The sequence below is a fragment of the Mesoplodon mirus genome (assembly GCF_964341445.2).
Source record: "Mesoplodon mirus genome assembly, chromosome: 6".
NCBI lineage: Eukaryota > Metazoa > Chordata > Mammalia > Artiodactyla > Ziphiidae > Mesoplodon > Mesoplodon mirus.
In genome coordinates this window covers 131,392,573-131,464,661 of record NC_138982.1, presented here as the reverse complement: position 1 = coordinate 131,464,661, position 72,089 = coordinate 131,392,573, and the positions used below count along the sequence as shown (strand labels likewise).

The 72,089-nt window shown below is 38.9% G+C and overlaps 3 protein-coding genes across 9 annotated transcripts; 2 read left to right on the top strand and 1 right to left on the bottom strand.

The window, feature by feature from the left end:
- The first annotated feature begins 15,155 nt into the window (after positions 1-15,155).
- CCT8 (chaperonin containing TCP1 subunit 8) lies at positions 15,156-28,743 on the top strand. The gene is made up of 15 exons (XM_082625060.1): positions 15,156-15,309; positions 17,706-17,796; positions 18,539-18,618; positions 20,017-20,166; positions 20,629-20,809; positions 20,921-20,982; positions 21,896-22,033; positions 23,202-23,380; positions 24,129-24,195; positions 24,273-24,360; positions 24,450-24,565; positions 25,142-25,213; positions 25,294-25,458; positions 25,778-25,897; positions 28,516-28,743. Exons 1-15 carry the CDS (start codon positions 15,250-15,252, stop codon positions 28,591-28,593), a joined length of 1,647 nt encoding a protein of 548 aa, XP_082481186.1. The 5' UTR covers positions 15,156-15,249; the 3' UTR covers positions 28,594-28,743.
- A 1,136-nt stretch (positions 28,744-29,879) lies between these two features.
- Positions 29,880-59,744, bottom strand: USP16 (ubiquitin specific peptidase 16). Of its 7 annotated transcripts, none has more exons than XM_082625616.1 (18): positions 59,618-59,704; positions 53,827-53,928; positions 51,998-52,176; positions 48,442-48,545; positions 47,581-47,684; positions 46,493-46,680; positions 45,835-45,930; positions 44,895-45,025; positions 44,495-44,582; positions 43,363-43,441; positions 41,799-41,890; positions 41,390-41,446; positions 40,295-40,474; positions 37,428-38,088; positions 35,853-35,947; positions 34,559-34,645; positions 30,433-30,589; positions 29,880-30,316 (listed from the first exon to the last, which is right to left on the bottom strand). In XM_082625616.1, the coding sequence occupies exons 2-18, from the start codon at positions 53,885-53,887 to the stop codon at positions 30,192-30,194; spliced, it is 2,484 nt and encodes an 827-aa protein (XP_082481742.1). In that variant the 5' UTR covers positions 53,888-53,928; positions 59,618-59,704; the 3' UTR covers positions 29,880-30,191. The 7 variants fall into 7 exon arrangements, with proteins under 7 accessions (XP_082481742.1, XP_082481743.1, XP_082481745.1 ...); XM_082625617.1 differs by lacking the exon at positions 59,618-59,704 and adding an exon at positions 57,252-57,340 and having other exon boundaries at positions 46,493-46,677; XM_082625619.1 differs by lacking the exon at positions 59,618-59,704 and adding an exon at positions 53,333-53,385 and having other exon boundaries at positions 53,827-53,900.
- Positions 59,745-59,953: 209 nt separating this feature from the next.
- RWDD2B (RWD domain containing 2B) lies at positions 59,954-71,835 on the top strand. The gene is given in 7 exon segments (XM_082625622.1): positions 59,954-60,044; positions 67,808-67,889; positions 69,146-69,258; positions 69,262-69,372; positions 69,490-69,557; positions 69,683-70,045; positions 70,619-71,835. Coding segments are annotated over 7 exon segments (1,053 nt in total). The 5' UTR covers positions 59,954-59,975; the 3' UTR covers positions 70,866-71,835.
- Positions 71,836-72,089: the final 254 nt, after the last annotated feature.

Genomic DNA, 72,089 nt, shown 5'->3' with positions numbered 1-72,089 from the left:
AGGTCCCAGCAGGATGAAGTGCTGACGGCCAGCATCAGGCTCCCAGGGAACAGGGTGCGAAAAGCCTGCAATGCCCACAACTTCCAGAGAGTGGACACAATACTCCTGCAGAGGTGAGCTGGGGATTTCCACTGCACAGTAATAGACTTTGGCTTCTGAGGGAGCATCCAATCGTCAGCAGCCAGCTCTCTGACCTTTGGACGGTCCTCCGACATGGCCAAACTTGTCACAGAGCATAAAACTGAAATGCTAAATAAAGACCAAGGCCAAATCAAAGTCACGATGAAACAAATGACCCCAAACAAATCTTTTGATGTCAGTTCTGTTTTGCCCTGAGAAGAATTTGAAACCTCTTGCCTCATTTTTAGAGAGGACTGTTAATGGTACTATAAACTGGAGTCCAAATCTGGAAATATTTCTAATCAGAGGAAAGAGCGCTGGGCTTGGAATCAGAAGGCCTGGGTTCTAGACCTGAATATTCAAAGGAGAAACTACTCAGCCTCCCTCAGCCTTAGGTTTGGTTTTGTGTGTGTGTGTGTGTTTCCTATAAAACAGAAAGGTGTGATTACAGGAACTCTAGGATTACTTCCATTTGCAGAATTCTACTCTTTACCGACATCCTAAACTTGCAGTTAATATACTCACAACTTGGGAAAATACCATGCATAAAGTCAAAGAAGCTGGGATTTGGAGCCCTGCAGAGCCAGCATGAAAGCCTTCCTGTGCTGTGTTCTAGCTGGGTCACATTGGACAACTCCCTAGCCCCTCCCATCCTCAGTTTCCTCATCTTTAAAATAGAAGTGATAATAATAGTAACTAACCCAAAGGGCTATTGTGACAATTAAATGGAATCATCTGGGTAAATAATTAGCACACAGTCCTTGGCATATAGGAAATACGCAGTAGATTGTAATTCCTATCATGTATTGGAAAACAAACTCAGAAAAATAAAATTGAAGGTTTTGAGTCAAATCTACACCTCCTATCGTGCTAGAGAGAATCAGAGCCACTTAAAAATCAACAGGCTAAGAAATATTATTTACATTCTATTAAAAGATCTCAAAACTTGGTAGATGACAGTCTCTCAAAGCAATGCAGGTCATTTGTCATGTTTCCTTCATGATCCAAATTAGTAGATAATTAGACCTAAAGGGTCCCTGCACACAAAGCATCATTTTGTAATACACTGATTTCTGCCAGTTTACGTAGAAATGGGGAAATGATGAAAGAAAGGGGGAAGGTGTAGAGATGACTGTCCAGTACTGTAGCCATTGCTCACATATAATTATTGAGCAGTTGAAACTGACAGGCCAAGTTGAGTTGTGCTGTTAAGTTGTGCCATAAAATACACACCGGATTTCAAAGACTCAATACCAAAAAAAATATGTAAAATTTCTTATTAAAATTTTTATTTTGGCTATACATTAAAATGATGAAAACTAGATACACTGGAGTAAATGAAATATATTTAAAATTAATTTCACCCGTTTCATTTTACTTTTCTAATGTGACTACGCAAAACTTAAATTACACGTGCAGATTGCATTATATCTCTATTGGACAACGTTGGTATAGAAAGAAAGGAAGAATACAAACACACACACACACAGATTGAGGAAAAATGGAATTTCCAAGAATGTAGCCAACTGAAAAAAAACATCAGTTCATGAAGGAGGACACAGGCTTGATAATTGTAGCTCCACTAAAGAAAGGAAGGCATCAAGATTAGATTTTATTCTTAGCAAAAAAAGCTGAAAGAGACTGCATCCCCTATGCCTTTTACGTATTCCGTTTTGTAACATTTGGAAGAGGAAGGAAAAGAGAGGCTACAGGTCCTTCAGCTCTTTTCACTGGATCACAGTTTTTGATCTTATAAAACAGCTTGTTCCCTTTTGGGACGTGGTTGGAAAGACTTAAATTAAGGAAAGAGCACCCTCTGCTGGCCATTTAGTAACATTTTAAGAGAAAAATAGGCACGGAGGAGTCTAAAAATAATACAGAATAAACAAATGAATGAATGAGTTACATTTCACATTATTGAACTTACAGCTTTCACCATGAATGCAGTGATGATGGAAATTAGGGCAAGGAAACAGGTTTAATAATGTGAAAACTATTATTAGGCCATGTCCAACTCTTTCTTTTTTTCTTCCCTCCAACTATCTTTTTCTTCCTTCCTTCCTTCAGTCTTTCCCTCCCTCTTCCCTTCCATCTCTTTTTTTTCTTTCACCTTTTGAATAGCTCAGACCCTTTTTGTAAGTCCCTTTTCATAAATCCTATGTAAAGACAGAAAGTATGAGGTTTCACCTTAGAGATCTATGCTGCTTATTTCAATACGATTTCTTTATGAGGTTAATACTTCGTTCCTGTGTCTAAGACCAACCTGGCAGACAAGTTCAAGAAATTATAAGACCACTTAGGACTTCCCTGGTGGTCCAGTGGTTAAGACTCCACGCCCCCAATGTAGAGGACCCAGGTTCAATCCCTGGTCAGGGAACTAGATCCTGCAAGCCACAACTAAGACCCAGCGCAACCAAATAAATAATTTAAAAAAAAAAGAAATTATAAGACCACAAACATTCACCAGCTACAAACTTAATGGTGTCAAGTGCAGAATGACAAGCAGCCATCAACTTAGGAAAGGGTTTTCTTCCCAGAGGCAGTTTATATGCTGGTTGTTTAGAACTAGACATCTTTTTCTCATTTGTTCCTGGGCCAGTTTGCAAATATACAAATACACATTAACTTAGAATGTATCTGAGACAGACTACTAACAACACCATTATTTCTACTCTCTCAAAATAATATACAACAGTATTTTTATGGCAAAAGACCCATAAAAGTCCCAACTTGGGATCTAAGGAGCCCATCCTACTTTCCCCAAGCAGTATGAGCAGCCGTCCACAGCTTCTTCATTTAGGGAGGAGAGGTATCTCTGGGAGACCCATGCCCAATACTCCAATATCTTGTTAGTTCCCTCTGCACCAGCACCAGTTTCTTGTTGGTTCTCTCTGTTGCAAAAAAAAAGGTAGCTAACTCACTGGGACAGTCGCACCCAAGATTCCAAGCTAAAGAACAAGGAAACAAAGGAAAGTTCACATCATCTTGAGATCAGAGAAAGCAGGACCACAAAAGGTGGACTGTCCCTACCTTCCTCAACACACACACACACACACACACACACACACACACACACACATACATGCTTTCCCCTGTGTCACCAAAACTCATTTCCTAAATTGATCAATTGTAAGCTAAGATTGCCTGTAATGATAATAATAACTGGGCTTCAGCAGCCTCAAGAAATATAGCATTAGTGTTATGGAATACATTTCCTATTAGCATTTATATTATTTGCAGCATAATTTATTTTAAAACTAATTTAATTCCTTTTAACCTATCCAATAAAACTAGCATGCTTAAATTAAACTTTGCAGGGTGTGAAATGACTTAAGGAGAGCTTATGACAGGGCACTTACAGGAACCCAGAAATTACATTTATTCCTTACACGTAATTCAGACCAAATTATTTGCAATGATGCAAATGTAATGAAAGCCTGCAAACTTGTGTGCTTTTTGTCAAAAATGGATTACATATTTTAAAATAAACACTTGCAGGAGAACATAACAAAAAGTGACAGTATTTGTTATTTGCTGTTTATGCTTATGCTTAAACTCCTTAATCATATTTAGAACAGCCTAAATTGTGTGTCTATTTAAGCTTCACTTTTCATAGTTAAACTGCTGAAGAAGATAAAAGCATCTATGTTGATCAAAAGTATTAAAAAAAATTTGAAATATTTTTCCAGCTCTGCTCTCTCCTGAATGCGTAGTCTTGAAATTCAGCACTTTTGAGAAATATGGGCACTATTTAATGCATAGTGGTTCAATAAACTAATTAACTTAGTTAGTAGATTACAACACAACCAGGATCCCTCTCCTGGGCATCTAAGTTTAGTTTTCAGCTATTACCTCTACATGAGTCCAGGTTTGATGTAAAGAGATCTCTTAATCAGTGTCTTAAAGCATGGTGGTTAAGAAAATGAGCTTCAGGATTAAGCCTGAATAAATACTGCGTAAGCCTTTAGAAGCTGGGTGACCTAAAATAGATAAGTTCTCTGTGCTTCAGCTTCCTGATCCAAACATTGGGGTTCGTTGATTTATTGATTGAATACCTTCCGTGTGCCAAGCACTGTTCTAAGAGCTGGAAACATAAAAACAAAGAACATGTTTGGTCCAAGTTCTCAGGAAGATTACATTCCTGAGAATGTAATTCTTACATTACATTGGTAGAGATAGTTTTAATTAAGCAACGTGAAAATTTTCAGGGACCATTAGGTGTTATGATGACAATAAAACAGAGTGATGTGAAGGAGGTATAGAAGAGATGCTTTAGATTGGAGTTGTCCAGGAATCCCGTTCTGGGAGGTGAGATTTAATCTGGGACCTGAATGACGAGTGGAGTCACCCATGCTTCGGTCTAGGAGAAGAGACGTCCAGGCGGAGGGAACAGCTGGTAGAAAAGCCCTAAGGAGGGAAGGAGTTCACATGTTCCAAGAACAAAACAGAGGCCTATGTGGCTGTGGCAGAGTGAGTGAAAAAGAAGCAGGACAGGGCTTCCCTGGTGGCGCAGTGGTTGAGCGTCCGCCTGCCGATGCAGGGGACGCGGGTTCGTGCCCCGGTCCGGGAAGATCCCACATGCCGCGGAGCAGCTGGGCCCGTGAGCCATGGCCGCTGAGCCTGCGCGTCCGGAGCCTGTGCTCCACAACGGGAGAGGCCACAACAGTGAGACGCCCGCGTACCGCAAAAAAAAAAAAAAAAAAAAAAAAAAGGAAGCAGGACAAGCAGTAGATGGGAACCGATCATGTTGGACCTTAGAAGCCCTGGTGTAAAGCGTGGTTTTTATTTTAAGTCCAATGTGAAGTCATTAGAGGCTTTCCATCAGGCTGGCTGTGAAGATTAAATGAGACAACAAACATGAAGGGCTCAGTACAAGGAACGCATGGCACAGAGTAAACGCTCAACAAGAGGTGACCTCATCACCATCACCCTTAAACCCTGACATATAATATTGGGAGGTCCAAAATATTCATTCTTATAAAATTCAGAGTCAAGATATAGCAAGATTAATGTAGCAAGAACAGGGCTCAAGCAGGGGATAGGACTCAATTGCCAATCACCATAAAGCCAAATTCTCATCACTGTGGGCCATGTTTTACTGTACTATCTTTCTTGTCATCATTATCATCAATCAAACTGAAGTCAAATCTTAGGCCAGCACTCTCCACCATTCTTGATTTTTGCCATCTGCCTATGGCAAAAGGAATTTGAAGGAACAACCCCAAACACCGTGGTCACAATGAAATGACACAAACAGTTCTTAATTTCTCCTAGCACCTCATCGGGTAAGTGGACGTTCTATTTCCCAGGCTTGGTGAGAATTCTTCCACCCACTTCCCAAAGCAGGTGGGCAGCAAACACTAGGCTGGGAACTTCCAGAAATCCATTTCAAGTTGGAACTCACATGGGTGTATCAAGGATTTTTTTTCCTGGCCACACTTGATCATCTGTGCCCTCTGTTTCTGTGAGAACACCATATAAAGCAATCCTTACTCCGTGGATCATTCTGTTTACTAAATCATGGTTTATTTTTTCCTCAGGATATCACATGCTATTCTAGAGTCAGTTTTCAAAAGGTCTTAAATGGCTTGGCTCAAAATTGGTTTTGTATTAAGGGAAAGAACCAGTCCCAGAGTTTCAATCAGCACATCAACAAATAGGCGACTGACCCGCCCCAGATTGCCCAGAGGTTGCCAACAGCAGTAGTTGACTCAGAGACTTTCAAGGTTCATTTCCCTCTGCTACTTTTCTACATTTTCCTTACCCTACCTCTGATGAAATACAGTTGTCAGTCTTATAGGAAGAGGTTGGAGGAGGGCACGGGGTAAAATCTGTCGCCACATCCCACATAACTACTGAATACAAGTATCTGGAATGTTCGGTTACCTTGCACGGAAGAAATTTAACTACCTGAGTTGTCTTTCACAGAGAGTGATAAAGAGTTATGATTCTGCATCAGAACCATCACAACATTCCTTCAAAGAACACACTAACCATGTCACTAGCATTCAATTAATGTTAAATATAATGGCCTTTCAGTCATAAATAATATCAGAGGAATGAGGTTGTTTTTATAAATGAATTTTCCAGACAAATGAAGCTCCCCCATCAAGAACCAAAAGATGTTCAAATTTTGCCATCATTTTTGATAGAACTTAAATATATTTCACATATTCAGTGACCACTTAAACAAGGTGCAAGCATCATTATTTATTTTGCTTACTTATAGCCAATGATCACCTTAAATGCAAAACACTGATACACATAGTGGCTTCTCTTAACAGCACCGATTATGTTGCTATAGTTCTTCAAGTCTCCTTTAAGTATTTCAGGCCCTTGTCTGTCTGGCTATTATCTGTCGGTCTGATTGTTCTTAGGTTGTGCTTTCTCACACCTGTTCCCATTTGCTCTATCTGAGAAACCAGATGATAAAGCTTATGGGAATGAGCTGCATTATTTTGCAATTCTCAGTCCAAAGGCCCCAGGTAAGGGCCTAAGAGTCATTCCATATTTCAAATAAGGAGAAAGTGCATGGGCTTGGAGACAGGTATTTTCCTTGCTAATTTTTCTTTTCCTTTTTCCTTTGTAATTTTTTGCAAAGTTTGAGAGTCATCTTGAGATAAGTGATTGCGTATTTTCACATTTTCTAAAATTTGCCTTGTATTTTCTAATACATATTGCCTTGAATCTCTTCTTTCTAAATAAATTTTCTTATTCATCTCAGGAAGTTAATTCCTAAGTGTTGCTCGACTGTTTTCCTAAGTTGTCAAAAGCCCTGTTATGATGATGTAGGGGGATAAAAAGATCTCTTGGGAGGGATTTTTGGTGGCCATTCCCCTCCTTCTTCATCAGGATTCCTGATGTGGCTTAACTTTCACCTCAGCAGTGCAGTTTGGAACAGAGTCAGAAAAGTGAATATCTGTTAAGGAACAGAAAACAGCTCAGTCAGATAGCAATGAGAAAACATAATTGCTCTAGCCAACCATTACATAAATAGACATGAAGATCCTCCTTAATTTTATTCACCTGAGACTAATGACTGACCCTATTGAAAATCCTAGTAGAAATCATTGTAACAAAAATAGCCAAACCATTAAGAATAGGACAAGTGAGAATGACGATGGCTGATAAACATTTGAACCATCAGGCATCCTTGCTAATCCAACCACAAAAATAAGTACTAGCTCATGGGCTAAATAACTAAAAGAAATCGGGGACCATCTTACATGAATCAGTTAATGTGTGTACCTTAAGGAAAAAATGTCTACAACAATCTTTGATCCCCCTTACTGTTTTTAATGGAATCAATGTATAGTAATGTAAGAAGGTCTCAGACATTTTTTATTTTTTTTTATTTTTTTTTTGCTGTACGCGGGCCTCTCAAAGTTGTGGCGTCTCCCGTTGCGGAGCACAGGGTCCGGACGCGCAGGCTCAGGGGCCATGGCTCACGGGCCCAGCCGCTCCACGGCACGTGGATCCTCCTGGACCGGGGCACGAACCCATGTCCCCTGCATCGGCAGGCAGACTCCCAACCACTGCACCACCAGGGAAGCCCTCAGACTTGTTTTATACTTTGGTTTTGTGTTACTTGCAGTGTGGTTGTGTTTCTAGCAAAAATGTAAACTCCTCGGTTTAAATTAGTAAGAAAAGAAAGAATGAAAGAGGGAGAGAAAGAAAGGGAGAGAGAGAGGAAGGAAGGAAGGAAGGAAGGAAGGAAGGAAGGAAGGAAGGAAAAGAGAGGGAGGAGGGAGGGAGGGAAGGAAGATGGAAGGGAGGGAGGGAGGGGAAAGGTCACTCTACAGTAAAGCTTCTAACCCCTTTAATTATCCCCAAACCATCTGTAAATCCACAAATTAGCACTTTAAAAAATATATTTATACCCCATCTCATTCCATAAAGGATTTGATGTGACTCATAAAACAAATAAAATTGATAAAAAATTTTTTTTAAGTTGAGATGGTCTGGACAAAATAAGAAAGACGAAGCAAGAAAATAAAACCAACTAGTGAGTAGTACACAGAAGTGTCACACCATAGTCATATAGGTGGTAGAGCTGGGCTACATATTGGCTCAAAGTTTCTAGTAATTTAAGAGAGAAACAAAGAAGTTGTAAGATTCATAGAGATCACAAAATAAAAACAATGGTTGGATGGTAAGTTTTCCCCACAGGTCATATAAAAAGGAAACTGTGTAACGAAATGTTTGACACCCACAACAACAGGCCTAGAGTAAAGATAAGAGTCCCTTACCTTTGGCCATTCCTTTACTATTCCTTGCTATAAGACAATGGTAAGATATCAAAATGCATTTTGTCAAACTCAGTTCTCCAGAGAACTAGAATGTTAATGCTCTGGCTTGATCCAAGGGCAAAATTTATTATCTAAATGAGAGTGCATGGAATTTAGGGAATTTCCCTCAAGTGTTAATTTTTACAGTTAGGCTTTTGATAAGAACTTGATAAAAGATGGTTAAAAGTTATATTCTCAAACTAGAATCCAGGGTGCAGATATTCTGTGCAGTAAAGTCGAGAAAGCTGAGGAACTAACTGAGGCAAACACCTAAATATCTTTAGAAAGTACCAATTTGTGCCTTCCCAAAAGTTCTTCATTTATTTCAAAATACAAATAAAAGGAAAAGTAAGACACCAAAGCTCTACAATGCAAAGAATGACCACACTGATTTTTAGCCTGAATCTTTTCAATATAGATATTACCAGCCATTCACTGTGGCTCAAGGATTAAAAAAAAAAAATCTCAGTAGCACACCAAAAGAAAATTTTAATTTAAGTAATGTTGCTTTCTAGTGAATCCTACAAGGTAAATTGGTTCCGATATATTCCTAAGATAACTTTCTGAGTGGAATTGTTGAATACAAAGAAAATCAATATTGGAAAACTTGAAAAAAGGGTAGTTGGGGTTGAATAGCTATGGCAGATTGACTGCACTATTGTCTTCAATTTTCATGCTACTTGTGCCTGTACTCTTTGATACTGCCCTCCTACACTGACTCTGGGCTTGGCCTTGTGACCTACTTTGGCCAACGGGATAGTAGCAAATTTGACAAGGTACTTGCACATTTCTGCTTGCTTTCTTGGAACCCTCAATTCCATCAGCACCAGTCCAGGTAGCCTGCTGAAGGATGAGGATTGTCCCAGTTGAGGCCTCCTAACCTACCAATTCTCAGTCCACCCGCCAGCTGGCTGCAGATACATAAGCAATCCTCACCTAATACAGCAATATCTGGTCCAGATCAGCCGAAGTGTCCAACCAGTCCTAGGTTTGTGAGGAATAATTAGTGGCTGTTGCTTTAAGCCACTAAGCTGTGGAGTGGTTTGTTTTTGCTAACTGATACAGCAGTTGCTAACAGCTACAGTGCCTGAATTTAAGCTAATCCTTTAGGTAATGGAAAAGAGAATCAAGAGCTGATAAAGTCATTTCTAGAGCTTGATAATATTAGCAGATAATGTGTATTACTTTTACTCTCAGGGGGAGTAGGGAGGGATTCAACTGGCTTATCTAAAAGTAATACTGAATCTTAAGAAACAAGTAAAAGGAAAGGGGGTAGTCAAAAATCTCTATTTTACTCATCTTGAAATAATTACTATTCAGGAGACTGTCCTTCCAAACCCAGATCTTTGCACTGGTGTTAAAGATGTAAATTCTACATAAGAATCAGGACTAAGCTCAATATTACACAGTTTATGCTACACCTGGTTCCTAACCACAGAGTCAAATACTGAGTAAAGAGCAATAAAAGTTATAAATAATTTTATCTTGTTCTTGAAAATTTCTGCATAAAACATACAGAAAGGAAAAAGTAGTTTACTGTGGAATAGCCTTGTCAAAATCTTGCTCGTTTAAAATACTGACTTGAGAAATCCGGTTTGCAATTTGTCATGGGAAACTGGCTAAAATGTAAAAAAAAAAAAAAAAAAAAAAAGTGATCTGATAAAGTCATAATTCAAATAATAAATAATCTATATTTTTGAAAAGGGGGGAAGGTGGGGAGTGATATGCTATACTTTGATCCATTAGAACAAAGTTAGAAAGGCTAGTTACTAGCAGACCATAAACAATTTTAATAACAGAAAATCTTCACTGGGTAGCATATTTAATTTAACCTTTTTAATCAGTAAGACTATGAAAAGAAATGTTTTCTGCATGTACTAGAGAGAAGCAATTTATTGCAAATTATAAACATGAGAAAAGGGGTGGTCTTTCATATCACTTGATATTGGGCCTTCTTCAGTCTTCCTCGATATTGGGCCTTCCTCAATCTTCCTCATCAGCTTCATCTCAAAACCTTTTCTGACTCTCAGTTCTGGGTCAGCCAAAAATAATTGATTTTTAAAAACCATTTAAAAAAAATCAAGAGTAAAAATTAGTTTTGGCAAGATCCTGAATGACTTCTGAATTTCATCTCACATGTTAGCTCACAAGCCTGGCCGTGACTGTTTTTAGCTTCCTGACAATCATAAACACAGGAATTGTCTCAATCAGCATCCCATGTAGGAAACAGAAACCACTCTAGGTTTTAGAAGCAGAAAGGGTTTTCATACAAGGAATCAGATGCTTCAAAAATCTGCCATGGGGGCTTCCCTGGTGGTGCAGTGGTTGAGAATCTGCCTGCTAATGCAGGGGACACGGGTTCGAGCCCTGGTCTGGGAGGATCCCACATGCCATGGAGCAACTAGGCCCGTGAGCCACAACTAGTGAGCCTGCACATCTGTAGCCTGTGCTCTGCAACAAGAGAGGCTGCGATAGTGAGAGGCCCGCGCACCATGATGAAGAGTAGCCCCCGCTTGCCACAACTAGAGAAAGCCCTCGCACAGAAACAAAGACCCAACACAGCAAAAATAAATTAATTAATTAATAAACTCCTACCCCCAACATCTTCTAAAAAAAAAAAATCTACCATGGATGGATGGAGAAACAAGTTCTCAGGTGGGCCTCCAGGAATAAACCCCAGATGTCACAGAACTGACCCACCTTGGGAGCCATACTTTTGTATGATCAGAAAGGTGGGAATCAGGAATCACCACTGGACAGCCTGAGATCAAGAACACACCACTACAGCTGTGATGCAGAGAGCAGGAAGACGGGATAAGAAGTCTTCGCTATCGCCACAGCTGCCCCTCCACACAGAGTAACTACTGGAATAGTAATGCCAAAACAGCATCCTCTCATAATTCTGCTTGCTGGAAGAACTACCAAAGCAGCTTGAAAATAGACTTTGTCTCCCTACCACCTTCCAACCCTCACATGAAGGTATCTAACTGGTAGAGATTTATTTCTATCCTGAACCATAACAGCAAGGGAACCTGGGAAATAGTTTCAGCTCTCTGGCCTCTGCAATACAGGACTGCACAAGTGTGCCAATCTAGTACATCCATCAGAGGAACTAAGGCAGTAACTTCTAATTTTACTAAAAGAGGGACTGATAAACACAGTTTTAGTTTATCGACGATCCATTCATAACAGCTTAAGGGAAACTTCTCTCTGAAGTTCTCTAAGAGATTTCATCAATCTTCAGAGATCAAAGTCATCACTAATAGAATTTAAATGCACTGTCTCACTCCATTTCACCTTTCTCATCCCCATAACCTAACTAGCTCAATCATGGCCAGGCACCAATAGACACTAGGACAACTAAGCCAACATTTAAAGTGAGGGGGAAATGATCACTTTCATCCTGTCCAAGATCTCCATTCTCAGAATGGTAATAACCAGGGAGTAATTAACTAACTATACATTTCATTACTTTTTACTTTGCCTTGATCCAGAAAGCTTTAAGAGAGCTACTAACTACAGCACAGCCTTGGACAGATTGACTAGACTACTGATGAAACTCTGAATGTCCGCCATGTGTACAGCTCATTTTCATACAAAACAGCCACAAAGCATTCCTTACACTAAGGTCACAGATGATCCTGGCCCCCTGGTCAACATTAAGTGCACCAGGAATTCTTGCTTCAGCCAAGGCAGCCATAGAGATTTGTAGTATCCTTGATGAGAGTTTGACAGGACCTGGGGGCTTTTTGTTAGATAGCAATAAATTGAATGAACCAGATCTTTTTTCTTGGGATGTTTAAGTATGAAACACACAGAGGCCCACCTGAAGGGGGTCAGGAAACTAAGAGACACAGAGAAAATGATGCCAGCCAAAGCTAAGATGTAGAAAGAAGAAAAAGCAGTTGAAAGAGGTAAAGAGAATCAGGTGCCACCTTGGTGGAAGCCACAGAAACAGAGATAAACTAAGATATGAAAATGGTAACTTAGAGACACCCAACCTATGGCCATATACATGAAAAGTCATCTGGCTCTAGGATAGTTGTGCAATTTTGTACTTTTTTTGTGATCCTTAATAAACCACACCCTCTAAAGTGATCTCTGCATTTCTTTTCCTTGCAACCTCAAAGATCCCAACTTATACCACTATTCCCAGAGTAGAGGGAAGTGACCTCTCCAGGTTTATCCCATTCGAATGAGCAGTCTCTGTAGGCAAATGAAGTTGGTGAGGAATTTACCATTCAACAAATCTCCATAGAAGTGGCTCATGGGAAGGTAAATCTGTCACTTGGTGCTTTGAGGTTTAAGGAAAGTCTTCATCTGTTCTTTAACAGACCAGGTGTTTAAATGGTTCTTCCTGCTATGGGGTTCACAAAATAAATTCCCCAAATGACAGAAATGTGGTCCAACACCTAAGCAGACAGTTGCTGATCTGATAAGGGCAATACATTCATCAAGGCAGATCTCATCGATTTATCAGATAAATTAATCAGGACAAAAAAGCTACTAAGAGCATGGAGAATACTAGGGATGAACTGTGTCTCCTTGGCCTTTTGCAAATTCCTGGGCAAACCCTCTTGATTGCTTTGTGTTGTTCCCTGATTTTATAGCAAGTACATCTGGAAGGGATGAATAGAGACCTCATCTCCCAGTTCTTTGGTCTTCTTTTCGGACACCCATTTAGTCATCCATTAAGTCTCCACTTCATGCAATGCCCCGTGATAGATGCTGGCAATACAGCACCTACCTACCAGCTGGGAAAGATTGCAAATAATTTTGTCATTATAACTATGGTAAGTGCTCTGAAGGAGAAGCACAGAAGCTGTGAGAATGACTAACAGGGGATGTCTTGGGAGTCATCAAAGGCTTTCTAACCTAAGTGTTTGTTTACTGAAGTAGAACTAACTCAGCCAAAAGGGACCAGAAGAGATTTCTAGGTAGAGAACAGCAGAGGCTAAGACCCTGAAGCAGAAGAGGTAAAGCAGACAGGATGAACTATTCAGACTATTGCAGCCAGAAGACAGAGAGGAAGGCCAAGAGGGCAAAGATACATGTGCTGAAAGCAGGGACCAGAACCTAGTCCTTGAAGCCACATTGAGGATTTGTGTTTATTTTCTATTCTGGGTGAGGAATATTTGACTTACTATTTGGAGCCAGTGGAAATTTTGCCCTTGATGTTTTGATTCTGTAATTATGAATACACCATCTAACCCAAATAATACAAAATAAATGAATTTTTATCTAAAAGGCAGTCTTCTTAGCAATTAAATCAATTTAATTCTTGATAAATTACCATACAGATTTCCATTTCCTTTTTAATTTACTAAAATTAAGATCCATTTTTTATTATAAATTTTCCATGGAAACTTGATTCATCAATAGTTTTATCCTCAAGTTACCTTCCATGGTCCTTATCAAGACTTGATACCTTAAGCATTTTTATTAAAATTTCATCAAGTGTCATCTTTAATCCCTTTCAGTTTTTTTTGTTGTTATTGTTGTTGGTTATGTTTATAAGCAATGCTGTCTTTGAGTTAGATGAATGAGTTTTTATTTATTTCTTAGCTAATCCATGAGAAAATCTTGTATTGTCCCTGGACCACACTTTGAGAATCACTGATCTCTTGTAATGTTTCCCAACAGGTGGTTCACATACCATTTGCTTTGAGGTGGCAAAAGTATTTTTTAATAATTATGTATTTTAAGTGCTCAGTAGAAAAAGATATAATACACTTGACACGTGACTATTCCTTAAGACACATTAAATCTGTCCCAAGTTAAGGAAAATAAGTCATTTGCAAGTGTCCAATCAAAGAACAAAAGACAAGTCAAACGTTCTGCTCAAGTTTTCCATATTTTCTACAAGGAGAGTGGATTACTTTCACCGTGTGAAATTATTCTTTAAAGTATTCTATTACCATTCAATTCTTTTGAAATCAGTCATGTGCTGATGTGGGATGACACAGAGGTCAGGTTTCAAAGGATTCTGGGAGAGTAAAAAGGGAGTTATATTTCCAAGAAAAAGCAGGAAAGAGGAATGTAGTTGGTTAACAACTTGCATTTTGCAGTCAATCTGATCTGGGTAGGAATCCTAGCTTTAACATTACTAGCGCTGTGATCTTGTACAAATTACCGTTTGTAAATTGCAAATCCCTCTTCTACCAAATGGAAATAATAAGAATTAACTCGTAAGATTGACCATTAGCTAAGATACCGCACATAAAACAAGTAACAGAGCCTGGCACATAGGAGTACTCAGTATACAGTTATCCTTACAGATTTTAATTATCACCTTCAAGTCCCCAGAGCTGCTACAGCACCCAAGTCAGAGCACACTCTCAACGAATAGATTTTGGGGATGAAGGCAGGTGCCCTGCCTTGGGAGAAAAAGGGAGGTGGGGGGGGCGGCGCACACCTGCCCCGATGTTATGCGAGGGTCTGGAAAATTACAAGTAAGGTAATCTTGGAAGGTGCGGCTTCCAAGTCAGAACCAGCAAAATTCAAACGTCCCGAGCACCGAGTCTGGTCAAAGAGAAAAATCGGCAGCGTACCACAATGGCCCGGCTGGCTGCGCGTGCGTCGGCCGGAAGACAGATGGCGCGCTTCGCGACCCGCCCGATCGATCGACCAGATAGAGGATCGTCAAGTCAGTTCTGACTGCGCAAAGTGCTCCTTCTCGCGAGGCTTCAGACCAGGTGGCTGGCGGAAGGGGCGGACCAGGCTGGAGAGAGAGGAGGAGCGTGAAGCCGCCGCACGCTGCGATCCCAGGAGGCTGTGCGCGCCTCTTGCTTCCGCCGGGATAGTCCGAGCGGGCGCGTGAGCTGTTCCCTGCGTAGTGGCCATGGCTCTCCACGTCCCCAAGGCCCCGGGCTTTGCCCAGATGCTCAAGGAGGGAGCAAAGGTAAGGAATGGAGGAAGGAGGAGTGAGGTGGGAGAGTCGGCGTAGGGCAGCGGCGGCCGCAGCGAAGGAGAAGGGCGTACTAACGGGCCGGGCGTGCTCCCGCGACACAGCGGTCGGAGGGAGAGAAGATTCCAGAAAGGGAGGTGTTCTCGGGAGGGCTCTGCCGCGGAGGCCCGCGGGCATTTTGGTTCTTTACGGACGCCGGGGAGGGTCGAGCGGGCAGAGACGGCGAGTGGGGGACGAGGCCACAGACACCGCGTTCTGTACTTGGTTGTCGGACAGATGTAAGGCCGCTCCTGCATTTTCCCTCCATCCGTAAAACGGGGGTGATGAGTCTCTCCTTTAGGAGGCGACACAGGTGAAACAACGTAGGTGCAATTGCTTTGGGAACTGCGAAGCTGATTGCCACAGTTCAGGGAGTGGGTGGTGCGGTTAAGAGAGGGACAAGGGCCTGTCTTGGCAACTTTTTTCTAAATGAGAAACAGCGGGCTCCCCATTTAGTTCGCAGAAGCAGTGCGTTATAGTAGGATAAACAGTGGTTACAATGCGAATGGATTCTGGTCCCAGCTTAGGTTAGCTAGCTTGATGTAAAACTTATCCCTCTGGGTCTTGCTTTTCTCATCATTAAATTGAGCAGATTGGACGAAAAGGGTTGTAACGATCACAGCCCACAAGGTAAGGGACACCCTGGCCTAAATAAAACTGCTTTGTTTTATGGCGAGATATTGGAAGTAATTTCTGAAGCTTAGTTTTTTAAAAATATCTTAAAGCACTACTGATAAATGTGTCTCTTGTGTTCAAATGGTAGTGTTCCTTTATTTGTCCCCCATATTTTCTGTGCATAGTTGAAGGTATATAGATAGTGTGGTTCCATTTATGGTAACAGGTTTATTTTTTAGGGAACTAGGTTCTTGTTGGCATGATGCACTTTTGGGATGTTGTGAATATAGTAAATATCAAGGTTTAATGTAAATATTGGTGAAAGAGCTTCGCTGAAAATGACATTGCTCACTTTTTAAAAAGGCTGAAGAACGTCCATGGTTTTTATTTTTCTGAGACAGAAATAATAAATGACCAAATAAACAAAAAGGGTAATTTCAAATAATGATAAAGGAAATAAAGTCTGCCTCTAAAAAAAAAATTAAAAAGGAAGGGTTGGAGTAGATAGAACAATTAAGATGTTCAGGAAAGAACTCTCAGCTCGGTGCTTAGTGGCCAAGATTAAAGGCAGAAGTGTTCCAGGCTGAGGGACCAGTGAGTACAAAGACCCTGAGGATGGAATGAGTGTGACCTGCTAAAAGAAAACAAGAAAGGTGATAGGGCTGAAGCTTACCAACGGAAGGAACGGTAAGAGATGAATTGAGAAGAGTTGTAGGCAAGGGTTAGAATGTGCGTACACATTTAGCCCTGACAGGGGCTTTACATTTTTCCCTAAGTGATGGGAAGTCATTAAAGGGTTTGACAGGATCTGATTTATGATCAGAGATGACTGTTCCTCAGAGAATGGGGATGGGGGAAAAACAAGAGTGTAAGGCAGGAGATCTTTAGAACAGTATTGTCTGTCTGCTGTGATGGAAGTGTTCTGTATCAGGACTGTCCAGTATGGTATCCACTAGTCACAAGTAGCTACTGGGCAGTTGAATTGTGCCTAGTGCAATTGAGGGACTGAATTTTTAATTAATTAATTAAAATTTAAATAGCCACTTGTGGCAAGTGGCTACTCTCTTGGGCAAAGCAGCTCTAGAAAAATGTTCACATGAACAGTAGGCTCTTGAAATTTATCTGAGACCACAGGTAAAGTCCAAGTCTAAAAGAAGTCCAGTGTAAAACTTGACAATTTTAGTACTGTGATCAATTCAGCAGTTTTCAATGGGTACATGTTGGAATTATATTGCAGTTCAAATGAGCATTCAAAATCTGTATGCTTTGGTTCCTAAAAATTTATGAGGCAGATATGTTAATTCCCAGTGAACATGGAACTGCTGGTTTTACAATGCTCAGGTTTTAACACAGTAAATATTCATGACCACATTTCAACTTTTAGAAAGTACTGATAAACTGTGAAAAGGTATTTTTATCTGCAAGAGCTCATTTGCTTTCTCTAATCAATCTTAGCACTCTTCCCTGCACTTTTCACTACATTTTTAAAAAATTATAGGCTTTATGTTTTGATGTGTAAGTAGGTACCTGTGGTCCCTAAAAATGTCATGCTTTATTCATTCAACTAGTGGACAAATCTGTGGATCATTTGTGAATACCAAGCATCATACATATATAAATCTTGCTTGGTAGTTTCAACAATCCTTTGAAACAGGTACTATTATATTACCCCATTTTACAGATGAAGAAATTACTGAGATTCACTGTCCTGCCTGATCAGAAGTTTTCTTTGACAGCATTTTTCAGGGTTAGAAGAGGCTGTGTACAGGAACATACAGGCTTGCAAGGAGCTTGCCCAGACAACTCGTACAGCATATGGACCAAATGGTAATTTCTAAATTCTAATTTCTAAATTGTTTTAAAAGATACAGTACTGTAATAGAATTTTGTGTACTAGCTCTTTCAAACTTGTTCTGAGGATATTATATGTAAATTGAGAGTTTTAGCCATAATATAGTATGGCATTGAAAATTATTTCATAGCTCGGTGACACCAGTATAGTGTTCCTAATCTTTAATCAGCAATTCAGATCTTTTTAGAAAAGTTGGAATCCAAATGTTACGTTTTGTCCTATTGAGAGGATAGAAGAGTTATGGTGCTTTCACCGTTGAGGCAGTACCTAGTGTTCACGGTTGCAGATGTGGAACAGATCTTTTACATAGAGTGACATTATAATTTAAGGGAGAAGAATTCTCTCTTGTCTCCTACCATTGACTGAATTAATTGATATAGATTTATGGAATAAGCAAAAAAGTAAGTGTACTTTTAAGTAGATTATTTCAGTCTTTGTACATGTTAATTTGCTGTGTTGATTGAACAAAAATATGACAAAATTGGCATCCTCGCTAATAAACATTATAGGAGATTAAAAAGGAAAGAGTACAGGTGTGCAGTCAGGCAAAGCCATAGGGCTATGAGATAACCTTAAAGAATAGATAATATGTTTTGAGTTCTTACAAAGTTATTTTTAGGAATGGATATAAATTTATATTTCTTGACTAGATTTTCCCAGTATTTGGAGAAGGGTTTGAGTAATAATGGATTTCTTTTTCTAATTGTTACTTTTGAGGAATGAACAAAATGATTATCAACCACCTGGAGAAGTTGTTTGTGACAAATGATGCAGCGACTGTTTTAAGAGAGCTAGAAGTAAGTTATTTCTTTAAAAAAGCCAAGAAATGTTTTGGTGACATCAAAAATTCAGTATATTTTAACATAAAAGAACCTTTATTTCAAATTGGATAATAAGGGAATTTTTTATTCCCAACCTGAAAATTCATTATACAGATTTTCCTAATTATAAAGAGTCCTCTTTACGTTTAACATCTTAGCAACTCAAAATTTAAATCTCCTAAATTATTAATTTATGGAATGATTGGTTGTGATAAAAAATATATTTGCTCATAATCATATCAAATTGAATATGTTGTCTTGTTCTGTAGAGTGTGACACTGAAGTGAATTATTTCATAATGTAGAAACATCTGATACTTGAAAATAGTGGTGTGTTTTTTTTTTTAATTGTCTTTGTGAAGATAAAACAATCAGTTTGTGGAATTTTGCTTTGTTCACCTGCAGTTTTGATGTTATAGAATCTGTAGAATAGATACTGCCAGCCGAGGTATGAGGACAGTCTGGCACTTGAACACATAGAGAACCATTCCTCAGCCAGCTGCTAATTGAAGCATATGTTCAATCTCAGGGAATTTTCCTGAACTTAGCTCTTAAAGCACCAGAGCTTAATGCTTTTTAGACAGAACTCCATAGATAAGTTAACATTTCTCCAACTTCTTAAATAACAGTATAGTTTTGAAGTAATAATATTGAACAAAACAAATTTAATTCCACAAGATATTTGTGGAGGGGCTTGTCATTGTGAATGTGAATGTTGTACTCTGTGATGTTCTCAGGAGTTGTTCAGGTGTGACGGGGATACTGTCTTCATAATAAACTATAGTGTCAGCTTTTTAGTTTTCTCAGTGCTATCAGGTGTTACTCTGATTATTTCTTAAAAAGCATCTAAATCCTAAGGAATGATCACTTAAAATTTTGATATGCTGTTTTTAAGAAATATTTTATATTCTCCTTCTTTTAAACCATAATTTACAACCCCTTACAAAAAGAATGTACATAAAAATTGAGACTTGTGATGAAGTTAAATGACATCTATTTTAGCACTTCTGAAGCCTTTTTAAAAAGTGCCTTAGGTTTAGTGGTTGGAATTACTTTGTTTTTTAATTTAGTGAATATATAATAAAGTTATGAACCTCATGCAGGTGTACATACTGGGTGACTGACCATTAAAAGACAGTGCCTGTGAAGTTATTTTCATTTATGGTGATGCATTCGTGTTCATAGGCCTAGGCGGACTTGGATTGTCTTATGACTGCACTATAAGTAGTGTGTAGCAATGTGATCAAGTGAGTTATCTGGCCCATAGGGAGATTGGAGTCTATTAATTTAAGAAGAAATGGAAATGAACAATTTTCTTTTGCTTTAAGGATCAAATGTTTTAGCTTGATATTCAAATTCAAACCCCTTCTGTCAGGTACAGCATCCTGCTGCAAAAATGATTGTAATGGCCTCTCACATGCAAGAGCAGGAGGTTGGAGATGGCACAAACTTTGTTCTGGTTTTTGCTGGAGCTCTTCTAGAATTAGCTGAAGAGCTTCTGAGACTCGGCCTGTCAGTTTCAGAGGTGAGTTCATTTTATAATCTACCCCTGTTTCATATTTGCTTATGTATATATACCTACTAAATAAAAGTCATTAGTAATAGCTAATTTTGAGCAGTTTTCTCTGTGCCAGGCATTGTAGTACATATGCTTCACATGCAGTGTCTCATTCTATCCTTACAAGAACCCTGTGAGTGGGGCCTATTAGAAGTAATCCTGTTTTGTTTCAGATAAGGAAACTGAGCCTTAAGTTAGAAAAACCTTGAGCAAGTAGCTAGTAATGGCAGTTAGGATTCAAATTTGGGCTCTCACCAAAGCCTGCACCCTTAAATGGTAGGCTGTGCCGTGAATGTTATTCTGGAAGTGTGCTTTGTCTTTTTCTATTGAAAATAAAGATTTGTATTCATTGGGTTACCAAAATAAGCTACCTTAAGTCATGTCAAAATTACATCTTTTGAAGAAACATTTTTGCTCTTTACGTTTAAGGTCATAGAAGGTTATGAAATAGCCTGCAAAAAAGCCCATGAGATTCTTCCTGGCTTGGTGTGTTGTTCTGCAAAAAATCTTCATGATGTTGATGAAGTGTCATCTCTACTTCATACCTCCATAATGAGTAAACAATATGGTAATGAAGCATTTCTGGCCAAACTTATTGCTCAGGCATGTGGTGAGTACATATCAGTATAGAAAAGATCCAAGATTAAAATGTCTTAATGTGATTAAGATATTTTCTCTGTTGTCCCAATATATCTTTTGATATGTCTCGTTTTCTTAACAGTATCTATTTTTCCTGACTCTGGCCACTTCAATGTTGATAACATCAGAGTTTGTAAGATTCTGGTAAGTTTAGAAAATGCATTAATGTTATTTAGATAGATCAGATTTTTTTTTGCAAAAAAAAAAAAAATTCTGTTAATCTAAATTTTACCTTGTGGGTTTTAGGCACTTAGGACTTCCTGCCTTTGTGGTAACATTTGGATATTGCTAGATTGTAATACTACCACTTGTTAAATTTAAAAGGATATCAACATATTATCTTCTTAAGTCATCATTTTTCCATGATAGCTGGAAGGTTGAGAATAGTGCATAAACAAAATATTAATTATTTGTAATCTTGATATATGCTGACTTATAAAAATGAGCTTAGAAGGCAATTTTGAATGAGGTTCAAGTTTTTCTGATGCTCTATAATAATAAAATTCATACTTTTAATATTTAAAGAGTATGTGTTTGATAAAAATATTGTGCTTGATACAGTAAAACCTATATAACTGTAGTGATTTTACACATGTGATTGTTAACGTAGCCGAGTTTAGCTTACATTAGTACGTGTGTTAGCTGTAAGTGTGTGTGTGTGTTAATATACGTGCTGGGTGTTTTCTGACTTTATCCATGCACTGCCTTCCCCTTCGCCATTACATGGTAAGCTTGTGAAATCAGAAACTTGGCTTTGATCCCTATTCTGCCTGGTACATTGGTACAGAGTGAGTGAATGGCTTAGAGCAGTTGTTCTTTGATTCTTCCCAGTACACTGAAGGACCCCCGTCCATAACAGTGGCCCGTTGCCACAGTGATTCCTGCATTGAGCAGACTGGTATGCTTTATGTCCACCACCCTACTCATCCCCAGGAGTCACTGCCTTTGTATATTATGTTATTTAGAAATTAATATTTTTGGTGCATGCAGAATCAACAAATTAGCCCTGATGTTATTTTCATGAAAGCACTAGTGATTTTGATATCCAACTCTTTAGGGCTCTGGTGTCCATTCCTCTTCAGTATTGCATGGCATGGTTTTTAAGAAGGAAACTGAAGGTGATGTAACATCTGTCAAAGATGCAAAAATAGCAGTGTACTCTTGTCCTTTTGATGGAATGATAACAGAAACTAAGGTATGTAGATTTCAGAACCTTAAAGGTAAAAACTTGAGGTTATCCTTTCAGAGAGTTTTAATGATTCTAAAAGTTAGAGGTAGAGTTTCGTCTTAATCCAGTGAATACTGCATAATTATTTAAAATTGCCAGGTCATGTTTATTTTTTAATCAGATTTATATTTGAATATCTAATTCAAATACTGAGTACAAAACTTGAAACATTAGATGGTGACAGTATTGTTTATATTCTAATAAACAGCTCTTGACTTCTAGTAGAACTTACACAATTCAGCAGGTTAAATGTTCAGTGAAGAAAATGAGTATTTGTGTGCTTTTCATTAAAATTTTTTTAATAACATTTATTTTTATTTTTGGCTGTGTTGGGTCTTCATTGCTGTGTGCGGGCTTTCTCTAGTTGCGGCGAGCGGGGGCTACTCTTCTTTGTGGTGCGCGGACTTCTCATTGCGGTGGCTTCCCTCGTTGCGGAGCATGGGCTCTAGGCACGCGGGCTCAGTAGTTGCGGCTCCCGGGCTCTAGGGTGCAGGCGCAGTAGTTGTGGCGCACGGGCTTAGTTGCTCCTTGGCATGTGGGATCTTCCCGGACCAAGGCTCAAACCCGTGTCCCCTGCATTGGCAGGCGGATTCTTAACCATTGTGCCACCAGGGAAGTCCCTGAAGTTTGTTTTTAAAAATACATGTTAAGAAGTTTGAAGTATATGTTTATAGGTCACTGTTGATTGCATCCCTAGAATTCTTGAAATCTGAGTTGTGGATGGTTTTTGAAGTTTCACAGGTGTGGAGTGCGGTGGGGCTGGTCACTTAGTCCACGTTTTAGAAAAAGTTTGAGAACCACAACGTTGTTTTGGTTGACATTCATCAGAAGACAGATGTCAGGATACCTGCCTAACATATCTAGAAGTACAGTGTATTTCTCCCAATTTTTCCATCAAAGTGCCTGTCAAAGAGCAAATATATAAGTGTTGGGGGCAGGGGCATTGGTCTAGGAACAAGCTGAATTTCTGTTAATTTCATACAAATTTTGTATTCTGCTTCATAATATGTGCATGCTTATCTTCATATTTTTCTCCCAAATCTTTAAATTATTTCTTCAATAAAATGTTATTCTGTGACTTTGAACACCAGTGTGGTGAAATGGTTTTAAAGAAAATCCTCACTTATTTTGCTAGGGAACGGTATTGATAAAGACTGCTGAAGAATTGATGAATTTTAGTAAGGGAGAAGAAAATCTCATGGATGCGCAAGTCAGAGCTATTGCTGGTACTGGCGCAAATGTCGTCGTAACAGGTGGCAAAGTGGCAGACATGGCTCTTCATTATGCAAACAAATACAATATCATGTTGGTGAGGTAAGAGGGGACTGCATTCTATTAATCTGGATTGTAAATGGCTTTGGGTGGTGAAACACCAAGCAAATAAATTCAACACACATGAAGACTGTTAGAAGGGGGAAAGTATGAGGTATTAGATCGCATGGCAAGAGGAGTTAACTTGATCTAGGGGAACAGGAAGCACCTCTGAGAAAACTTACCTTTAGGCTGAGAGCTGAAGGACCAGTTAGCAGATGTTGATTGAAGAGGGAGAGGGAGGAGCGTTCCCAGCAAGAGGAGGAGCTTAAGAGACCAGACACAGACCTGGTACACACTGCCAGCTGGAGCGTGGGGTCAGGAACACAGCTTTAAATTCGTGAACACATTTGGGGCTTACACTAGACAGTTCACCCACCCATTCCCACCTCTCCAAGCACCTAATATAACGTGCGGAGTAAATCACTTTTCTTCTCACAGAACACGCAGTTGCCCAAAGTAAAGCAAAAGTTTTCTCTATACCAGGGCTTCCTTAGTGTTTCAGAACTATGAACTATGAACCTTTGACATCCTAAGGAGACTGGAACTCTCCCAGTTCTAGAATAATGCCCTAAACACCTGTGACTGGATTGCACCGTGCAGTCCAGACCCATTCTGAGCTTGAAACTTCAGGGTCAAAAGAAGGTGACCTGAGGTCCAATGTACAGTTTCCTGTTTAATCTCTTGTGCTTTACTATGGTATCTCATGGAATTAAAATTTCTGTTAAGGTCTTTGTTTTGCTTTTTAAAGGCTGAACTCAAAATGGGATCTCAGAAGATTATGTAAAACAGTTGGTGCTACAGCTCTTCCTAGATTGGTATGTATTTTGGACAATATTAAAAGAGAGTTGAACCTATTTGAATTATTTTTATTACAAGAGTCATTTTCTCGCAGACTCCTCCTGTCCTTGAAGAAATGGGACATTGTGACAGTGTTTACCTCTCAGAGGTTGGAGATACGCAGGTGGTGGTCTTTAAGCATGGTAAGTAGTCGTGGTAAACTATATGTATATGAAGTGTGGGGAGTTCATTTCCTTTTACTAATCCCCAAATATATTTAATTTATTGACAGAAAAGGAAGATGGTGCCATTTCTACCATAGTGCTTCGAGGCTCTACAGACAATCTGATGGATGATATAGAGAGGGCAGTAGATGATGGTGTTAATACTTTCAAAGTTCTCACAAGGGTCAGTATCAGCATTCATCTTAATCTAGTATTTGTAAGTCCTCAAAAACACAGTTGGCAGACATTCTGAGAATTTGAAAATGAAAAATGAATGGCTTGTGTAAAGCAAAGCACCTTTTTCCTTAAGACTCCACTTAAGTATTTGTTGCTGATGAATTTTCTAAAATGAAATATGAAAAGGAGTAAATAGCAAATCAAGGCTTTTTTTAAAATATATAACTGTTTTAAAGAGATGGTTTATGGTGGTTTTCAATTATAATATACCTTCAGTTGCTTCAGCGCTCTTCTTAGTGCTGTATCTGGAAATACAGATAACTGCATAGTGATGTTCCCATTCTTAACTTTGGTCCTTCTTTTTCGTATACCAGACACTATGGTGCAGTAAGATAATTTGTTCAAATCATGCCGTTTTTGTGACATTCATAACTGGAATTTGAATTTTATAAAACTTGTAATTGAATCTGATTAAAACCTCTAGTCTGGTGGAGTACTGGAATCTGAAAAGATTTAGAAAACTGGAAATTGCTTCTTGGTGACTTCTGTTTTTTGTTTTTGTTTTTTTAACTACGTATTATAGGATAAACGTCTTGTACCCGGAGGTGGAGCAACAGAAATTGAGTTAGCCAAACAGATCACATCGTATGGAGAGGTATATGGCTTTCTATGTACAAACTGACTTTCTTGTCGTTGTTCGAATAAAATTGAGTAATAAGCACATTTTTGTTTTAGACATGTCCTGGACTTGAACAGTATGCCATTAAGAAGTTTGCTGAGGCATTTGAAGGTATTCCCCGGGCACTGGCGGAAAACTCCGGAGTTAAGGCCAATGAAGTAATCTCTAAACTTTATGCAGTACATCAAGAAGGAAATAAAAATGTTGGATTAGATATTGAGGTATTTGAAAAAAAACACTATGAACTTGTTTTATTTTGTGAATGCACAACCTAAAAATAAACGTATTTAGAAGGAAAATCAGAAAATGTTCTGATTTGTGAGCAAATGATTTTCATAACAGTTAGCTTTTTCATAGTTTATCTGATAGAGAATTTAGTATTCTTTGTTTTATTAAAATTTGTTTTATAGTGTAGATGGGGTAGAACTTTTTCCTAGCTACTTATTCTAGTTTTATTTAAGTAGCCGTGTTTCTATTGAGTACACATGTTTTCACATAAACATTTAAAGTGAAAGAATAAAAACAGTTTTGTGTTGACAGGCTGAAGTTCCTGCTGTAAAGGACATGTTGGCAGCTGGTGTTCTAGACACTTACCTGGGGAAGTACTGGGCTGTCAGACTGGCTACTAATGCTGCTGTCACTGTACTTAGAGTGGATCAGGTGAGTGGGGAGTGAAATGCTGATCCTTAAAAATACTAATTTTTATATAGTTAGAAGTATATTTTCATGGAACTAGAACATAACACAGTTCTCATTCTAGTCAAAGTATCCCCCCCCCAAAAAATTGTTTTACTTTTCTTCTATTAGAGTTTTAAATTGTTTTGAATGTATTTCAGCTAATTTAAAACGAAGATTTTGCCAGTGAAAGAATCCTTTGCCATTTGGGAACTGGAGTGGGTAAAATAAATCTGATATAGATTCATAGTTTTCAAGACTTTTTAGACTTAAGAACCCCTTTGTACACATCATCTAGAGAGGAAGTTTAATATGGAATATGGAAGGGCCATAAAGATCTGAGGCAGATATTGCAGACTACAGTATTCCCTCCCTTATTTGCAGTTTTACTTTCTGTGGTTTCGGTTTACTCACGAGTCACCTGCAATCCCTGAATATAATAAAGAAAATCCTAGAAGTAATTCATAAATTTTAAATTGTGTGCCATTGTAAGTATACTGCGTATACTGCGTGATGAAATCTCACGCTGTCCTGCTCCAGGACATGAATCATCTTTTTGTCCAGCATATCCACGCTGTGTGCACTGTCTGTTAGCCATTTCAATCATCAGGTCAGCATATTTTACTTACTGGTCCCAAAGTGCAAGAGTAGTGATGCTACCAATCAGATATTATTGTGCCTAATTTATATATTTTATCATAGGTATGTATGTATGGGAAAAAGCACAGATACAGGGTTCATTACTATGCTCAGTTTCAGGCATCCACTGGGATTCTTGGAAGGCATCTAAGGGGGAACCACTGTACCACCTTCAAGGAAGTGTGGAGATGATAGGACCTGGCATTTAAATTTTTTTCTTCTGTGACAGATTATGTCTTGAGGTACTAAGATCTTAAGGTGTAAAAAATCTTAGTATTTCTACCAATATTTTTGAGGAATTATGGCAAAGAAGAAAAGTGGTGAAGACTATTTTGGATTCACAGATAAACCAGAATTCATAGTTTTTCAAAAAGGTGTTTTCCAAACTTAATGAAATGTATTTTCCTACAAAATTGTATAAGTGATTATTAACCAACGAATAATTTTTAAATACTGAGTAGAAAATTTTAATTGCTAGGGGCACAGTATAAATCCATTAAGTGAAAATCATGCCAAATTAATCGTGGGAGAAGCAAGTTTTAGGTAAAAATGGAAAGGATATTAGACTTATTCTCAGATCAGTTGGTTGTAATTATAGCACAACAAATTTCACTTCGCTAAAGGAAGAACTTTTTCTTAGATTCTAAGATGACCAAAAATGGAACCTGGAGATCCAGTTTCAACACATTGAAAATAATCAGAGACTGGATATCTGTGTACTGGATTTATTAATAGTATATTTTTATATCAGTGCCTCAAATAGTTTTTAGTGGAAAAATATGTTTTTGTAGTTTTTAAACTGAGATAATGTTTAAATGCCTTAAGGAAGTGTTTGTTCTATAAGTTAACATGTGGCTAAGAATAAAAAGGAGGACCAAAAGTATAAGGGGACAGGAGAAGCTAAGTAGACTGAAGCATGAGGTAAGCAGAAATTCTAATAGTAGAAGTTCCTAAGGAACTTGTTGAATGTCGGTGTCGAAGCAAGACAGTAATGTTAATAACACAAGTAAGCGCCTTGCTCACACAGGTACTTCTGAATTTCGGTTTTAAACTGGGAAGGCTGTGTTTTGTTTTACCCTAGGGGAGGATGTTCATTGTTATGTGCCCTTAGCACTCTGTACATGAAATATGGCAATGCCCAGAAAAAAAAAAAATTATAAATTTGGGAAGCAGTTGATACTGTATCCGATTTTGAGATTTAGAATGTATATCAGAGTTTTAGAATTCTACTGTGGGGGAAGCCAACTGACTTTAACTTCTCCCAAATTTATTTGAGCCCAAAGCTACCACACACACACCCCACACCTTTTTTTTTTTTTTTTTTTTGCCCAAACATAAATCCTTTAAGAATGCTATATGATTATACTTGGAAAATGCTGGATTAGTACATTCTAGATAAATGAGGCTTCTAGCATGTTTCCAGGCAACTAGATGCTTGGATTTTTTCGTTTATGAACACACATTTCCTGTTTGAATGGCTCTCATTTATAGGTAGTAGAAAATGTCATTGTTGAACTTTATATTTTACGTATCGACCACTTTAGATTATAATGGCAAAACTGGCAGGTGGACCTAAAGCTTCTAAACCACAAGGAAATTGGGATAAAGATGGTTGGCAAGACGAATCTCATATATAAATAGCAAATCAGGTGCCAGACTGACCAATTTACCATGCAGTGATGCATGCAGGTATTTTTTGCATTCCGAGCATTGGGTCGTTGAAGTGCATGTCGTAGAATGCCCCTTGCTAATGTGTGTGAATTTTGCTGCTGTTAGTGTCCACAGAAGCGGAAGACTCACCTGCTGGACAGTAACAATATGCTCGTGTTTCATATGCAGTGTAATAACAGATTGCTCGTTGGTGATGATGGCCTAATAACGAAGCAGGGTAATAGAGAAGTATTCCTTCTCTTCACTCTGAAGCTTGAGTCTGTAAGTATAGTCTTGTGGATTTTGTTTTGCAGATCATCATGGCAAAACCAGCCGGTGGGCCCAAGCCTCCAAGTGGGAAGAAAGACTGGGATGATGACCAAAATGACTGAATGGCTAGATTTTTACTGTAGGTGAAGGCATTGTTTGTAGTAGTACTCTAGGAATTGCCTGATGTTTTCATATTCTCCTAAATTAAGAAGTGTTCTGTGTATCTTGTATTCTCGGCTGGATGATACAATAAACATGTTGTTACTATCAAAGCCTCTTTGTCTGAGGATCACTGTTCTTGGATCTGGATGACCTGTTTTGTCTCAACCTTGTTAATGAAATGAGCTGTGGCACTTGAGGCAAGTCCCCTAAGTTATGAGGGGCCTGTTTGCAATGTAAATTTGGCCTGCTGCCTGTTTTTATACATAAGTTTTATTGGAACACAGCCATGATCAGGTATTTGTATATTGCCTATGGCTGCTTTCTATAAGGGAGTGGCAGAATTGGATAGCGGTGACAGAGACCAAGTGGCCTTCAAGGCCTAACACATTTAGGCCTTGACATTTACTTAGGCCTAAGACATTTACTACCTATAGGAAGTCTGTCAGTCCCTGGACTAGATGTGAGTATTTCTTCAACAGCTCTGAAAATCCCTAAGACCGAGGTGACTTGTTTCAGTAACATTAAATGATGTGTTAAATAGCTGACTTAAAACACATATATTCTGGTAGCAAAGAACAAAGATACTTGTGATGCAGCTGAAAACATGCCTCCTGACATACAAATGAAGCAAGTCACTTTTTATACAGTGGAGTTTTGAAAAAAGCAAAGACCATAGTAAAAAGTTAATTTAACTTATTTCACAGAACATGTGCTACTATATGTTTTGGTTATATAAGGTCTTTGAATAACATTTTGAAATTTTATACTGTTTTTGGTATTTCAGAGGAATTTGGATGCAGTATGGCTGACTGGGTCTTAGGGCAACTCATCAAGGAAATCCTAATAGAGAACCTTACAGGAAGTTTAGACAGGTTTGGTATTCTAAAGGCTCTTAGGGTTGTTTGCAACTTGGAAACAGTGACTGGCTTGGGTAAAAAAAAAAAAAAAGGAATTTATTAGGACAGTTCACAGACTTTCTGGCCAGAGGCTGGCATTAAGGGGATTCCAATGAATGTCTTCCTTGGGTGGATTAACAGTTGCACAGAACAACTGCAGAGTTCAGCCTATACCCCAGCTTATGCACACTGCATGGCATCAGAAGCATTATATATGTTACCACCAAGGTCAAATACCTATGCTTATAAAATTAACACTTTTTTGCTTTAACTAACACACTTGAAGTTTCAGTCTGAAACTTTTAAATGTTTTCTAGTAGTTTATGTCAGTACAACTTAAAATCTTCTAAGTAATAAAACAAGTTTTGGGGGTAATTCATTTTATTGATGTGTTGCAAACCACCACCCAGACATATTAATAAGCACAGAGGACTTAAGTAATTCAGAGTCCTTTCCAGAAACTGGAAGCAGGAATAAAAACCACTGTGACAATACAAAACCACTGTAAATTTTTAGGTATTTTCCCTTCAGTATTTCAATAAACATTTCTTCTGGCATGTATTTAATTTTAAGTGAACATGATTTACAGTTAGTCTTTTTTATTATTACAGCCATTATAAAAGCCATAGACATGTTTCCAGAGAAAGCACTTTTTGAAATTGTTACAGTATTCTCTCATAAAATAGGAGGTAAGCCTGTGAATTTAGTACTTTAGTTGTAGGCACGGCTTGCACATGTGTGTCACTGATGTGAAACCACTGTCCTTTGGTTGATTCCATTTCAAAATCTGTCAGGAGGAAATGTAAAATTAAATATATAAATGGAAAGATTCAAGTTCATCCTTTTTTGGTTTTGCCATAAATATCTGCTGAATACCAGAATTCTGTAAGACCTCTTTCTTACCCTGTAGAATATCACCATGGAGAACAAGATTAGAGAGATGACTGTTGGCAGATCTTGCCTTGGCATAGGCAGTGTAATGCCCCGACCTCATGGTACCACTGTGTTCAACGACTCCATATAAGGAATATAGTACCCTTGTATTTTCTTCAGCAACATTCTTTAAAAATGAACAGGAATCAAAAGTTAGTTCTAGTCCCCTTTATACAGATGCCACCGGCAAGACAACTTTAAACTATGCACAGGGTCTCTAACCTTCGAGAAAGCAGAATTTCTGAGTCTGAAATGGACTATTATTTTCTCCCTACCTTTTCTCAGCCTACTGAGTTGGTATCACGCTTACGTTTTTACTAGAAAGTTGCCATTGCTCTTGCCCTGCTGGAAGAACCATAAACCAGGGTCTACCTGCTATAATCATAGTTTCCTGGCCCAGATACTTAAATAACTAAACTTGCCAAAGCTGCTTTAGGAGTCTGGGATCAGATAATTCCAAAATACCTCAACAACTCATCATCCTATTTCCAGCCCAAAATTAAGCCTTTAACAGCAAGAGGATAGCATTTAGGTCACACCCAAGACCACCCCTTAACATTTTCAAATACCCCCTGCAGATTTGGTGAGAAGGACATGCAACCTCTCAGGAGCTCACTTTCCCCATCCCACATGGAGGCTGCTTATTTTAAGATCACATGTGCCGTAGGGCTGGGCAGCAACAGGGACAGGTGTTCCAGCTGGGGGCCACTTGCAGACAGCTACTCCACTTACGTTCTCGTGTAAAAAGTCTTCCTGAACAAGCATCAGTGCCCTTCAACAGTACTGTCACTACACTCTCTAATCTTTGCCTCCCTATTTGCTAAAGAACTCTATTACGTCATCCCAAATCCTGTCAGCTTCCTCAGGGATTTCAGTGGCCAATGAACCTCACGGGATTTTCCCTGCCATTCCATTTTAACAACCACAGCCAGGACTACATTCTGGAATCGGTCATCACTCAGAATGCTTTAACTTCAAAAATCTTACTAATTTTCTAGTCTCAGTCTACAATTCCATTCTTCCAACTCTCACCTCACCTCTACTAGTCAACCTAACAGGATCCTCCAACCCTTGTTTTCTCCTGGCCTATGAGGCCTCTTTTGGCCTCATTCCCCCCAAAAAAGTCTCTTCACTTCTCAAAATGTAATGGAACAGCAACATCACGTTACCTGAGAGCTTACTGGAAGGCAGAGTCTCAGACCCCGCCTCACACCTACTGATTTCCATGTGATTCACATGCACATGTCATTCTTAGAACCTCTCAACACCCACCACATCCAGCTCATCACATGACCCAACTCTGAATTCCATGACGCACCTTCCCCGGCCCCATACACAGACAACTGCTATTGCTAGGAAACAGAATTCTGTAACCATGCAGCCTGGAAAATTCATGATTTTCTACCTCACCAGGTCCTCGATGTGACCGTATAATTTATAATGTGTCCTCAGTTAGCTGCCTCTTCCATGGATGTCCTTCACAGCAACTAGACCAAACTCCCACCGCTCGCCTGTTGCCTCTCCTTAGAGGTGACCTCACCTCCCACTTCAGGAAAACTGACACCACCCACCCAGCTGCATGTTGCCCGCTCTCAGGAACGTGAAGTCTCCTCTCCCTTTGGTTCAGAGATTCTCCAACTTCGTGTCCTTATCCCAGCCTTTCTGGTCTTCTCCAGGATCTTTGCTCAGTTATCTCTCTTTTCTGTATCTTTTACTTCTAGATTTTCCTCTTGGCCTACAAACCTAATTGTCTCCTAGTATTAAAAAAAAAAAATCTTCATTGATGCACCACGTTTCCTTTTCAGCAAAAGCTCTAACGTATCTATATGCTCTAACTCCAATATTCTCATTCATTTCTCAACCTACTGAAGTTACCAACACTTCTTAAAAAATTTACCATGACCTCTATACTGTCTAGCACTTTCTAGTTTTTTTCTCTGATATTCTGACCCTGAGGCCACTTAATCCTTTCCTTGAAACCTGAACACAGGACAATGGCATTTTAGGTAAAAGATGGATTCCTGATGACCCTGTATTCAAAACTAATCCAACCAGAGCTATTTCTATTTACAGGCATATCTCATTTTATTGTGCTTTGCTTTATTGTGCTTCATAGAGACTGTGTTTTTTTATAAATTGAAGGTCTGTGGCAATCCTGCACTGAGCAACTCTATCGGTGCCAATTTTTTTAATAGCATTTGCTCACCTGGTGTCTCGGTGTCACAGGTAAGTCTCAAAATATTTCAAACCCTCCACCAGCAAAAAGATTACAACTCACTGAAGGCTGAGATGATGGTTAGCATTTTTTAGCAATAAAGTATTTTTTAACTAAGATATGTACATTGTTTTTTTAGACATAATGCTATTTTAATACACAGTTAACAGGTTTCAATACAGTGTAAGCATAGCTTTTATATGCACTGTGAAACCAAGAAATTCGTGTGACTTGCTTTATTGCAATATTTGCTTTATTGTGGTCTGGAACGGAAGCCAAAATATCTGAAGTGTGCATATACCAGCAAAAGTGGCCCTGGCCTATAGTAGTAACATAAAAATAATGACAATTCACTCTACCCACCACGTCTGAAATACCTTTCTTGGAGAATTTTAAATTAGGAGAGAGGAAGGGGGAATTTCCATAACTTCAAGTTTTGCACATAACGACTTAATATGTTTACACTGAAGTATTTAAAATCTGAATAAAGAACAACAGTATAGCTCTTTTATTCTCCAAATTCTTCAACATGGAGATTCGCTGATATCCACGGTGGTGTCTTCTTCCACCTACACCTCTTACACTCCGATGCTCGCCAGAGTTCTGTCATTAAGCATCACTTCCTTCTCTCTCCTTGTTTACACAAGAGATCCTATCCTCTCATAGTTTTAACCACCACCTATGTATTGATTTACGAATCCTTATCTCCAGCCCTAACCCCTCTATTCTGGCCCTCAGATGTGTACATCCAAATGTTTTCTAAACATAGCCACATGAATATCTCAAAACTATCTGAAACTCAATGTTTCCAAAACTGAACTTATTATTATTCCTTTCTCCGCCTCCCAACCTGCTCTTCTTCCTGTATTTCTTACCTCAATTTATGGCACTCCCAACTGCCCAGACACTCAAATCAGGCCCTGGGAATCATACTCAACTCCTTCTGTGGCACCCTCAGCATCCATTTAAAGGCCTCTGCCTCATCTTCCAGAGGCAAGAGATCAAAAGTCTTGTTAATTTTACCTCCTGAAATATTCCTTCAATCTCCCCATCTCCAGCCCTAGTTTAGGCTGTCATCATCTACTGACTGAATTAACTCAACAGCCTCCTAACTTCCCTGCCTCTAATCTTGTCCTCCTAAAATCCAGCCTCCATTGCTTCAGCAAGTAACCTATGTAATATACAGACCTCGCTGTGTCACCCTGTTGCTTTAAGTTCTTCAGTCGCTCCCCACCGCATACCTAATAAAGCCCAAGTTTCTCATCACGATAATCTTCCAAAACCTCATTCCTCTCTCACTTCTCTGGCTTCATCTCCTAACGTTCCCAAGACCTTGTACTGTAAGCTCTAGACCTGCTTATACAGACAGTCCCCGGCACCCGCCGTGCCACTTCACATGCCCTGCCTTTGCTCCTGCTGTCCCCTCTGCCTGGAAAACTTGCTTCCTCTTGATTCATCATACTAAGTCTTACTCCTTGAAGTAACAGTTGAGGCAGAGCCTCCAGAGCCTTCCCTGAACCACCAACATGCTGGGTTAAGTGCATATCACCCCTGCTCTGTGTATACCAATCCTAGCACTCAACCATATTAAACTGAGATTATCCGTTAATATATCTGCTCAGCTTTAGTTATAAGCCCTCAGCTCCCAAGAATCTGTTTGCCACAATACTGGGGGTTCAAAAAAATGTTGAACTGAAATAACCTAATGTTCAACATGATTCATCACAGATCTTGACATTATAAAGGTACAAAGATCAAAGACCCAGTCTACTCAGTAGTTCCCTATCAACTTCATACATATGTGAGTTGCTGTTGGAATATTTGGTAATAAGCTATGATTTCCCTTTAAAGGATTTTCCCAAAAAGGCAAGTTCCACCTACCTTACATTTAAGGGTACAAAAAGGAGCCAAATCTAAGATTTCTGGAAATTTTATGTGTCTGTTAACTTTGCGTAGGTTAAAACCAGCCTATAAAAGAAGGATAATACATTAAATTCTCTTCCTGGAAAAGCTGTACATGTTAAGTAAACTGTAGTCCCACCCCAATGCCCAGAAGAACACTAACATCTAGCCCTAGTTCAATCTGCTTAGAAGACTCTATCTCCCTGACTACTAATTGATTTCCAGTTGATTTGCTTTTGCTAAGTGCAACACACACACACACACACACACACACACACACACACACACACACACTGTTCAACACATTGAGATAGCTGCTCCTATTAGAAAACTCTCAATGTTTCTGCTTTAGGCATCTGGAAAAGCCAGATTAGACAACAGGTTTTGAGTGCTTAAAACTCAGCAATAGCAGGGACTTCCCTGGTGGTCCAGTGGTTAAGAATCTGCCTTCTAATGCAGGGGACTCAGGTTCCATTCCTGGTCAGGGAACTAAGATCCCATAAGCCACGGGGCAACTAAGTCCGCATGCCACAACTACTGAGCCTATGTGCCACAACTACAGGGCCCATGTGCCACAACTAAGACCCGACACAGCCAAAAATAAAACAAATAAATAAAAAATAAACATAAAAAACAACTCAGCAACAGCAGAATACTGTTCTGTGAAGCACCCACTTTCAGCCTCACTTTCTAACCAAGCTTGGTGAACTGTTCATAGAGACCCACCCAATTAGTCAAACTCATACCCATCACAGAAGAGAAAACACTACGAAGGTATTTTGGGACTCGAACTGAATTTACAACTTGTACTGCTCATAGGAAAAAGTCTTCCAGAAAAGATGGAGTCACCAAAATGATGAAAAGCCAAGGTACCAATCAATGCCTTTTTATCAAGGGTCAGTAAAAATAAGATACCACACAGATCACTAAATTTCCCAAGTGTGAGATATAACTAGGAAACTGGTCTTTTTTCTCTAAACCTGAAAATAAGATTAGAGTAAAATGCTAATATATCTAAAAAGAGCAACATGAGTTCTAGTAAAACTGAGGCATGATTGTGCCTAAATTTCTCTTCCACCTTGACATGCATCTTCATCAAACCCCTTTTGTGTGGTAACATAAACATACGTATTATTTTACTTTCCTACTTCTTTGAAGTCAGAATTAAGAAATAACAGAAAGCCAAAAAAAAACACAGTAATATGTTGAGACAATAACAAATAAAGCAGGTGTCACATATTTAAAACAAATTTAGGTAATGAACAAGGGGTACCTGCTGAAATCTCTTTAAGTGAAGAGTGAGAACAGGAGGAGCAAGGGAAATTAGCATCTGCTTCTTAGCGTTGGTGTAAACGTGTTTCTTCTCACCTATAGAAAGAAAGCAATTTTAGCATTGTGAGGATCATTTTAGACCTCTATATAGCATTCACATCTGCTATAAAATCATTCCAAACATCTAAAGCAAGGATCAGTAAGCTTTCTGGAAAGAACCAAATAATAAATATTTTAGGCTTTTTGGACCAAGAGGCAAAATCAAGGGTACTTTGTATGTACTAATACATAAGAGAAAATATCCACAAATTTTACAGAATTCAAACTATAATAAAATAATTGAGTACGATTGCAGTCTACTGAAAAGAAGAATGGAATCATTTTTAGAGAGGTAACAATTAGGGTTCAAAGATCATGTTTTCTACTATAAACTCATTTTCAAATGTTCATCTGTAAAAAATATTTTTAGCTCAGAGATCACACAAAAACATGAAGCAGACCAAATTTAGCCTGCAAACCATAGTTCACTTACACCGGCTCTAAAACAAACAGAAATGCTATAAAATCACCACGATTTACTTTTTGTATCAACAAGTAAATAAATAAAAAGCTAGACTTTTTAAATGTTTCAACAATTCTAGTAAGAATCCTTAGGAATCTAAGATGCCTCCTTATCCCACTTACCCAAGATCAAAAAAGAAACAAGGTGGGGGCAGGGGTAGGAGGGGAATTATTAATATCTTTCTGTTCTGTATTTGAAGAAGATGGTAAGAAAGCACTGTCCTCCCAGTACCTTGCACTGGGCACGTCACTTCAGCACGCTGAAGAATTAAAGTGTGGTTTTCTGGATGCAAGGGAGATGAGGGTCATCACAAATGACAGGAAATTGAGGATACAAAGAAACAGCCCCTATCTGTTAAGGAGCCTGCTGTGATAACATCTCAGTGGCATGATTCCCCTACAGGGAGTGGTATCAGAGAGCAAACTGCCCCACTTTAACTGCTGCTGGGATGCCACAGAGTACTAGCCACATCAACAAAGTTCTGCTTATCCATCCTTCTATTAAAATATTTACACAGGCGGCTTCCCTGGTGGCGCAGTGGTTGGGAATCTGCCTGCTAATGCAGGGGACACGGGTTCGAGCCCTGGTCTGGGAGGATCCCACATGCCACGGAGCAACTAGGCCTTTGAGCCACAACTACTGAGCCTGCGCGTCTGGAGCCTGTGCTCCACAACGAGAGGCCGCGATAGTGAGAGGCCCGCGCACCACGATGAAGAGTGGCCCCCGCTTGCCACAACTAGAGAAAGCCCTCGCACAGAAACGAACCCAACACAGCAAAAATTAATTAATTAATAAACTTCTACCCCCAACATCTTCTAAAAAAAAAAAAAAAAAAAAAAAAAAAATATATATATATATATATATATATATATATATATATATTTTCCCTTGGGAAAAGGGAACTTATTGACACCATCCAAACCCTGATACAATCAAAACAGTAGTACTCTACTGATACAGTGCAAAATGTACCCCTAAATATTAATTTTACTTTCTGTGAAAGAGTCTGAATACCTTTTATATTTGCCTTTGGTCCACTATACTGTCTCCGTGTGCACACTTCACAAAGCAGTTTATTAGCATCTCGAAGTTTCTCATTTCGGGTGAACTGATATAAACAATGTTGGATTGAACATTCGTCAGTACTGAAAGCTTCCCTGTTTGCAAGAGTACAGAAAGCAGTTTCTGGATCTTCGTTTACAACCTCATATACTTTCGTCCCGGGAGTATGATCGTCATTCAGAATCTCTAAATTTATTTCGTCAGGTTGAAGAGCAGCATTCAAGTTAAGGTTCTTAAATCCACTGGAAATGTCCACTTCTCCATTGCTCCCTTCCATCATGTAGGCACCATTTAAATTCCTAGTACATTCAGCAGGAGATGCCAAAACCTTCAGATCATTATCCATGTTGACATTTTTCATATCTACTTCCTCTGTGGATTTTTGATTGTCAGTTATACTTTCTATCATTTTTTCATGGCCATTCAAATCTTTCTGATTAACACAATATTCTTTATGTATAACTTCCTCTTGTGAAATATGGTTGGATTTAATATCCACTTCTTGCTGAAGTGACATTTCAACTTCACATTCATTATCTTCAGGATGGTCAATGGCACAGATATCATTTAAATGAAGAAATTTTCCTTGAATTTTTTGTTGCCTTCGTTGGTTCTGTGTAAAAAGTACAAAACATTTTAAAAAAAAACAACAACAACGAGAGAGAGGAAGAGAAAAAGCGTACATGTATCACATCAGGTTTTCCTGTTTATCAATCAAAAATAAATAAGTTAATAAGGAAGAGTTCACTCTCAGAATTCCGACCCTAAAAGTTCCTTTACTATCAGGGATCAAATAAATTATAGAGAAAAGTTCTCTGGGGCTTCCCTGGTGGCGCAGCAGTTAAGAATCCACCTGCCAATGCAGGGGACACAGGTTCAAGCCCTGGTCCGGGAAGATCCCACATGCCGCGGAGCAACTAAGCCCGTGCGCCACAACTACTGAACCTGTGCTCTAGAGCCCACGAGCCACAATTACTGAGCCCACATGCCACAACTACTGAAGCCTACATGCCTAGAGCCTACGCTCTGCAACAAGAGAAGTCAACACAAAGAAAAGCCCGTGCACCGCAACTAAGAGTAGCCTAGCCCCCGCTCGCTGCAACTAGAGAAAGCCCACGTACAGCAAGGAAGACCCAACGTAGCCAAAAATAAATTAATTAAATAAATAAATTTAAAAGAAAAGTTCTTTGATTGAAAGCAGGGATAAAACATCACCAATCATCAAAAAGTTGTCACACGGGGGCAAATAAAAATGTGCAAGACATGGTCTCTGATCTAGACAGAGCAGTAAGGCTGTTGAATCCAAGTAGCCATGTATTAAAGCAGGGGGCGAGTGTCTACACACACACCAGGAAGGGATATATCCATGTGAGTTACAATTACCAGATCAAGGTTTCACTTAAAAGATAAAAATAAACTGAAAACTCAAGGATGTATAAAAACAAACCAAAAATTCAAGGACGGGCAGAGGGATGGATGAAAACATTCTGGGAAACAAATGGCCCAAAACTAGAGAAGCAAGGAAGCCACCTATACAGAGGACAATAAAATACTCTACCCACTTAAATCACCTTCTTTGCCATTTGCTGTCTATGTCCCAGTGTGGGGCGGGGGGGGTTGCATTTTATCCAGATTTCTGTTACTGGAATGCCTCAAGACTCAAGGGGTTAGCATTTTGAGTTGTCACTAAAAGGATAGTCCCTGTGAGGCTAACTCGTAATACGAGAAAGCTGAAGGGTAGCACATAGGGCTCTGGACACAAAAATTTTCTGATATGCTTCAGTTAAAAATAGTAGACATGAAAGAAAAATGGGGAAAGGATATAAGCAAATACTTCAAAGGAGAGGAAATACAAACAGCCCTTAAACATAAAAACATGCTTCACTTCACTTACATGAAAATAAATGGAAAATAAAATTGCACTGAGATACTATTTTCCATCTATCAGACTGGCAGAAATCTAAAAGTTTGATAATACTCTGCTGTCAAGGATAAGGAGAAACAGCAAGTCTCATATGTTGCTGGTGGGAATATAAATTGGTACAACTTTTGTGGAGGGCAATTAATTTATCAAACCACAAATACAATCCCTCTTCTCAAAATGTGCCCAATCGATGACATATGTATAGGGTGATTCACGGCAGCACTGGCCGTCATAGCAAAAGACTATAGGTGTTCGTACACCTAAATCAAAAGAGAAATGGTTAGATTAACTATAGTACATCTATTATACTATATTTAGTAGTATGTTTACTACTAAAATAGAATACCATACAGCTGTTAAAAAAGGAATCTTTGTGTCCTGAAATGTAGATCTCCAACAATCTAAGTAGAAACAAACAAAAAGCGAGGTCCAGAACACTGTGCATAATCTTTAAAAGGAGTGAAAAACAAGACTACATATTTGCATTGTACTTGATCATATTTTCCAAAAAAACCTAGAGGACACATAAGAAACTAATGAAAGTAGTATCTATGTCATACAAAGAGGGAGACTTTTATTGTACACATTTATATTATATATTTAAAATTTTTTGAATGTCAATGTATTAGCAACTCAAAAAATTATTGAAAATGAACTAAAGTTTTTTTAAAGTTGTCACAAGTAATGCAGAATTTTTTCAAAGAGCACATTTTCTCCACATATACTCAGAGAAACTTCACTGCAGAGAATACTAAATGAGCTAATTCTGTAATTGCCCAATGAAAGTGCTGTATATAAAATAACAGACATGTCTACCAGTGTCACTCAGACTTTAAACTCAATAGTTCAAAAAAATTAAAATGAGAAAAGTATGGTTTTCCTCCTAATTACCCACCTTGGCTTGCTTTTTGGCTTGCTTCTTTGCTTTTTTCTGTAAGTGCTTACTTGTTCCTGAAGGAGTATCATTTCTCTCCTTTATGTAACTGTCATTAATATCTTTTTCTTCCTCACTTTCTTTATCTTCATCATCCATGGTCTTTTTCAGATTTTTATCATTTATACTTTTCTTACCACTCTTAAAATATGGAGAGAATATGGGCCAAAAATAAAACTTTACTATTGTTGGTGAAGAGATTTCATGTTACCTAAATAGTTTTCTACTCCTATTTTACACCAGATTTATTTTTCACAATGTTTGGAAACATGTCCAGGACAAAATTCATTCATCTCAAACACCAGAAAGCAATCTTCACATACTGAGAAAACAAGCAAACAAACAAGTAAAAGAGTAAAAAAAGGCAACTTAACATATGAGTGTAATAGAAAGGAATTTAATGAGTTGTATTAGACACATGCTGTATCATGCTGTAATTACATCTATTCCTAAATGTACTTTCCGTTGGTAAGTGATTTACATGTCTCACTACAGGTATTCCTTTTCATTCTTTTCTTTCTTTGCATGCAAATGACAGTTTTAAAGAAAGAAAAAACAGAGTAAGTTTAGTAAGACTTTAATCACTAAGTAACAGTGATTTAAAGGGACGTCCAATTCAAATTAAGTTCAATAACGATTTATCCAATACTCATAATATGTTCTCTTTTTCCTATGACTACTTGATAGGAACTAAATTAATATGGCTTAAAACTTAAAACTCTCTTAACATGTATAAACTTAAGTCTGTAAGGGATTTGTGGTTAATCTTAAATAATGAAAATAAATAGTAATTTATATGAAGTAAGTATTTCCCGATATGTAAACTAATCAAGTTAATTATCTATAAATAATTCCAGACACACTCTTTAAAAATATATATATGTATTTATCCCATTCTCTTTTCAAATCTTTAAAATTCTTCTGTCTCATATAAACTAAGAAAAATTTCTCCATGCTTGGCCTAGTAATGTACAGCTTGGAAAAGGTGGCAAGCCCTCCCCCATAAATCTAGCACAGGAAAGAAAAAAATCTACTTAAATAAAATAAATGCAATACCTGATCGTCTAAAACCGGTAGAGACAAATCAAGGAACGATTCATGAACCAAGGAGACCTTAACCAACCAAAAAAGAAAATGTAAAAAGGAGGAAAAGATTCACTTTAAACATTATATAGTAAAATCATGGGGGGGTGCTAAATTTTAAAATAAAGCCTTAGGAAAATGAAATGAAAAATTACACAGTGTTGAGGACTCTGGGTTAGGGGAAATCAATTAAAATATTAAATAACTTCTTCCTGATATAAGGAGTGCTCATAGTTCCAGCAAAACACTATACATACTTGGACAGTTCAAAAAGAATATCTTATAAAACTAACTAGACATTTCTGTTTTTGAAAGAAACAATTGATAAACTGTACACTATTAATATTAATGCATAAATCCAGTCTGCACTACATCTACTTACAGTTCTGCATTCATCACACATGATTGTACTAGTTAGTTCACCACCAAATACTCGGTCCACAAAACTTGGTACTGATTTTTTCTTTTCATAATCTATAAGGGGAAAAAGTCTATCAATTATCCTTATATAATTAATGAAATAAATGAAATAAATCGAAACTACTTACTTACCTATCTAACCCTAAAATTTAATTTTAATTTCCTATCCTATTGACTTGTTTTTCTCTATTCATAATTACCACAATTTTATTTTTATGCTACAGTCAGCAGCGTATACTCCACTTCTAAGCATAACACATTTTAACATAATCACATCTTGTGAAAAAGAAAAAAAAAAAGTTCTTATCCAAGATCTAGTCAGTGGAAAATAAATGTTGCGAGTCAGTGAGACTTTCTGTATATCAGTATCTTACCTAGTAAAACAAGCAGATCGAGCTATACACAGAAGGCTATTTTAGCTCGCTTCTAGCTCTAACATTCTAACACTGGCAGCAAGTTTGGGAGTAACTTGCTTTGTGAACTCCACTTAAAACAAAAACAAAAAGCCCTCAGGACAGTATTTCAGACAAAATCTTCCTTTTATTTTTCTATGTTCCCAGAAATAACCTTGATAAGTTTAGCATAAGGTGACATAATTTAACTACCTAGTAGTCCAACTTTCTAATTACATGAAATGTGTAGGCCTTATTCAAATGACAGGTGTCATTTATACAGAAACACATTTTATGACAGACAGTGTGAACAGGCTTGATTCTCTCTCTGTTGCTGGCCAGGCCAGCACCAAGGGCACCAAGGAGGTACACAGTTGCTATGTGTTGATTCTGAACTGTGCTTTACAATACAGTAGCTGCTAGTCACTGGGGCCACCTAAATTTAAATTAGTTAAAATTAAATGAAAATAAAATTTAGCTCCTTAGTTGCACCAGTCACATTTCAAGGGTTCAGTAGCCACATGTGGCTACTGTATCGGACAGCAGAGAGACGGAAGCGCTCCGTCATCACAGAAAGTTCTACTGGACAGACGTTTTCTAAATCTTTAAACGTCACATAATAAGAATAAAGTTGTCTCCATGATTAATAAACCAGCTGACAACTCTCAAAGACAATCACTGCTAATTAAAGTCTAAGCTTTTGAGGGAATTCCCTGGTGGTCCAGTGGTTAGGATGAGGCACTTTCACTGCCGGGGCCCGGGTTCAATCCCTAGTCGGAGAACTAGCCATCTGACTAAGATCCCACAAGCCACGTGGCACGGCCAAATAAATAAAGTCTAACTTTTTGAAAAATAAAATTGTGATGTCATCTTAGCTCTATGTTTATAAATTTCACCATAATATTGCATAAAAAGAATACACCAGAAGTTAAATATTTCTAAAGTATTTACCTTTGGTGTATTGAATAATCATTTTAAATCAATGAAGATAAAGAGAAATTATAATAACTATGGATAATATAAATAATATAAATTATTAATAACTGTGGATTTGAAATACATGTGCTAGCAATCTTGTCCTAAAGTACAGAGGAATTCAACTATAGTGCTTTAGTTCAAAAATTCAGACATTACCTTTAACTTTATTTTTTAGCTCTTCATCCAATTTTTCAGTAGAATTACCAAATGCTTTAAGAATTCCTTTACTCACTCTCTAAAAGTAATAAAATAGATATATATACCATTAACTTTTAGTTATTTTCCTTATAAAGTATGTAATCAAGTCAAGAAAGTGATCAAGAATTAATTAGCTCCCCAAACTTACTGAATAAAACTTAATATTTCTAAAATCACATTTTCAAAATTAATTCCAGGAGCTAAAAAGAATTATACTTAAAAAAGCAATCACTAACCCCTGAGCAAAGGCACCATCTTATCATTTCAAGATTTTAACCTACTCAAACCAAAGCTTTTCAGAACATGCCCCCCTCCTTTGAAAAGACCACTGAAATACCATATCCTAGAAGCAGAGTGGATAATGAGAGCTACAGGGACAAACTCCGGTGCTCAAAGCCTAGCTCCATCACTACTGGATGACCGTGAACCAGGCACTGAACTTCTCTATACCCTAGTTTCATAATCTATGAAGTGAGAAAATGACTCACAGAATGGTTGTGAGGACTGAGTAAGGCAATGCTTACAAAATACTGAGAACAGTGCTTGACAAAAAATAAGAGCAACATAAATAAAATATTAGTTGTTATCACTGTGTTATTACTATTATTAATTATATCCACATCCCCCCAAATTACTTTACATCCTGGTAATTAACAAAAAATTTAAAATACAACAAATGTTCCCTGATGCTTACAAAATAAAAATACTTCCTAGATTCAAAAAGCAGAGTTAAATCACACTCAGAATTAAAAGTAAGAGTGAGCTACAACTGGGAATCGTTTGGGGGAGACACATTTTCCAGTACCTTATAGATCTCCTGGTATAGGCTAGTACAATAGAACCCTTAAAGAACAATAATGCTGTAAACATCAAGCAAAGTAGAGCATTATGAAAAGGAGACTCATTTCTAATTCCCTTCATTCATTCTAGTAATTAAAATATTCTGGTTGAAAAGGCTGGTGAAGAAAAAACATATTTTAATATAATGGCCTCAACTAGTTTTCACTGCTCTAATAACTCTTAAGATATCAAATGACAAAGAAGTTAATGAAGATCAGATTATAAAATACACTGGTCAAAATATGCTAACTTGATGTTCTTCTGCTCTCATTCCATCCAATAAATAGCGAAGCAGCTCCTGGCTATCTTGCTGCTGATAGCCTTTAAATCGCACTGCTCTACAGAAAAAACGAAAAGAAAAAGAAAGAAAAAAGAAAAACAATGGTGAGTCTACTAAAATGAAATTATTTTTTATAAAATCTCAGGATCGTATCCCAAATCTTGGGGTGTTCTAGTTTCTCAAAAGTTTGTTTAGTCCAACAACATCCTTAGTAGATTTAATTTTCATACAAAGTACATATTTTTAATCCAAATGAAATAAACCATGCTTTAATATATCTACTGAATTAACTCTAAAGCTAATAATTTTTTCATATTATTTCCCAGCATCCTACTGATGCACTGAAAGCACAGTCAAAACAGATACTCACTTTTTACAGACCTGAGAAAAGAGTTCTCTAGGTGTCACGATTCCCTTTTTGGTCTCTTGCATCTCATTAAGAAACTGGCTCATGGCTAAAGTAAGAGGACCTGGAGGCTCAAGGTTTATTTCTAAGGGTTCCTGAATATGGGAATAAAAATTACTTTCTTCAGTCAAATTTTGGAATCATTTATTTTATCAAAATGTAACTAGTCAACCTATATTCCTATGTTCCTGACAGCTGTCCCAATTAAATTCTCAAAATGTACATCAAAAGATGGAGAAGGCTGGGCCTCCCTGGTGGCGCAGTGGTTGAGAGTCCGCCTGCCGATGCAGGGGATACGGGTTCGTGCCCCGGTCTGGGAGGATCCCATATGCCGCGGAGCGGCTGGGCCCGTGAGCCATGGCCGCTGGGCCTGCGCATCCGGAGCCTGTGCTCCGCAACGGGGGAGGCCACAACAGTGAGAGGCCCGCATACCGCAAAAAAAAAAAAAAAAAAAAAAAAAGATGGAGAAGGCTTCATCTTTGATAAAGAATTCAGTTCTACTGTTTTAGATTATCAGGAACTTACTACCTAGGAACTGAAGGAGCCAAAGCAAAATGTAAATAATAAAAATGGATAAGGTAAAATTCATTTGGCTCTATAGCATTTAAGTCACCTGAAAAGATGTTAAAAATAAGAATGCACGGCCTAGGGCTTCACAAACATCAACAGCATTCCCAAGAAGGAAGCCAAACACTCAGCACAGCAGTACATGGCATACACAGAGCAAATAAATGTAAAGGCCCCTTATAAATTTCCATTAGCCTGAAAATCCTTAACTTGGTAGGTAGCTTAAAACCAAATAAACAAAAGAGGTGAAAATGAGCATCAATTCTTAAAAATAATTTAAAATGCTGCTATTCAGAGAGGAAAAGTACTGAATAAAAGAAAATGTTAAAGTACGTACTGTTAATGCCAAATCAGGTGGTTCAATTTTTACAATAGTTCCAGACATTTTTACTTCTTTTAGTAGTTCTCTAAGCACGGGTGTTTGTGACAAATTCTGGAATGTAGGATGGAAAAGAAAGGGAAAATTATTTAAAGGCAAACCAATTCATTCAAATGTTTTTTAAGTGCCTATTCTACCAAAACAGAAAATCATTATCAACACTGTAACTTTTATTGCGACTGTCAAACAAAAAGTAACATCATGCTCTTCCCCCCGCTCTAATTGGTTCATAATTACTTCAGTTCTGAGCTGCTTCATCACCTCAGAAGGTCATTCTCCCAACCACCCAATATGAAGTAGCTACCCTACCACCACCACTACTTACCCTACGTGCAACTAGGCGGTTGTTTCTGTACTTGGTTCTCCTGTTTCCCCCACCCAAGTGAAAGTTCTTTGAGGGCAAGGGCCATGTTTCTTTTGAGCCCTATTGCACCCCGGTGCTTAGCACAGTGTTTTACTGTCATGCAAAGTAAACATTCCCTTGAGCTTTTTTTGAAAACACAGAAATAAACTACTTACAAGGGAAAAGCTCAAGACTACAAGTAGCAGATATGCAAAAACACCCTATGAGGAAAACACTAGATTTCCTTAAAGGGGGAAAAATTAATATTGGCACCTGCATAACTGCATTGAAGAAACATGTATTTCCCAAATTACTGAGTCCTTTCACAGTTATTTGGGAAGTAGAATTCATGGTAGGATTTTCTTTAGCCACGTTTTCCTTTTTTTCTCTCTCTTGTTCATTTTTACTGTCCTTTTCTAGTTTTTTATTTTCAAGTTCAATATTACCACTATCTTTTGCTGCTTAAAAAAAAAAAGAAGAAGAAAAGACTTATTAGCAAAATGTATAACACAGCCATACCAAATGCAAAGTTATACTGGGGACCAGAATTTGTGAATTTTACCTAATAACATGATTTGCCACCTGTTTGATTTTAAATGCTTTCTTACAAATACAAGTAAATTACCATCAAGAGAGAAAAACCAATAAACAAAAAATATTTAGAACCGATGTAAGCATTACTTTGACAAATGAAACCAAACAGCATATGCTTCAATATAAATCCCTTTTCAATGCACAAATGTTTTCTACAAATGAGCATATTTTACCCTGTGAAATCAGAGTATAAAGCAATCAAATAAAGAATGTGGACATGAAATAAATTTTTAAATGAAGTCTGAGGGTCAAAAACCAATCCTGAAGTTAGGAACAAGCAATTCTGCCTCCGCAAAAAATACCACTGTGACCATAAAAACCTAAACAAGCTTTTAAAGCAAATGATGAAAGTCAACCCAATTAATTTAATTATGTATGAAAGAAACCTGAGAAGTATCTGGCCTTTTGAAGGAGTTACAGGCACTTTACTTTCACATCATCCAAACAAATGTAACAAAATAAATTCATTATAAGGCAGGACTCCCTTAAGCCCTTGTGCCAGGGTATGGGAATAGGGTGTTACTGCCCATTACTTAGTGCAGACACTACATCACATTTGACTATACTATTTCTCAGATTCCCTTCTAATTCTAACTCCTTATAATTATCTATATTCTCACTGTTTTACATTCTTAACCAAAAATAGTTTGAAATCAATCATAATTAATGTTATTCAGCTATATGTAATGCTACGGCATGTTAAACTAAATATCAGCAGATTATATAAATCAACATTACAGTATATATTAAGAAACAAATGATTTTACCTGATTTTGGAGCTGTAATACCGGCTTGTTTTCTAACATAATCAACCACCTGACCCAATCGGTTTGAACTACAATACTGGACCTCATCATCACATAGGTAACACCTGTGTCCCAAAAGATCCCAGAGAAGACAAGTAACAAACTGACAACAACAAAAGGGCACTAATTTTAATTCATGGAACCCAAAGTATGTAACCCTCAAATTATTCTACTAAAGAAACTGAAAATGAAAATTCTATGTTTTGAAGGAGACTATACATATTAACTCTGGTTTACTGTTAAATAAAGTTAGCCTGAATTATAGCAACATATAAATACTGTGAAAATATTCCAAACATTTTACTGAAATGGCTATTTATAACATTAAAGTGAAAGTTTTTTCTAATATTTCAAATTACAGGCCTACATCATCAAAATTAACAAATTTTACAACTGACAAATGTTCAGTGAACACTGCTACGTAAATGGTTTTTAAAGATGTAAAATTTTATTTTAATGAGGTTAAAAGAAACACCAGCCTGACATTTTCATGCAAATTCATTGCCAAAATTTACTATATTCTCAGTTTATCTGGAATTTGTTCTTAGTGTCCCAATTCTTAAACTAAAAACAATCTACCAAACACTTTGTAATATCACAAGAAAAAAAACAAGTGTGAAAATTCCTGTCTTCTCCATGCTATAATTTTTGTGTTTGTACAATACTAAGCAACAGCTTCTCATAACATCACATTCTCTAGCTTTCTGAAATTTCAAATACTACAAAAATTTTAACTTTCTTGATCTTTAAACATTTCAAACACCTCCATTCTCCAACATTTCAAATAATTTCCAGCAAATGGGCACAGGAGTTGAAACTCACCATACACTCCAGTTGTCCAAACTAAGAACCAGACAATGAGGTTCAGATCTCGGCGTCATATAGTGCTTCAAGGCATGCTGCTCCTGAGAATTTCTGCCGCAGCCCTAGAGAATCATAATCATAAACCTCAAAGCCATAAAAATTCACCAGGAGAGAATTCATAATCTACAGTGAATAAGGAAGTGGGTCAAGAAATTCTGCCATTCTTATAATTTTGAAAATAAAACTTTAGACTCTAGAGAGTCCAGGTTTTGTTAAAACTTAAATATGAATAGGCAGCTGAGGACATTTAAGGAAGAAGGTATTTCTAAACCCAAGCACTAGAAGGACTCTTCCACTCCAACTTGTCCTTTCCAGTCCCAACTAAACCATGCTAATGTAGTCACTCACTAGTTCTAGTTTAGACTCCTTAACATCTTCCTAAGTATTTTCCTAACTTCCACTTTTCTTCAGATACATATTTTTTCACTTTAATATTCCTAAAACAAAGCTCTGTTCATATACTCAATTCAAAAGTGATGAATTGCTCTTAAACTCCTACTCACCAAACCTGATACCCTCTGATCCCAATCCACCTTTTCAGGATTATCTCCCATAATCTCCTATTTGAATATCATCTACCAGCTAAAACCACAGCCCTTCCACAATACAATTTTGTTCACATTATTCCATTTGCCTTGAAATTCTTTACCGTTACTGCCACTGATCAAATCCCACCCAGTCTTCAGGATCTTGCTCAAAGGCCACTTCCTCTCAGAAGCCTGTGCTTATCCTTCAAGATGAGAAAACACTATATTCTTCCTCTAAACACACTCCTACAAAACATGGTATAAATTCCTGGTGGCATTCCTTATTTTCTACCTTATATTAAAGTTGTTAATGTTGATATCCTTCCTCCCCTGGAGTGTAAATCCTGAAGGCATGAAAAACAGAATTAACCTATTACCAAAAACCTAGCAAAGTGAAGGAGGTCAATAAGCATTAATTGAACAAGTAAATGGCAGATTTTACCTACATCTGCATAGGCATATTCATAAAAGAACACGACCATATTGTGTGTCTCCAGGTGATTAAATCACAGCTAAGAAATACATCTTCACTGTGTATCTATCTGAACCAGACTTCCAACTCTCTTGGATAGCACTACAATAAGTGGTCCTGTTTCTATTGTAGCTACTAAAAATATCCTTCAGAGGGGAAATATTTATCAATGGCTTCTAATCCTTTAACTATGATATCAAACCTACTGACTCAACTTATCCCACTCAACATTTAAATCTAAAATAAACTAATTAACATTTGATATTAATTTTGAAAATTATAACACCATTTGAGATTATTTGAAACTTAAACATGATGAGTTATCTTAAGACAACAAGTGAGAATCCCTTGCTAACAGTGCAAAAGATAACTCTACTGGGATAAAAGTTAACAGTTAATACTGACATTGTCTTACCCTTAGGAATTAAAAAGATAGCAAAATAGATAAAATTTATAGTAAGAAATGTATTGTGGAAAATTTGAAGTAGTAAAATATATTCATCCTCATCATATGTATCTAACAGGTTAAATGAAAACTTTTCAAATATAAATAAACAATAAATATGTTCTTTACTAGCATATAAAAATTTTTAACTGTCTGACCACAATAAGGTACCACCTATCAGAATGTTTAAAATAAAAAACTGTGACAATACTAAATGCTGGCAAGGATGTGGAGAAAGTGGATCACACATGCTACTGGTAGGGATAAAAAATGGTACAGCCATTCTGGAAAAGTTTGGGAGTTTCTTAAAAACTAAACATTTAAGGGGATTTCCCTGGTGGTCTGGTGGTTGGGACTCTGCACTTCCACTGCGGGGAGCACGGGTTCAGTCCCTGGTCCGGGAACTAGGATCACATGCCATGTGGGGCAGCCAAAAAAACCCAAAAAACTAAACATTTAATTATCATATTACCCAGCAATTGCACTCTTGGACATTGTCCCCAGAGAAATGCAATCTTTTTTTTTTTTAATTTATTTATTTATTTATTTATGGCTGTGTTCGGTCTTCGTTTCTGTGCGAGGGCTTTCTCTAGTTGTGGCGAGCGGGGGCCACTCCTCATCGCGGTGTGCGGGCCTCTCACTATCGCGGCCTCTCTTGTTGCAGAGCACAGGCTCCAGACGCGCAGGCTCAGTAATTGTGGCTCACAGACCCAGTTGCTCTGCGGCATGTGGGATCTTCCCAGACCAGGGCTCGAACCCGTGTCCCCTGCATCGGCAGGCAGATTCCCAACCACTGCGCCACCAGGAAAGCCCGAGAAATGCAATCTTAAGTTCACGCAAAAACGTGTACACAAATGTTCATAGCAGCTTTATTCATAATCACCAAAAAAGTGAGATAAGCCCCGATGTCCTTCAACAGGTGAACAGTTAAAATGTGATACGCCCATACCATGTAATACCACTCAGCAATAAAAAAGAACAAACTATTGATACACACAACTTGGGTAAACCCTCAGGTGATTAGGCTAAGTGAAAAAAGCCAATCCCAAAATGTTGTATATTACATGATTCCATTTATATAACATTTTTAAAATGACAAAATTTTAGAAACAGAGAACAGACTAGTGGTTGCGAGGGGCTGGGGGGAGGGATGGCAGTAGAGAAGTGAGTATGATTTTTAAAAGGCAACACGAGGTCCATGTAATGTTGGAACTATTCAATACCTTGACTGTGGCGGTGGATACACGAAACTACATAGGTGACAAACTGTACAGAACTTAATACACACATACTCACATGCACAACACACATATACCCACACACGAACAAAGAGAAGTAAAACTGGGGAGACCTGATTAAGACTGATGGATTGTATCAATGTTAGTATCCTGGTTGTGATATTATACTATAGTTTTATAAAATGTTACCACTGCCCAGTAGTCCAGTTTCCTAACATATAAACTTACCACCACTAAGGTTGACTAAGAGGCTCTCCTGACCTCTGGTACAAAGGTAATACCTGTGAGCTGTTCTGCAACCCAGATACCACCCAACCCCAAGGTATTCATTCCCCCAGCAGCCAGAAATGTGGCCTGGTGACAGCTCACAGCTCAGTCTGTCCATCCCCAAGAATTAACCTCAGTGGAAGGAAGCTGCCTTGCCCAAGGTTAGTTCCCCTCCCCAGGGTCAGCCCATATCCAATGGCTGGTCTATGCACAAGTACAAAGGCCTGGCCTCTTGCCTCAATTCAGGACCTCTCTGAAGGCCAGAGTTCACTGTGGGATCAGCTGAGGCCCCGAAGCACCGCCTCTTTGCTCTCCCTCTGCCTAAACTTGCTTCCCTCACTGTTTTCCTTGGGTGGTACCTGAGAACACCCCCCAATAAACCACCTACACACAAGTCTCACTCTCAGAATCTGTTCCCCAGGGAACATGACCTATGCCAGCTAGCATTCAGGTCACCCATACTGTACTTTTAGGTAATATCTTCTAAAATAAGTTCATACTTATATAAATTTCTAAGTTCATACTTAAATAATAAAATCCCATATCAATCAAAATCTAAGCATACCTGATGGCCACATTTAAGACACAGCCAAACTGAAGGATTTTCTTCTGTTTCTTCTTCAGATTTATCTTTTACTTTATTGTCTGTCTTACAATCTTGGCAAATGTTCCATTCCACATTCACTAAAGCCTTTTTCAAATTACCTTGTTCCAATCCTTTTCTAATGTGTCTGCACATAGGTTCTATTAAAACAAATAATAAAGGAGTACGTGAGGTAAAATATGTCTTTCTTCAGTTAATCTCAAAACTTACACTTGATTTGAACTTCAAAAATTAATTTATAAACAAATTTTTAGATAACCTGAAAAGTTAAATTTTTGTTTGATATTTGATTATAAGATGATTATGTAAGAAAGAGAAGTTATACAAATTTTGAAGTCCTAGGTATAACTATCACCACCCCAAATCACTTCAATTTATTTATCACATCTATTATTCTCTTTATTTTAAAAGGTTTGTAGAGAAGGTCCCTCATTCAGTCAACAATACAACTACCGCACACCCGGCACTGTGACAGATGCCAGGGAACCTAAAAAGTGACCAACTCACAGCTCTTTCTTTAAGCAGCACACATTCTGGCAGGAGAAGCAAATAAATAAATAAATGTACAAGAATCTCTGAAACATGCTATAGCAACACGAGAAGGTTGAAGTCAACGAAAGTTTCACAGGGGAGGTAATGTCTGTACAATCTTGGAAGATATTTACAGTAACAAAAACTCATATTAATTAAGCACTTAACTGTGAGTGTGACACTGTGCTACATTACCTCATTTAATCCACACAACCACCCCAGAAGGAAGACTCTACTATCCCCAATGACAGATGAGAAACCTCAAAGTTAGTGCCCAAGGTCACATAACTACTGAGCAGCTATGCCAGAATTTGGATTCAAGTCTTTCTTATTTCACACTCATTCTTTAAACTATGACCTCATGGAGTAAAGAACAATCCTAAAAGGCCACATCTCATGAACAAAGGGATGGCGGCGTAAAATGTAAAAGTGCATGCTGTCTCCTGAGAATGGCAGTCACGCATGTTTAAAAACGAGCAGCTGGACCTGAAACTGAAAACCCCCGCTGGGGCTAGATCACTAAAAGGCTTCGCAAGCCACTCTAAAGGGTTTCAGTTCTTTGAGGGCCCCTGGAGGTTTAGAAACTCATCAAGTGACACAACTAGCTTTATGTCCAATGAATATGCACCAAGAGAATATAAATGCAAGTGAGATCATGTGAAAAACTACTAAATCCCAGTAAGTCATCAAAAAAACACAGACTGAAAAAAGAAAATACTCTTTTTCAACTAGCAAATCAGGAAGATTTTTACAAATGATACTAACCTGTGTCAATAAAGGTTCAGAGAAATGGGCACTTTGTTATGCTGCAAGGGGGCCTGTAAATTAGTAAAACATTTCTGAAGGGCAATTTGGCAATAGATCCAAAAGAGCCTTGAACATATTTATACCATTTAATTCAGTAATTCTAATTCTAGGATCTGTACCAAGAAGATAACCAGATGTGAACAGTTTTAGCTACAAAAATGTTTACTATGGCTCTATTCATAACACTGAAAAGTTAAAGATTTATCTACATTTGTAACAGTAGGGGATTACCTAAATAATGAAATGTGCAACCATGGTCTTTTACATCAATGGAATAAACAGCACACCATTAAAAATGTTGTGCTGACTACTAAATGACATGTCTATACAAAGATTAAGTTAAAATGCAAATTACAGAATAATGTACACTTTGATCCCATTTTTACATATTAAAATAGATGTCCATTTAGGGATACAAACAGTACTTTAAAGATTTAGTTGGTGAAATATACCTAAAGATTCAGAAGAATCATCAATTGGAACAGTTTTTCCCTTTGTCCGTTTCTTTCCCATGTTGGCACTTTATGGATTACTTACTGACACAAAATAACAATCTAGAAAACAAGATAAAGTTAGCTTGACAAAAAAAAAAAGTATGTTTTACAGTTCTCTCGGAGACAGTAACATAACTAAACCACATAATTTTGTGTGTCTATTAAGTTACAAAAACCATTCACATGTATCATCCAGTTTTCTAAGAACCCTGAAGTAGAGTATTACCTCTGTTTTTCATAGCCTAGGAAATTGATTCTTAGTTAAGGTTAAAAGGTTTTCAATAAATGTAAAGGTCAGGAGAGAACCTACACCTTCTTACACAGATCTTGAAAAGTCTCAGCCCCTTATATTATTAGGAATCAACTTCTCACTAGATAAATGTGGAATGGTGGTGGCACTTTGAAACAAGATAATTTCTCGTCCTTCAAAGCCATCTTTCTTAGCTCCTGCAGGGAATTCAATTTGATTGATACTTCTCAAAGAAAATTAAAAACAATTCTGAAAACAATCTCCTAGAGGGAGTTAGAAAATTCACAAAATAATTCAAAGCCAAATATAAAAAGTGACACACGGTTCTGCATTTTTCCACACCAGGATTTCCTATGGATGTTAGCTGAAAATCGATTACATCTGCATTCTCAACCATTTACATTATATTCTTGACAAAATCAGTTTGGACTACTATGATAAATCTAGTTCATATCAAATCACCTCTTTAGCCAACAACTAAAAATTAGAAAACATGAAAAATACTGAAAGTACATACAGGTCTACCTAATAGCAATTTTGAAAAGTATATTTTACATACATTAGAATAACTTAGTGTCAAAATCACTTAAATGACTAAAATAATTATTTCACCTGGGATGCTTATTAAAATTCTGATTGCATAAATGGAAAGTAGGACCTGGGACATACGTTTTTAAAACACTTCCCCATTAACTGATACTTAGCTGTCATCTTGCTCTGGCTTAGAGTATTAGAAGTATTCCTCTTTTAGCTCTTAATGGGTTAGGGTAACTAAAGGTAATTCCAAAAGGTTTGTATGAAGAATGGGTGGCAAATTAAATAACTGTTAACCTTTTCAAAGATAATATAAAACATAACAAAGTTTCATGTTTACAAAATAAATGAATTAACTACTAACAAAAGAACACAACTATATGGGTATATATAAAATGAGGGTGTATTTTATGCAATTTTCTCACTCCAAGATAATATTTAACATAATTTCTCTTATCTAGAATTGCAGATTTTAGGGGAAAAAAACAGCATCCAAGTTCTTGCCTCCAATCCAACTCCCTCTAATCTGTGCTGCATTCCAGTACCAGACATATCTTCCAATGATGCCATTTTCCTCGTATCACCCTCTTGATTCAAAGTATTTAACAGTTTTTCACCCCCCCCTCCTATGCTGTGCACTCATGGTCCCTTAGAAATTGTCCCCACCGCTGTGGTAATCCTGACTCTCATTACTTCTCAACAAAGAACCACTAACGTTTGATCATATAGTGCTTATGACCTTCAAAGCCTTTTCATAAGTATTATCTCATTTGATTTTCACAAAACCCTTTAAATGGAGCATTTCGCTAAAGAAGGAAACTCAAGCAAAACGATGAAAGATCACAGGGTGGCACAGATGGAACTAAAACGCCGATATTTTGGTTCCAAGACAGAATCAAGCCAGTCTCTTCAGTATCCTCCACTCCAAAACACCCTGCCCCTACCTCTAAGCCTTTGATCTCCAGATAGGAGTTCTCTCCATCTATCCAAATCTTCCCAATTTCTCCAAGATTTCCATTTCAAAGGAGCCTTAGGCAACCATTCTACTCTAAATGAACCACTCAACTCGACTTCCCCAGCTAGCGCGCACTATTTATCTTGTACCCTAATCAGATACATAAGTGGGCTGCTTCTTAAATCTTTAACCTGGACATGTGTTATTTCTCTATCTGGAATCTAAAGTTCTAGGAGCAAGAAATGGTTTTAGGCGTTACTTCTGAATCGCCTGTAGCATCTAGCATAGTGTTAGTACATAGTAGGTCAAGAAATACTTCTTGTATTGAAATAGAAAAAGAGAATAGTACCTGAGGCATTACGGATGATTATAAGGTGCAAAGGTAGGTACATAAGAATGAAGCACACAAGTTCCAGTGAAAAAGAGAAAGGTAAAGAATGAAGAGATCTGCAGTAGTGAAGACAGCACTAGCAAATCTGGTTTGAGGACTGCAGTAGCCCAGACTCCAAAGTAAAACTTGAAAGACGAACTGTAATTGCTGCAGGCAGAGGACAGTAAGGGGGTTGCTTCAATGATGTGGAAAAGCTCCAATAATTTTTTTAAATTTATTTTTATTTTTTGGCTGTGTTGGGTATTCGTTGCTGTGTGCGGGCTTTCTCTAGTTGTGGTGAGCGGGGACTACTTTCCGTGTGGTGCGCGGGCTTCTCATTGCAGTGGCTTCTCTCGTTGCGGAGCACGGGCTCTAGGAGCGCGGGCTTCAATAGTTGTGGCACGTGGGCTCGGTAGTTGTGGCTCGCGGGCTCTAGAGCGCAGGCTCAGTAGCTGTGGTGCACCGGCTTGTTAGTTGCTCCGCGGCATGTGGGATCTTCCCGGACCAGGGCTCGAACCCACGTCCCCTGCATTGGCAGGCGGATTCTTAACCACTGCGCCACCAGGGAAGCCCCTCCAATAAATTTTTGACAACTATAAAGGGCATCTAATGGGTCGTGAGAAGAGAGTACTGTGAGTACCATCAGCTATAAAACATCAATAAATCTATACAATTTTTCAGACGAGTCTTCAGATGAGCGTTACTTTTTGCAGGACTCCACACAAAATTTAAATCAGAGCTGGTTTTGCCGGCTCTCATATTATCCAGTTCCCTTCCCTCTCCGCCCTCCCAGTCTTCCCATGCCTGCTCGGTTCCATTAAAAATGCAAGCGTTTGGAAAACTTTGCAAGACTAGAACACGGCTTTCAAGTTTTGCGTAGATTTATCCTACCCTGGGAGCACTGAATTGGTTAGGTGACAGATGCTGCCTATCCTACTAACCACCACACGGACGCGGCAGCAAATTCAGCCCCAACCCATAAGGGCGGGCGGCGCTCGCCACACCTCCCTTTCCCTTCCAACTGCTCCGCACCCACTGGGGAACCTCGGGGTCCACCGGGTCGAGGAGGGCGCCAGCACCAACAACTCATTGGTCAGCTCCTGGAACGGACAGGACATGAGGCCAATGAGAACGCGGTACCGGGCCGAGGCCAGGGAACGTGCTTAAGGACGAGGGCATTCAAGAGAAGAACGAAGTCGGGCAGGAAATTCGGACTCCCGGCGCGCAGAAAGTCGTGCGAGCGGTGACTGCGAGGCAGTGGGAGCAGAACTCACCCACGGCGACAGCGCCCATAACTGCATCCCTTAATGTGCCCTCTGGCTGGGCAGCCTGCTCCGTCTTCCTCCCGGTGACGAATTGAGAGCGACAGAGCGTAAGCCAGCGTGACCCCTAGAAAGCAACAACTTCCGCTACGCAGCATTATGGGAAGTGGCTTTGGCCCCAGGGTCCGGCGGCACTGACGCCAGTTAATCAGCGCCTGCGCGGGGCTCACACCGGAAGTCCGAACGCGGCAGCCCCTGGAAGCTTGGCTGTCAATGAGTATTTCCCGCTCGCGTGTGACTATGGGGTTATTGAAATACTTCTAAAGTATGGGTACCTGGTGGTGGTCAGACTTTTGGAGTCTCCTGGATAGATACCTTACTCAAACACATCGCATCTCAAGGCTGGCTAAGGGTACATTTAAAGTTCATGCATTTTTCCCTAATTCTGTCCAGTCGACTTCTAAAGTTGAATATGTAAATAGTCTTGAACTAACCTTGCCGACACAGGGTAAAATTTACAAATATTTACTGTTTACTCGTTAGAAATAGGTAAGTGCTAAGCCCTCTGTAAAGTGAAATAAACATAGGCATCATCGCCCTGGACTATAGTCTTATGCAGAAGACACAATAATTGCTAGGAAAAAAAGATGCAGGTGCCAGTAGAAAAGCAGGCAAGGGATATAAACAGGTAATTCACAATAAAAGAGCATGATATGAAGAAATATTCATCCTTATTAGTAATCTGATAAAACTAAGTTAAGAAAGTGGCATCCTAGGGACTTCCCTGGTGGCGCAGTGGTTAACAAACCGCCTGCCAATACAGGGGACACGGGTTCGATCCCTGGTCTGGGAGGATCCCACATGCCGCGGAGCAACTAAGCCCGTGAGCCACAACTACTGAGCCTGCGCTCTAGAACCTGCGAGCCACAACTACTGAAGCCCGCGTACCTAGAGCCCAGGCTCCACAACAAGAGAAGCCACCGCAATGAGAAGCCCACGCACTGAAACGAAAAGTAGCCCCTGCTTGTTGCAACTAGAGAAAGCCTGTGCGCAGCAAGAAGACCCAACACAGCCAAAAATAAATAAGTAAATAAATAAAAAGAAAGTGGCATCCTAATCTGTCCAATCGGCCAGAGTAACGATGGTTAAATTTGGGGGGAAACGCTCTCCTGCTCTTTACTGCTGATATAATTTAAGTTTTCTTCATTCAGCATATAGGCTTTTTTTTTTCTATGCTGAAACAGGCGTAGGGCCATTGTACCACCTGCTTCCTCTTCCTAGAATGCTGTTCCCTTTTGATCTTATTTTAATTTTGTTCACACTTTAAAAGTCACTTCCTCACAAAGAAATTGGCTGCGCAATCTAGGAAACATAGCTACCCGATCACTCACATCACCTTATTTTACTTCTCCACCCAGCAATTATCACTATCTGGTATTTTTCTTTCATAGTTACCTACATTTACCTCCTCCCCCAGCCTATCCCCTTGCCTCCATAGATAAACAGAAACAAGCAGATATAACCTCTTTGAGAAATGGGACATCTTTGTCTTGTTCATGGCTGTATCTCTAGTACCTGGAAGTGTTTGGAACACAGTGCTTAATAAATACTTAATGAAGAAATATAGTCATGAGAAATGCTTGTACAAGAATGTTCATAGCAGCCTTATTCATAATAGCTAAAAAACTGCGAAGAGCCCACATCTCCATCAAAAGAGGAATGGAAGAACTGTGGTATAGTCACAGTGGACTGGAGGAGGAGCTGATGATGGAAACATGACATCTACTCAAGAATGAGGAAGAAGGTGGTCTTTTCCCCCTCCCCACTTTTCCTTTGATTATAAAAATGTAACCCACGAAGTACTCGGGGCAGCACAACGCTCGCCTGCCCGCCTTTAAGCCTCACAAGCGTCCTATTCTAATAAGTCACTTCTTATCCATCACTTTGCCTCTGGCTGAATTCTTTCTGCCCTGAGACATAAAGGAGCAGAGCCCCTGGGAGCGCCCCCCACCCCCCCAAAAAAAACTCCACCTAGAAGTTTTAGTACCTGACATCAATGGGTATCAGTTTACAAACCTTATTTATGAGATTTCTACAATGAATATGTAACATAAAGGAAAAATGCATTGTGTATATTTAGTTCGTGAAGAAAAACATTTTTAATTACTCTCGTGTTGGAGTCGCGTTCAAACTGTCCTTTTATTAGCCGGGACAAATTTCTGTGCATGCACAGGGTCCTTCCTAAGGTCGCCAAGGCCAGAAGCCACGCTCACCTGTTCCTATTGCCTTGCTACTCAGCGTCCTTCAGGGACCAGGAGGATCGTTACTGCTTGGGAAGCCCTTAGGAATGCAGAAAGTGGGACCCCACCGCTACCTACCGAATCCCAAGCTGCATTATACCAAGATCCCCGAAAGATTCCGCTGCAAGTTCAAATTTGAGGAGCGTTATTTTAATGGACCATTTCCTGACTCAGGAAACTTGCCGGCTATGCTTCTCACTGACAGTGGCAGCAGCTGGGAAACGCCAATCCGGTAGAACAAAAACTCCGCGACCGAGAAGAAGGAAGCTGGGCCCAGGAATCCCACTGGTCTCTGCTCGGGCTTCCGGGAAGAGCGGGCCTGCGAGTGCGCATGCGCCAGCCCCGGAGGACTCGGTCTCCCTCTCCCAGGCTGCCGGGCCAGAGCGGTTCGTAGACTTCCGGTTGCCTAGCCCTAGAATTCTGAGGCTCCCTCCGGATGAGAATTGAGCTGTCCGTACAGCCAGGAAACTCGGGGTTACAGCACCGAAGGGGTCCATGGCTTGAGGTGAGTCGCTGTCCACTGGTGCTCAGCGGGACTGGGGGGCTCCCTCGCTGCACCGACCCCTTCCACGTCCCGGGAACTTGGCTACCTGCTGGCACCGCCTTCCCACGACCTTCTCACCGCTCATTGGTTAGAGCTGGCTTCGGGGTTTCCTGGCCCCGCCCACTCCTTTACCCTCCCCCACACACACCCCCCCACCCTCCCCCTTCCCCTCACCCCAACCCCCGGCCTGGTCAGTCGTTAGGGGCGAGGGCGCTTGCGTGTCTGGCTTCGGTAGTGGCCCTGGCAACTTTCTGAGACGGTAAGGACTCGGGCAGCGCGACGCGCTCCGCCCTTAAAAAGAAAAAAACTTAGCGGGGGGAAAAGGATTCCGGTCAGGAAACTCAAGGTTCATTCTGCGTTCTTACAACATTCATTAAAATCTCGCGTCAGAAAATTCTCATGAGGGTGTTTCTGGGACTGAAATCTCATCTACGAAAATAATTTGACAAATCACTTACTTGTGACATCACTCCCGTAGTTGTCAACCCGTAGGTCTATTAGTTCCAAACTTCGCTGGTTCCGTTTCATCTTCCAGACCTCCAAACTCAATGAGGCCTCCTCCCAAATTCACTCACTCCCTGACTGAGTAAACAAACGTGCCTTTAAATAAATGTCGATTACTCCCCAAATTATATCTTCAGCCGGATCTCATAATTGTACATCTAACTGCCTGCCTGACATCTCTGCTTAATAGGTGTCCTGATAGGCACTTCATTACCTAGTATGTCTAAAACCAAACTTCATATTTCCATCATCTTCCCCATCTAAGTAAATGGCAGATCCATTCTTCCAGTTTCTTAAAGCCTTGGAGTTATTCTTACATATCACATATAATTCATCAATAATCCTATTGGTTCTATACGAATTCTATGTCCAGAACATGAACAGTTGCTTACCACCTCCATCGCCATACCTTAATCCAAGCCACCATCACCTCTCCTCCTATCATTGTGGTGCCTACCTGGTCACCCTGCTTCCATCCTTGTTCCCCTACCCTCTTCCCAGCAGTGAGTGCGGGCCTCTTCATAAGTAAGTCAAACCCCTCCAGTGGCCTTCCATATCAGTCAGGATAAAATCCCAAATCCTAGCCATCCCTATGAGTTCCAACATGAACTGCCTCATATTTCCTTTCTAACCTTGTGTCCTAAAACCCTGCCCCTGGCTCATTCGGCTCCAGCCGCCTGGTGTAGCACCATCCTGCTTCATGGACTTTGGACATGCTGTTCCTTTTGCCTGGAAAACTTTTTGCCCAGTTAAACACATGGCTTGCTTCTTCAGTGCCTTCAGGTCTCTTCCCTGCAGTCACCTTAGCAGAGAGTCTGTCCCTGACCACCCCGTGTAAAATTCAACCACCCACCCTGCAACTTGAGCCTTATCTTCTTTATCTTCTTCATAACCGTTATTCACTGGACATACATATATGTGTGGGTTTTGTTGTCATGGTCTTCTCCCACTAGATTAAATCTCTGAGCGGAGTTTTTTTGTTACGTTTGTCCATTGTTATAGTCTTAGTGCTTGACACACAATAGGTGCTCCAGAAACATTTGTTGGGGCTTCCCTGGTGGCGCAGTGGCTGAGAATCTGCCTGCTAATGCAGGAGACACGGATTCGAGCCCTGGTCTGGGAGGATCCCACATGCCGCGGAGCAACTGGGCCCCTGAGCCATGGCCGCTGAGCCTGCGCGTCCGGAGCCTGTACTCCGCAACAGGAGAGGCCACAACAGTGAGAGGCCCACGTACCACACACACACACACACACACACACACACATGCCATATATATTATATATATATATACACACACACACACAAAGTCACTAGAGAGTAAAGCAAACATTATATTTAAAGGAGAGAGGCAAGTGCAGTTCTGTGTAGAGAAGAGCAAATATGATTAGGTCTGGAAAAAATGTTTGGGGGTCAGATAGGTTTGGGATACTATGCATACTAAACCCTCTTGTTAGAAATTCATGGTGCATATTGGCATCTAACAATAAAGACTCTGAGAAATCACACACAAAAAGTGTGCCGTATAATTTATTGTCCTAGACTTCTCTGGTGATCCAGTGGTTAAGACTCCATGCTTCCAATGCAGGGGGCACGGGTTCAATCCCTGGTTGGGGAAGTTCCACATGCAGCGAGGTATGGCCAAAAAAAAAAAGAAGAGTTTATTGTACAAATGGGGTCACTTTTGTCTAGGATAAATACTAAACCAGTCAGGACAAGAAGATGACCCATGGTCACCCTAAAGAAACCTATTGAGCTTTGTGTCATTCAGTATTTCAAGAATTTATTTAAGCACACAATGCTTTATGAATTTTTTTTCCCAGCATGGCATTGACACCCTGGTAAGGTGTTTTAAGGACATGATTTGAAAACCACTGGGATTGGGAATGATTAGGTGGTGCTGGCATTGGTTTATACTCTGATCTGTGGAGACTGCCTATCGTATACAAGATGTTATTTTCATATTTTCCTGATTCATGTCCAGTTAATCCTAATGAAGTCAACACCCCACCACATTAATCATTCCCATAATCTTTGGTGTGTTTTTGACAGGACCCATTGCAGCTACTGACCTGACACCTCTGAGTAGTTTGCATTTCTTTTTAAGTGGAAGAACTTTTTTTGCTCTTTAAAAGTACCATAGAGTGAACTAGCTAAATTGTTGGCCAAGTACCATTTTCTGATGTTAAAGAAATGACCCAACTATATTGGATGAAATAAAGAAGACTTGAATAAATAGAGAGACATGTTCTTAGAGGGCTTATAGTGGATCATGCAAGGCACCCTTTGGGAAGTGGATCCGCTCTCAATACGCTGGCATTTTGTGATACTGTGTCTTTGAAACTAAAAGCCAGATGGTGAACTGGGATAAATTCACTCTGTTACTGACCACTGTTCTTGGCCTCCTTAATCAATAGAAATTGATAAGAGGCCAGGCAAGAAATTCAGGCAAGGCTTTATTGGAACCCCTGCTACAGCAGGAGGGAGTGAAAACAAGTAACAAGTTCCCTTGCTCACTCCGGGGGGCAGAGGGAGCTGTTTCCTTATATGGGGTGAGGGTAGGGGTGGGTCCAGGGGTTGGGGTGGTCTGCCCACCCCATTGGTGGTGCTGTGTGGGTTTTTGGTCTTTTTGTATGTTGTTCATAATTTGCCCCAGTTGCACCTGCATGTAGTCATTTTTAGTCCCTTATAGTTTCTTTGTATTTTTTTGCTCGAGGAGACATTTGTCCACGTGCAAGCACTGCAGCAAAAGGTCCCAGGTCCCAGCCTGTCTCAACTCTATTGGGTAGCTGTCAGGGTCGTCAGCCAGTATGCCTTTCCCCCCGGGAACCTAACACACCTCCACCCCATTCTCCCAGACCACAACACTGTTGCCCAATCACCGATTATGTGAACTTTTCCCTGATAGATAGTTGGCACCCTCTTGCTTGTCTCAGTATACTTCTGTCAGACATTGCATATAATCAGTATAATGACAATGTGGAGTGTGAATTGATGGTTGATGGAGAGATTAGAGGCTGAGGCCAGGTAAGAGGAGTCACGGTTCTGGAAAGAAATAGATACACACTCAACTTTGAAACTTTGAATAGGCTGTTTAATAAAGGGGCTATTTACAGAGGTATGGCCAGGATTAAAGGAACCATGACTATCCCTAGGCTGAAAGTTCTGCTGGAGCTAAAGAAGAAGGGCTGCCTGCAGAAGCTTGGTCATAGAGGGTCACAGCCATTGTCAGAATACCACCAAAGCAGGGAAAGAGTAGTGAGGAAATACCCTAGCCTCTTTCTCCTCCGATCCTCCCACTTCCTGCCAGAGCATTGGCTGAACCCAACCACAAGGAAGGCAGAAGACTTGGGTGCTATAGGCTATAGAGGTCAGCTGTCCAGAGTCCAGGGCAGGGAAAAGAAGGACCAAGAATGGATTTAGAGGATAATCAGAAAGTAACCAGCACAAGAAGAAATATTCCAAATGATGAGTCCCTGAATTAGACCTTGGTAGTTGGGCTTGTGAAGAAGGGACAGGGTCAGGCCTATGCTGTTTTTCTTGTGCTTTCCTGCCTTGCACACCTGTTCTCTCTCCCCACTATGCCTCCTCCTCCCTTGTCTAAGTCTTACCCTTCCTTCAAGGCTCAACTCATATCCTGCTGCCTTCCTCAAATCTTTCCTGATGACCTATTTCATTGATTATACTCTTATCTTAATCCTATACTGGTCATTAAACACTTGGCCTTTTTACCTTCATTGTTCTATATTTTATTAGATATAAGGCCTGATCTTCGAACTAAATAGAAAGTTCCAAGAAGGAGTGCAGGATGAAGCTCTACCTACAGTAGCTGCTCGATAAACCTTTACCAAAGATTAAAAGGAATTCCATGAAGACACCACTAGCTGAAATAATGGTGTTTGATTTCACAGAGTAAATTCTCATTGAGAAGGTAAGCCATGTTTGCCTCTGCAACTGTGGGATTGAGCTCTTCTTTTCCATTCGGAAGAGTAACCCTTATTTTTTTTCTGGTGAATTTAGAAGTACTATATGCTAATCATAAAACATCAAACAGTATAGAAGCACACAAATTAAAAAGTGAAAATCCTTCTCTTCTTCCCTCTACCCACATTAGCCAACTGTTAATAGTTTGGTGAATTCTCTTTGTGATTTTTTTTCAAGTATGTGTGATGGTATAAGAATGAATAGTAATATCATTATTTGTTGATTAAGATTATTTATATTGCTCTACAATCTACTATTTTAGGTAACCATATAAAATGAACATCAATATTAATATCCATTTTTTAAATTGTCTCATAATATTCTACTGTTTGAGTATACAGGCGTACCTCATTTTATTGCACTTTGCAGATACTGTGATTTTTACAAATTGAAGGTTTGTGGCAACCGTTGAGCACATCTATTGGTGCCATTTTTCCAACAGCATTTGCTCATTTTGTGTCTCTCTGTCATCTTTGAATTGGTATCCAGAAATCCAAGGGTACCAACCGGGAAAAAAAAGAAAAATTTAAGCCCTAACAAAAACCTTTTCTATCTAATAAGGTATCAAGAAAAGTACAGTCTAGCAAGACAGAAAACATTTAAATAATAAATACTATATACCAGGCAAATCCCACGAAAACACTGTGGCCTCTCCCCTACTAACACCAGCAAAGGGAGCCTAGATTCCATCTTCACTGAGCTGTAATAAGCACCTAATGCCCACCCCTTATCAGAAAGTTGCCAAAAAAATTTCAGTTGGGACCCAGGACTTTCCTCCCTGCTAGGCAGTAACAAGGACTGCACTACAGTGTCAGTGTCAGCCCCATGTCAGGTCCATGTCAGACCACATGAAGAGTTTGTACATCCGCGTGATGCAGCAATAACAAGGTATCCTCTTTTATCCTTCTGAGGTGTTGTCAGAGAGGTCTAGTGGAAAGTCAGAGCTCTCAACACCATCTACCATTAACAAAGCCACTCCTAACCCTGGTGTTAGTGGAGGCCACCTGGGGAGCAATAATGAGGCACTCCTATCACTCCCAGCCAGGGAGGTATCCTTAGAGGCCTACAGTGGCACTAGAACTCCCATCCTCACCCAGCAGTAATGAAGAACTCTCTCCACTCCCCCACTTACCTTAGATGTCAATAAAAGCTGAGTAGGGAACCTGGATTTCTATCACACTTGGTAGTAATGAAGCAGCACCCACCTCTTCCCCTCCTGAAGCATTATCAGATAAAGCATGCTAAAATGGGAGATTTAAATAATATCCAGAGTCTCTTAATACCCCAAATGTCCAAGTTTCAATCAAAATCGCTCATCATACCAAGGACAATGACAATCTCAAACTAAATGAAAAAAGAAAATGAATAGATGCCAATACCAGAATGACAGAGATGGGAGAATTATCTGACAAAGATTTTAAAACCCCTATCATAAATTTTTTCAACAGGCAATTACAAACACACTTGAAGCAAATGAAAAAAATAGAGTCTCAGTAGAGAAACAGAAGATATAAAGAAGAACTAAAAAGAAATGTTAGAAATGAAAAATATAACAACCAAAATTAAAAACACAGTAGATAGAATCAACACCAGAAGGAAAGGAGCAAAGGAAAGAATCAGCAAACTGGAAGTTACAACAAAAATTACCCAATCTGAATAACAGAGAGAAAATAGACCAAAAATAAATAGAGTTTTAGGGACATGTGAGACTATAACAAAAGATCTGACATTCATGTCATCCCAGAAGGAGAGGAGAAAGAGGACAGAACTGAAAATGTACTTGAAGAAATAATGGCTGAAAATTCCCCAAATTTGTCAAAAGGTATAAACAGATTCAAGAGACCAGATTAATGTCAAGCAAGATGAACCCAAAGAAATCCACATCAAGACACATCATAGTCAAACTTCTGAAAACTAAAAGAAAAATGTCTTGAAAGCAGCAAGAGCAAAATGAACCTTAGCTATAAGGGTAAGCAATTCAAATAAGAGAGCGTTTTTCATCAGAAACTATGGAGACCAGAAGGAAGAGGCATAATACTGTTCAAATGCTGAAAGTAAAGAACTATCATCCCAGAATACTTATATCCAGTGAAAATATGCTTCAGGAATGAAGGAGAAATCAAGACATTCTATGATAAAGGAAAACTAAGAGAATTTGTAAGACTTACCCTAAAAGAATGGCTAAAGTAAGTTTTCTAAACAGAAAAGAAACAATAAAGGAATTGTGGAGGAAATATCATGACTGAGCAAAAATATGAATGAATAAAATGGATTTTCCTTGAGTTTTCTACATCATATTTGATGGCTGAATCAAAAATTACTACACTGTTCTAAATATATGTAGAAGAAAAATTTAAGATCACTATATCATTAACAGAGGAAGGTAAAAGTAAAAGTGACATAAGATTTCTGTATTTTACTGACACTGGTAAAATATGATACCAGTAGACTGTTATAATTTGTATATACATATGTGTGTAATTATATATATATAATGTTATATATATATATATAATTTAGAGTAACCACTAAAAAAGCTATAAAAAGAAATACATGCAAAAACATTATAGATTAACCAAAATGGAATTGCAAAATATTTTTTAAAAGGCAGGAAAAAACCCCAAAAGAAATGGAAAACAAATAGAAAACAAAATGGTTGACTTAAGACCTAACATATTAATATTGCATTAAATGTAAATGTCTAAATACTATAATTAAAAGATAGAGATTGCCACACACACACACACACACACACACACACAGAGTTATCTCATCCAAAATGTCAATAGTGCCAATATTAAGAGATGCTGAACTAGAGTCTAATTAAAGTCTAGACTCTAGACTTTCAACAAATTCATGTTTTCTACTGCGTACACACTGCTGATTTCCAAGGTAGCTGGTGTTGACAGTACTGAGCCTTTCTGAAGTTCTGCAGCTCCCTTCCCCACCTGACCAAGCAGTTAACAGAGGGAAGAAAGCTGAAATCTGTTAGTTATAACTCATTCACCCCTTTCCATCTTCCAGAATAGCTTTTATCTGTTATTTCCTCTCCCTTTGTATTTAAGAATCTGTTCCTTTACTCTAGTTTAAATGGGGGAAAAAGAGAGAAAGAGAAATAAATACATGTGCTCAGCCTTCGTGTTTTATTAGAAAGCCCCACACTTTTTCTTGCAAATGAAATTAAAATCAATTTATCAAATTCTAAAAATTTTTTTTTAAATCATATTTTGATTAGCAGATTGGTAACCTTTATAACCTTGGAGTGGGGAAGACTTTCCTAACAAAGATTCAAGGTCCAGAATCTGTAAAAGAAAAGGCTGGTAAGTTTGCCTCCTTAAAAATAAAAATTCATGAATGGAACACACAGACACAAAACACCATAAAAAACTATGTATTAAGAATTTTTTTTAAAGGAGGGGACTGTGTAAAAATTTTAAACTTCCATGTAGCAACTTTCTGGAAGGCAACTTGGCAATATCTACCAAAAGTTTTAAATGCTGTACCAACCAGCCACCTCTACAAACTGATTCTTGAATATACAGTATTCACAGTTCAACATGCACATATATATATATAAACTACCATTATAGAAGTGTTCATAATAGAAAAAATCTGGAAGCAACCCAAGTGCCTATCAGTAGATAACAAACGCAATAAATTATGACATATCTACATGATTCAGTATGACAGTCAACCACTAGAAAGAATGAGATAAAACAATATGTGCTGACAGTGAATAGATCTCCAAAATATATTTGGGGGGAAGAGGGATAGGAAGTAAGGAAAAAATATGTGTATATATGATCCCCATAGATACATTTTAATTATATATTTAATTCTCTACATTTATTTACACATTATACCAACATGTGTTTTCCATATATGTATAATGCCTAAAATGTTTTCTGTTTCTGAAACACCTAAAACTCTGCCTTGGATTGGGGACTTGGACAGATAGGGGAAGCAGTCACCAGCAGCAAACTGTATCTTCATTTTTTAACCTTTCTCTGCCATTTGAATTTTATAATCTTGTACTTTTTTTAAAAATGTTAACATGAGTTACTTGAGCTGTGGGATTATTAGCCTTTATTTTCCCTTTTTTCACATTCTTCTACTTTTTAAAAAAACTAATGAATATTAAGTTAAGAAGGAAAAATTACCCATCCACATAACTAACTCTCTTACTTAACTCTTTTCATTCTAACTTTCTAAGGTAACCAGTCAGAGCCTCTGTCCTTGTTATATCATTGATATGGCGTTTGACTACATAATTAGTTTACTTCAATGTAATTGCTCATTGTGGCAGCTCAAGATGCCACATCAACTATCTAGAAACAGAGGAATTTGCTGCCTGCTTATTATTAGAGTTTTATGGCTCTCATTGGCTTGTCCTGTTATTTGGGTCCTTAGCATATTACATCTGAAAGTAGAATAACCAGAAGGTATTCTGATTAAATTTCATATTTTATGAAGAAATCAAATTTTCAATAAGTATCCATATTCAGTAAGTACCCATATTGAGTTCTCCCAAGATTGTATAATACTTGTAAATGTCTCTATTACCCTATCTTCCTAGAACTCTACCGATATCCAAAAATGATTGAGATTGAACAGGCAGAGGCCCAGCTCTCTGAGTTAGACCTGCTAGCCAGTATGTTCCCCGGTGTGAATGAGCTCATAGTGAATGACTAGCTGGCTGTAGCAGAACTAAAAGATTGTGTTGAAAAGAGGACAATGGAAGGACGATCTTCAAAAGTTTACTTTACTATCACTATGAACCTGGACATATCTGAGGAAGCAGTGGTAATTCAATTTTACTTTTGAAAGCATGTTTCATGTTTACTTTTGAAACATGTCTCAACTTAAAACAGCACTTACGGCATTTTTTTCTCTCTCTCTCTCTCTTTTTTTTTTTATCAGGTGATGTTTTCTCTGGCCTGTGTTCTTCCCTTTAAATACCCTGCAGTTCTGCCTGAAATTACTGTCAGGTATGTTAGAGAAACTGGCCAACTCTAGAGGTCAAAACTAATCTGAGGATAAAAGCAATTCTCAAGTTTGTTTTCTGTTCCAAGAAAATTGATTTAATTTTTTAATCCCGTGTCTTTTCCATCAGATCAGTATTATTAAGTAGATCCCAGCAGGCTCAGCTGAATACAGATCTGACCACATACCTACAAAAGAATTGTCTCGGAGATGTCTGTATATTGAATGCCACAGAGTGGGTTAGAGAACACGCTTCTGGCTATGTCAGCAAAGACAACACACCCTCCCCTGCTCCAGGAAGTACAGTCCAGCCAGTTGACCTCATCCTCACAACACTCTGGATCTACAGCCATCACATCTACAACAAATGCAAAAGAAAGAACATTCTAGAGTGGGCAAAGGAGCTTTCCCTATCTGGGTTTAGCATGCCTGGGAAACCTGGCGTTGTTTGTGTGGAAGGCCCACAAAGCGCCTGTGAAGAATTCTGGTCAAGGTTGGCTTTCACAACTTTTGTATGCCTTGTCAATAATTTTAGTACTAAACATGATACTAGAGATGTGGAAATTAGTATGTATGGGGACTCAGTCTAAAACAGCACTCAAATATGATCGGCATCACTCCCTTCGCCTGATACAGGACACAAAGAAGATGTTCTGTAGATAGATGTTAAATTGAGCCCCTGCCCAAGATGGTGTCTACTGTCCCCTCCATGTCTATGGATCTGATTCTTCCCTCATCTTAGTGATGCTGTAAGTTGTGTGAACCCTGTGAAACAAGGGGGTTTCTAATCTTCTCATTTCTGAGAAGTCCCTTTGGGAGGTCAAGATTCAGCAATTTCCACATTTCTAAAATGCTAATACGAAGCAGTGATAATGGAATTAAGTGAGTTTGGGGGTGGGATTATAACCAGAATCATATTTGATTAAAATAAAATCCATGTGAGATAAAAACAGATATCTTTACTTCTAGGAAAAGGCACTGAGAAATCTGTTTCATAACTTCTATTTTCAGTGCTTTAGAATACACAACACATTTTCAAAGTTTCTACTCTGAAAATTTCTTTCAGACTCCGAAAATTAAGCTGGAAGAGAATTTTAATTCGCCATCGAGAAGACATTGCTTTTGATGGTACAAATGAGGAAATGGAAAGACAAAGAAAATTTTCAGTTTTTGAAGAAAAAGTATTCAGTGTTAATGGAGCCAGAGGAAACCACATGGACTTTGGTCAACTGTATCAGTTTTTAAATGCCAAAGGATGTGGGGATGTTTTCCAGATGCTCTTTGGTGTGGAAGGACAAGGAGCAGAAGAGTAGTTGAAAGTGTTTTGCTACTGTTGGTCTTTTGACTTTCTCCCCGACTCTTTCTTGAAAGATTAAGTAATTTCCCTTTAGTCCCATTCTAAAATGTTAAGGGGGAAAAAAGAGGAAAAGTAGTATAGCTGAAATGCATCTGTTAAAAATATTCATGATTAAATGCAGAACTGAGTTTGTTTTTTTTTTGTTTTTGTTTTGTTTTGTTTTGTTTTTGCGATACGCGGGACTCTCACTGTTGTGGCCTCTCCCGTTGCGGAGCACAGGCTCCGGACGCGCAGGCTCAGCGGACATGGCTCACGGGCCCAGCCGCTCCGCGGCATGTGGGATCTTCCCGGACCGGGGCACGAGCCCGTGTCCCCTGCATCAGCAAGTGGACTCTCAACCACTGTGCCACCAGGGAAGCCCAGAACTGATTTTTAAATTATAATCTTAAAATTGTTGATAGACATGTCTTCACATATAATAGGTAGTCTTCACTACCTATTTTGAAAGAGAAATTAATAATATTTGAGGACGATAGTGTTGGTGATAACTTGCCACTTATTCCCAATCCCCGTCCCCTTTATCTGCCTCCACTAAGAACCTGGGAAAGCTTAATGCTCACTCTCTCCAGGCTCTCTTGCAGCTGCGGGGGGGGGGGGGTGGCTAGGGAACCTTTGGGAAAACTTTTGCTTCCCTGATTAAAATGAAAGATGCAGCTAGGGCACCTCTTCCCTCTCTTTCTGTCTGAAATACCAAAGTGATGGCTGGAGCTACAGTAGTCCATTCAACCACGAGGGAAGGAAGGGCCAAAAGAGCCACAGAGATGCCAGTCCTGAAGCTGGTAAACTACTGATCGAACAGTAGCTGCTGCCTACCTCTAGACAGCTTATTATGAAATAAAACCAGTTTTCTTTATATTTCTGTGTCTGTTACTAGCAGTTAAAAGCGAGTTTGCCAAATAGATTTTTTTCAAAGCATTAGTTTTGCATCTGCCCCAGGCACTTGATACAAAGATTAGTGAATTTTTTTTTACATCTTTATTGGAGTATAATTGCTTAACAATGGTGTGTTAGTTTCTGCTTTATAACAAAATGAATCAGTTATACATATACATATGTTCCCATATCCCCTCCCTCTTGCGTCTTCCTCCCACCCTCCTATCCCACCCCTCCAGGCGGTCACAAAGCACCGAGCTGATCTCCCTGTGCTATGCGGCTGCTTCCCACTAGCTGTCTACCTTAG

What these genes read in the sequence shown, in the direction of transcription:
- USP16 (XM_082625616.1), bottom strand. Translation starts at nt 53,887, where the DNA reads ATGGGAAAGAAACGGACAAAGGGAAAAACTGTTCCAATTGATGATTCT. An exon ending in TCTTCAATGCAGTTATGCAG is followed by an intron (nt 45,931 to 46,492) that starts GTGCCAATATTA and finishes CCTACATTCCAG; the next exon opens with AATTTGTCACAAACACCCGT. An exon ending in CCATGGTGATATTCTACAGG is followed by an intron (nt 30,317 to 30,432) that starts GTAAGAAAGAGG and finishes TCCTCCTGACAG; the next exon opens with ATTTTGAAATGGAATCAACC.
- CCT8 (XM_082625060.1), top strand. Translation starts at nt 15,250, where the DNA reads ATGGCTCTCCACGTCCCCAAGGCCCCGGGCTTTGCCCAGATGCTCAAG. An exon ending in GAATGATAACAGAAACTAAG is followed by an intron (nt 22,034 to 23,201) that starts GTATGTAGATTT and finishes TTATTTTGCTAG; the next exon opens with GGAACGGTATTGATAAAGAC. An exon ending in TACAATATCATGTTGGTGAG is followed by an intron (nt 23,381 to 24,128) that starts GTAAGAGGGGAC and finishes TGCTTTTTAAAG; the next exon opens with GCTGAACTCAAAATGGGATC.